Raw genomic sequence first — 70126 nt, 5'->3', positions numbered from 1 at the left:
TAAAAGCCTGTCAATTGGTTAGTGCCTAAGTAAGAAACAAGATAGGACATTAAATGATTGGCCGTCTCTCTGGGTCATCTGTGCATCAGTTCATTTGGGACTACCTCTGAACTCTCATAGAGGTCTAAAACATTCTTCTGGAAAAAGAACTGTGGATGCAGTCTTTAAATTTCAAATCACAGTTTTCAGAGAGCTTTGCTTACCGTGGTATCTTTTTGTTAAAGAAAAATTGAAAAATTTCAAGGCGCTACCAACCAGGGCTAGTTCTGAATTTGTCTGAGAGTATGTGGAGAGACTGTTTAGTAGCCCAACAAATTCTAGGAAGGCAGACATTATGATTGGATTCAAAACATACGTTCCTGTATTTTTGTTTAAGAGAAAAAATAACCATCCAAATAGGATTACAAATTGGTGTGATTATGCTCTGGGTCAATTTATTTTCACAGAACACAACAGGCTAATGGCTCAGCACACACCTCCAACCAGCCTGAGTCAGTTTTAACACCCCAGTGTCATGTGTTAAAATAGTAAACATAATGGTTAAATGGGTTAGATAGTTATACCCAAGCGAGAATAAACATTTGAAAAATGTACCTAAAATTACTGAACATAAAAAGTCATAGATAAACTGTTGAAGTGCAAAATGAACTGCTGCAGTAATTCAAGTAGCTGAATATTGGATATATGGTTGTTGATAGTACAAACGCATTTTTTTTAGAAATAATGTTAAGGGAAGGAGTACTTGAGCTGATCTATAGGGATGTGGGGATACGTCAGACTCCCACCTGATAATCTCATGTTTTGGAGAATGTGTGAACCGTACAATATATATTAATGCAAATCTAAGTTATTATTCGACTCCTCTGTCAGTGACCCTTGCCGTGCACATAAATGCTGCTTTCTATGACGTAGGTAAATCATAATCTCCCATTCCCGCCTCGAAACCAAGACATTTTTGCATTCCAGTCCATGGACAGTTAAGATTTCCATCCTGGCCTCAGGGCATGTGCTTCCTAATGTGCAGCTTCTTGGAAAAAAAAATATATTAACTGAGAAGCAATGTAATCCTCACACCAGATTACAATATGTTACCATATAATTGTCTTATCGTAAGCTAAATGCGTCAGCAGTAACAGCAGATTCAACCTCGGTTTTTATGCAAAGAAATGAAGGGGTGACTTTTTGCATTACAATTACCCCACTAGCGATGCTTTGGCTGATGCATGACTTGTGGATGTGTTAGATGTTTCATGATAAGATGCCTCGCTTTGCTGTTAAGTATTCAGTTGTTCCTCTGCCAGACCTTACGAGGAAGGTGAAGAGATGCTTGTCGGGTAATTGGATGCAATACTTAATTTTCTAATGGGACGTCTTAAGAGGTCAAGTATCCTTGTGTTCCTGGGGAGAATTTCTGAGCATTACACATCCCACTGGTGCAATTTAAATACCAACTTTTGTTCTGACTTATCCTCTTAGTGCAAATAAAAAAAAGAATCTGCATATTTGACTCCTGATTTTATTCTGACTCGACTCCGGGTGGTCACTGAAGAAAAAAGCAGGAATAGCTGAATGGAAAACTCACAAGCAGCCCTGTCTACCTGATGCCCTTGTCACATAAAACTCGCATCATTACGATGCCTGGCAAGTCTGTAGAGTGAGGACATTGTTAAATGAACTTTGCAGTGTTTAATTTTGAGTAATGAAGATGCCACAACCCATTATGCTACCATTCATTTTCCCCCTACACAAGTAGTAGATACAGAGGGGTCACGCAGCAAAAAAAAAAAAACTGACAGTGAAAAATGAACAGTGATTTTTTTTTTTTTGTGAGTGTACGGTAGGGACATTTAGGGTAACGCAGCCTGGATGGGTTTTTTTCTTTTTTAGTCTTTTTCTGAGGAAATCTCAGGATTACCTGTCTCATTGTGGAAGGGCTTGCCACAGCGTGCTCATCTATAAACAGAGCCAACACAAACAGATAGACCAAACCAAGACAGTATCACAGCCATAGTTTCTCATTACGAGAATATTTGTTCAGACAATAATATCTCCCAGTGGGTTTCTAATAATTGGACAACTTTGTTACCTTCCTGCTCAGGGGCGGCATTTCTTCAGATATCATGCTTGAATGAATATATTTCTTATTGTCCTCAGTAATGTTTTGTGTATTTTCACATTTCAGGTCATTACATCTTCAAATGTGCTCATGTTCCTCATATTAAAAACTGAAGAGGGTGGAGGCGGGTGAGAAATTAGTTTTTTCCCCCTCTGTTTGTAGTCAACATCTTTTTTACATTTTGCTGAGAAGTTTTAATGACCTATAAAACAAGACTGAGTTTACTCTGAGAGGTTGTACTTATTCCTCAATTATACTCCCTTGTGGACACGCGCTCAAACAGCTGCAGACAACACGGATGCATAGTTGTTATTATTGTACTACTTTCTTTTCTGCTTGGAGTCCTCTTGGTGCATTCATTTCCCTTGTAGATTTGTGGCCATGCGGAAAAAGCATGGACACAACAAATTGGACAGTACAAATGTCCGCACAGAGCTGTACACCCTCTGATGATGAAATTTAGGTCACAAATGCTCGATCAGTCATTCGAAAAACGTGAGGGCAACACCACTGTCATCAGGATTCATCCTCTGGGGATCATGCCGGTGCCAGATTTCATGCCAGTCCATCCAATAGTTGCTGAGGTGTCTCATTGTGGACCAGAGTGGTGGACCAACTACCACTTCCATTCGAATAGCCACACTGGTTTGACTAAAAATACATTTACATTGGATAGTTGCAGGTACAATTTATCAACACTAAGATTTAGTTTTTAGTTGGTTTTTTTTAAAAAACATAGCAAAGATGCTCATAATTATCAGGGGTATTTTTGTTCTGTTACAAATATAGCTTTCACCCTCAAGCCCCTTATTTTTTTATTTATTTCATTTTTTTTGTCTGACCCTGCAGTAGAAGCAGCTCGTTGCTCCAGAAAGACTTTCTGAACATCGAGTTTGTTGACTCGGTTTGCTTGAAGGGGGAAAGTCTGTGAAAAACATTCCTGTGGAGACTTTTACTCCGGAGCTCTTTAGGCCACGCTGTAGATATTTTTGATATTTTATAGATATCTTTGAGTGGTAGGAGAGGTGCTGGCACATTTTCCTTATTGACAGGTTTTTGTTTAAAGTAGGGTTCTTCTCTGCTGCTCACTGTCAGTTAGATCTGCAGGGCTTTCTCTGCTCTTGTTCTGGATATGCCAGGACAAGAAGCAGAGAGGGGAGGGGGGGGGGCAGTTAAAGATGTGCAGCGCAGGGGTGTATGGTTAAAAGCACTTACCTTGATGTATGGCTTCTCCTCATGTCATGATGGAAAAGGAAAATGTAATAGCCACTACTAATGAAATTATTATGCCTTAAAGGGGCCCATGCACCCGAGATGACGGTGACATATGCTGAATTACATAAACTGAGAGTGGTTATCTCATCTTACAGAAACAAAAGACACCAACAAAAGAGTAAGATTGGGTTTGTTGTGACAGTTTTATCTGTTGTGTGTCTTTGAGAAAAGGAGGATAACACTATTAGTGACCTTGTTTCGACAAAAGACAAACTGCCTTTTGGACATAAGTGAATTTATTTCACATAAGCAAACACTTTCCCCTTTTTATAGAATACACAGATTCATCATACACGAACACCAGCTTGGCGCCATTGGAGTTCACACTAGTAAAACCTTTCAGCCAAATCATGTTAGCGGGTGTCCTAAGTCTGAAATTCCTGAAGTTGAAGGAAGACTCGGCGGTGTGACAGCTCCAGTTAATCTCCAACCTTTCACAGTGCTCCATCAAAGCAGATGTTTGTTCATGGGTATTAAATGTGAAACCACATAGATCTGATGTGCAAGCAGGTACATAATCCTTTGTATGTATTATCTGCATTCCATGTACTCCTCCCACCGCTCCCTGCTCTGTTTAGGCAGCCAAGGCTTTAGGACCCCCCCCAGAGCCAGCGGCCGAAACAGGACACAATTTGAAACCGCCATGCCCTCATAATACCAACCAGGCTGTTTGGCTTATTGGAATGGGGAGCACTGCCTGCTCCGTTTCACAGTGAAGGGTTAGAAGGTCAGGCCTGTCATTATGAGTGCACAACAGCGTGCACAACTCTTTGCTCAGCTAATGTGAAAGTATCAGCCTCGCCACAGCAATTACCGGAGATGAAAGCTACACGAGCCATCTGCGGAACAAATGAAAATATCTACCTGTTAATATTTTCTGTTGTTTACAGCCTAACAAGGCATACATTATTGATACGGGAAGGTAGGTGCTGTGCATTACATTCAGACAATAATAAGAATGTTGCACATATTTTCATTAATCATGCCTCATGCAGCGTCTAATGAAGCACTTTAAGATCGATAAGTGGATGCTTTCTTGTTTACCCACGTAGAAACATGATGGGCCCTGGGCTGATTCATCTCCCACTTTCCCCACTGCTCTGGTCAGGGTTAGCCGTGTGTGGGTTTGTTGCCCGGCTCGGCTGTGTAGACAATGATCCATTTACCTTGAGCACGGGTGTGTTGTGGCAGCAGGTTTTGATTGGTATCCTCAGGCACCACCTGCAACTGGAGTACAGTCATACAGATAGTGTTATAGTAAACACAACTGCTCCCCGAGGACCAATAGGCTGCAAATGTTCAAAGGATTTTCTATTGAGGCGCTTTGGGGTGGGGGCAGGGACAGGGCGGGGCCACTTTTACAGGAGAGAGAGCTTTTGTGGTGCAGACAGACAGACAGGCAGGAACTTGTACAAAAAGCTGACTGCAGTTGAGTAAATAGTGGAATCTGTAGCTGCCAGCTGGGCTAATATTTCAAAATTAAAAAAAAAAAAAATCTAATTCACTGAATTTTCTACCAGTAGGATGATGCTTTTAGTCTGATGGCTGATGTTTCCATCTTGACCCTCCTGTAGGGCTCTGTCTGTTCGCATATATAATACGCTGAGCATAAGTGTTTGTCATGCGTCTTGGCTACGGCTGCAAATAACAATTATTTTCATTACCAATTCTGTTGTCGCACTTCTGTCAGAAAATAAGGGGGAAATGCCCGTCACATGTTCCCCAGAGCGACATGTGCAAATAGCTTGTTGGTTTTTTTATTCTGGCAAACAGACCAAAACTCTAAAGATACTTAATTTGTAATGATATTAAACAGAGAAAAGTTGCAATAGTGTTTGACATTTCTACTTGATAAATGACTTCACCAGTCGATTGAACACAGAAATTATTAGCCAATTAACCGATTGTCAGGAAATGAGTCGCTGACAGCTTTGATAATCGATACTTGATTTCAGTAAAAATACCAACCAGCTTCTAGTTCAAGCTTCTCACGAGGGTTTGCTCCTTTTCCCTCATTTATATCCCAGTAAAATATAAATGTTTGGGACTGCAGGGCAGATAAAGACATTTAAAAACATCACCATTGGCTCAAAGAAATTATGATGAGCGTGGTTTCACTATTTTCTGACATTTCATCAGGCCAAATGATTATTCGAACAAAAAAAAAAAATCATTTGATCAATCAGTTATATAAACAATCATTGTTGTGTATGAGGGTTTATAATGGGTCTTTCCTTGGGCTGCAACAAATGATTATTTTCATTACAAAATAATCCGTCAAAGTTCCTTTTTTTTCACTTAAGTGATTAATCTTTTAGCCTCTACAGTGTCAGAAGAAAGTGAAAAATCCATCTCACTTTCCAGAGCTCAAGGCGACATGTTTAAATTGTTTGTTTTGTCTGACAAACAGCCCAAAGATCTTCAATTTACAGTTATATAAAACAGAGAAAAGCAGCAAATTCCCTCACTTTATAATGCAGAAGCAGTGTAATGTTTGACTTTTTCGCTTGATAAGTGACAAAACAAACCAGTTATTAAAACTGTTGACCGTTTATTTCGATCAGTTAATCAGTTAATCGACTAATTATTCCGATACCAGTCTGTCTCTCTTCCTGTTTCTTTTGCTGCATGACATTAGAGCTGAGGACCCTTTAGGCTAATAATAAAACTGATTACAAATGGTGTTCAATCTATAATCTGGAGAGCAAACCCTAGAAGTCAGTGCTGCTCTGGTTGGCTGGGTTGCTTGAGGCAAGCGGGGCTGGCAGGTTTACGGCCTGTATGCAAAAAAAACTGATACCTCCCGTCTGATGTGATACCTCTTGAAGAGACCTGGTGAAACGACGAGCACTTTGATGTCAAGAAGGTTGTTTTGAATGTGTCAGGAATATTTTAAAGCTGCCTATTAACACATGTGGCTGAACAGGGAGGGGGGAAGAAATGAAAACGTTTTAAGAACTTGAGGATTCGTTTCTTGCTCTCAGATTTATGGATATAACTTCAAACTCTTTAGTTATTCAAAGGGCACTATATTCATTAGTGAGAAGCATTACTCACTCTTAGAGGCTCCATCTGGAGTATCACACCATCTGCTGTACCTCTTTAACCCTTACATTTATTTTATTAGACTGTAAACATTTATTTCATTATCGGTTTGACTGCATTTTTTAGCCATAATTGGGTAAATTACACTTCCCTGTGATTGCTGGAGGAAAGGGGTCGGTAATTTTAATTACACAGGCTGAAAAAAGAGTTTTCAAACAGCAAGTCCTACCCTCTGAGAAACTGTGTGCATTTATCTGTGGCTCATAATCTTAAACCCAGAAAAAAAAAAAAAAACACCAAGGAACCATATAAACCTTTTCATCAGATACACCTGTTATCAGGCCTCTGCTAAACTCAGATACATGCTGCTGAAATGTTGTGAGTCTACTTGGATACGCTGAAATCCCAAGAATATACACTATGAGCATGAATCAGAACTGCAGATGGTGTTTTCAGGACATGTGTTGCCTCTCATGTTCTTTTCGATCACACACCCACGGCGTTAATGTGGGATTCTTCACGTAAGGTTTTTTAATGTTTGTGCAAAAAAAGTGTGCTTTATCCGTGTTCCTGAAACAACTGGCAAAGACCGACGAGAGAGAGAAATTTTTGGATGTGGATTTAAGATTCAGCTCAACTTTAGCCCCCAAAAATTGTTGTTGGAAATGTTTCAGCAGCTTCAGGATTAACCGCCTTAAATTCAAAGCCTCTGTGATTAGAATCAGAGTTGTTGCATGTGAATGCCTGCAAGCGTCATTAGGCATGAGCGAGCAGGGCAAATTTCAATAATGCTTGTAGGATCCTCCAGTTTAATAAAGTTTGAAGGCTCCTTGGCACATGAGAAAGTTATCACATTTAAATTACTCTGAAATAATTAAGAATGAATGAGTGGTTTCTAATCAGACGTCTGAATTAACTGAATTGAGGCTTAATGGGCCTCAGCCATGCCATCCTCTACACAAAAGCAACATTTAAAATAAACTCATAGGCACTTTTAATAGGAATCATTTAGATTTAGAAGTGAAAATACTGAGTTGGAGTATTCAGCCATATCATCTATAGAGGAAGGTGCAGAGTTATTTATTGTTTAAATCTATTAAAATAAAGATAGAGTATATACTTATTCTGTCATAATAAGGTCCCTTGTCTTTGTACAAAATGCAAATCCATCTCTGTGTGTTGAAAAAGGTTTGGATTGACCTGTCGCAGCCTATGGATGGCCTTTGTTTCAGAGAGATGTAACTCAGAGGGATGCTGTATGGTTACTTGCACTCGTCTCACCCCTAATTAAAATGAGCTTTATCTGTGCAGCAGAGGGATTCAGGTTGGCAATGCCCAGTTTTTTTTCCATTTTAATTGCTAGAAATTATTTGATAATCCCATTCTCCAAGTAAACGAGTGATTTGCTCGCAGGCTGTGTCTATTTTTAGGGAATGACTTTGAAGGGAGGGATGGCGGGCTTTTGTACCTTTGCAGTGACAGAGTTTTTTAAATTCTTGTCTGAAGAACACGATTATCATGACACAGCGGAGATGTGTAGATCCATTAGCTTCCAAATAGCGTCTGCCACAGACAGGGAATTTAAAAAAAAATCTGTCTCGTTCATTCATAACCCCTAGACTAGAATGAGGTAATGTCAGCTCTTCTGGAAAGAAAAGAATGAAGTCATTGCCAAAATATTAGGCACTGAGTTGCATTAGGATGGGTCAATGGATAAGTAGGAAGTGGTGTGGCTGTGCTGTGTTAATGGCGTATTGTTGCCTTTAATGGCGTGTTGTTAATGGAAGCTGTTGGTGGATGTTTACAGTCAAGACTGCGAGCTCTCCAATGATCTGCCCCAAGTCAACCCACAGGCATCTCACAACCACCTCTCCCCTCGGGTGGCCCGGCCTGTGCCCCTCAAATCCATAATTCATAACATAATGGATATGATTTCTGAGTGCACTTACCACCCGGTTACTCCAGCAGTCTGATGTCTTAAAAGTAGTCCCTGCACCCATGCAGCTCATCTGCGGACGCAATTTATGACATTTTTTAAGAGGGTTTTACGGACGCTTGTGTGGTCAAGTGTTTAGAGGAGAACATTTTAAAGACTAATGATCATGCCATAAGATCAATTTCTATGGCAAAGCCATTTAGAGTGATAATCACCCTTCTTGTAAGATGCTTTTATCCCTCCATCTGTCTCACCCAGAGAAAAATGTGACAAAATGACTATGAGACTGCCAATATTATGATACTGCCAATAATATTGCAAGTCATATACAAAGTAAATGTGCTTTTCCACAGATATTCTATATATATATATGCGTTTTCCCTCCTGATAGTGTACACATATGTTCTCAAGCCTTATAGTAACAGTTATGCAAACCTCCACGACCAACAAACCCCAGATATTAGTTTTCTTAAAATGCTTTTCTGAAGCTCGGCTGAACAATTGAAGCTAAATCAAAGCTGAATTGTCTGCTTTGATTGCGCTGTCAGCATCTTTAGAGCAAGACAGTCATTTAAAGCGGCTTGAGCATCATTTATTAAAAACACTTGACAATGATTTCCTTTCAAAATCTCATGTTAAACTCACTTGCTAATCAAAAAGAAAAATGCAAGAGGTTTTTGAATCTGTTGCAGATTTTTTTTTTTGTATTCTGTAAATCTTTATGTCTTTTATTATCCAGCTTCAAAGCTTGAATGATGGTAAATTAGTAATACTGCAGAAATTCAGACTCGTGTGTTCTTGGACGTGTGAGAAAAATAACTCTTAATGGGACAAGGTTTTGGCAATCTTCCCTGTCAGTCTGAGGTCTATTTTGTTGTTTGGTGCTGTGTTTTTCTGATTACTTTGGGAAACGGTTGAGACACGGACAGTGTGACATCATGTTGTGATATTTCCACTTCAGCCTCGGTGAAACTGAGTGGAAGTCTTCACTATCTAAAACAGGAAGCGACAACTTTCCAGATGCCAGTCCCTCACAATCACATACTGTCCCCATCATTTAAACTCAGTTTATTTGCTTCACCTGGAGCGTGTGGTTGTAGTTTGATGAGGTTTTGTTGACTGGCAGCATAAGCCAGTCATTTTTATTCAAATGTTTTTTTATACATTTACAAATATAGTATATAATATAGAAAGGCCTCATTAGCAATTATAAGATTCAAAAATATATTTCGGGGGGCGGCTTCAAAACTTGCATTGAACATCACAACATTAGGTTTCTTTAGAGAATCAGCCGTTGATTACACAAGTGGCTTAAGGCAAAATAAATCTTTCCCTCCTTGAGCCCTCCTTTCTTTCTTTGTCCTCTCGTCTCAATCTCCAGCGAGAGGCGGAAGCAGCAACCTGATCCCTCACCAGCAGGTCTGCACAAGTACTGAGGACTCCTCAGGACGAGTCTGAAATCAGAGAAAATGGAGCCAGCGTTTTCAGTCACAAGGCAACAATGGGAACCCGACAGGTGGGACTGCAGGCAATGCATTAGCCCTGTTCCCGCCTGCTGTCATCTGTAGGTGTCTGTTGACCACACATGATGCAGCAAATGAACATTGTTTTCCTTGCCTGAGGGGGAGAGCACTATCTATATGTCTCCCTAGAAAATATATATTTCACACTCTCTAGCAAGAGGGGAGTGTAAGGCTGGCCAGGCTATTCATTGCTCAGGTACAGTGAAGTATAAAGATGAGTGAATAGCACTGATGAGTGTTATTTACCAGAGCTTTACTCCTCTGTGCTTTTAAATTCTTATATTTTGTAAAATCTCTTACATACACATTAGGGTTTCTGCTTGTTTGTTCTGCATAACGTGCAGGATAAGCACGAGCTCTATGATTGAGTGTTTTGTTTGCCAAGCATGAACACTATTGTTGGCTTAGAAACGTAGTGGTTCTAAAAATGTGGCCATGCTGCTATAGTCTATTAAGCATAATAATGGACTCAGGCTAATAATACTGTGTGTTGTATACTCTACACAACTCTCCATTTGCTGTCCATTCTCCTCCTTAGCAGTACGCAGGCTTGTTTTGCCTTGAGGTGACAAACAGGGCTCTGCACAGTGTGTAGGCTGTGAAAATGTGAGGGGTTTTTTTTTTTTCATTCATTCATTCATTCATTCATTCATTCATTCATTCATTCATTCAGTCATCTTCTATACCACTTGATCCGTCAGGGTCGCGGCAGGGAGACACAGGCCTTAAAGGTGATCTTGTCTTTATGTTGCACAAAAGGACATCTCATATGTCTGAAAATAAATTGGTCAGCTCTTCTTGAGACAACTTTCCCTTTCCAATATTTTTTCATTGCATGGCCGTGCATCAGTTCAGCGTTATTTTAATGTCAGACCATATCATACACTCTTTTCCGCCTTAAAACTAATAAATGTGTTAGACTTTTCTAATAGAACTTGTTGATAAGAATCTGTAGAAAGCAGATCACTTATTAAAAACAAAAAAAAGGAGACTAGACAAGCCGAGTTCAGCTGGACCATAGACAGAGCCTTTAGGCTACATTGTGAGAAAATGAAGCCTTTGTCCCAAGTCTTTCTGTCCATAAACGGACCTTCTTTTCAGATGGGCTCCCTCTTAAAGACCCTCACTCGTTTCCAAAGGTCAAAAAGACCCAGGGCAACATCTTTAGGGTGTTGGGTAGCTTTCTGTGCCCTGAAACAGATGGTGTGGCATAAAATGAGGTTTAGAAAATGGCTCTAAACCTATACGTCACAGACTGTGCAGTTCATTTCACATAATGTGTCTTTTGTCAATCCAGAAGTACTTGAGCAAGCTCATACCTGCTGCTTACTTCTGAAAAACAGATGAATTTAGGCAGCTTGTCAACATCAGCACTACAGCTGAAATGATTTCCAGCAATTATTTTGATCATTTATTAATCATTTCAGTCGTTCACCAAGCAAAAAGCCAAAATGCCAAACATTCTCAGTTGCAGCTTCACAGATGTGATGGTGTGTTGCTTTTCTTTGTCGTATATCCATAAAATAAGGAAACTGAAGACATCAGATTAGGTGCTGAAAAAAATTAAATGGCCAAATTTCATTATTTGCTGGCTTTTTAAAGACAAAGCAGTTAAATAAAAGCAAATTTGAAAGTTTGCAAATAGTGAAAATACTGTACTGGGCCAAAAACTCTGATTACAAGCCCGTCTTACAATATAAGACGACCCCCACTTCAAACCAAATTCCCAGAAGAAAACGTTGTCCTATATTAACCCCAATACGGTAATTGTTATTTGCAGCTATAATCTCCGCCAACTGACTAAATGGGGAACATAAATGTCTGTACCAAATTTCATGGCAGTTTGCCCAGTAGCTAATAAAACCCTATATTTCCACAAAACCCTAAAAGTTAACCTCAACTAGGCACCAGAGGAAAATCAAGGAATCACCAGAGTCATTAGGGACCATGGATGTCTGTGCCAAATGTCAGGGCGATCAATTCAATAGTTAAGCGAAATCTTTCAGTCTAAACCAAAGTGGCGGACCGACCGACGAACTGACAGACCGGCATTGCCGTCCCTGGATCCACGCCACGAGCAAGGCGGCACAAAAGTGAGAGAGACATAGTCAAAACTACCACCACTCTCCTTTCACGGCAACATACAGAACAGAACACACGGGGCAGTTTGGTGTGCGTGCTTCATTCAGAGCCGGAGTCACTCAATTATGGACATTAGTATTTTTTTTAGTCAGCTCTCGACAGCAAAAAAAAAACACAAGCTGCCCTCTGTTTTATGCTATAAAGACACTGACAGGCAATTACAGTCGGCAGGAAAAAAGCTAAATTATAGAGCCCACAATGTTGACTTTTGGAACGGTGCTTCCATGGTTCATTCTGCAACACAAAGAGGAACTGTGTGAAAGAGATGCTGTGCAAGGGTGCTGTCAGTTATCCGTCAGCGACATGATTACACCCCTTCCCTCAAGAGAGACAGATGGAGATAGTGAGGATGTAGCTGTGTGTTTAAAAAAAAAAAAAAATCCCTCTTCAGCTAACTGGTCTGGAACACTTCCACAACAGAAACTGATACTGTACCAGAATTTAAATACAGTCATATGTGTGCGGAGTGACAGAGGTGACAAAACAGCAGCATATAGAGCTCGTATATTACTGAAGAGCTACATGGATGCTTTGGGGACCCTGATAGTGGATTGAGTAATTTTCCGAAACCTTCCCACACCTCTCCATATGACAGCAGTCCCTCTATTTTTCTTGACAGCAAGTAATGAGAGACTGAGCTTATTAAATCACTGATCTCCTCTCAGTTCAGATACTTGATATAGCTAATCAAAATTCAGCACTTGTTAAATTATTTAAAAAAAAAAAAAAAAAAAAAAAGACAAGGATGAGCAGCAGAATGTCACGGAAGGTTAGGTTTTCTTTGATTTCTCGCTCCTTAGCCAAGCACCGTTTACTATAAGAATCTAGCCTTTCCTCAAGTATTATTGATCTAGTTGAAGTGGTTCTGTCTGCCCCCTCACTGCTGAACCGCTTCTGAGTGAGCGAGGCTATTTGCCATCAAGTCTTTGTGGACATGCGCCATGGGATCTCCATTCACTGCACAATCCTCATTTTCAGCACTTAATAAGTTTAGGCCTCCGTTTTCTTTTGGATGTTGCGGCTGAAAGATGTGTGCACACGCCCAGACACACATAGACAAGAATGTGCACGCACAGACACACACACACACACACACACACACACACACACACACACACACACACACAATCGGAGGGCGTTAGGTAGCAAAACAGGGATATAGAGACTAGTGGGGAGGTAGCTGATTTCCCTGGTGAGCTTATATCTGAGCTGTCGTCACCTGTCTTTTCTCAGGGATAGAGGCGCCTTAATCAGGAACATGAAAGTATCTCCTGTGGTGCTGCCTCCTGTCTCTGTCACTCGCCTGTCTGTTACTTGATTTACCATCGCCAGAGTATTAACTAATTTTTTGTGTCCAGTACGAGCACTCAGCTTTTCTAAGTGGAGAGAAATTCAGATACAACCTGGCCAGCAAGTTATTTTGGGTTCGGACGACTCAAGTGCCAGTAAATGATTTGTAATCACACAGACCCAAATCTTCTGGTTGGGGTCCTGGACAGTCTGAGTCTGTGAATGACATATGTATTTGTTCATGTGTATTCCATATGGCATATATGATATTAACTAACATTTTCCTTAATCGGTGTTATAACAATGCTTTGTACACAAAGAAAAAACAAGCAATTATCCAATCACAACAAAACACAAGGGTGAAACTGTCTGTCACTACTTTTCATTGTCCCCGCATCACGTAGACAACTAAATAAGACATTATTATGCCTCCGTGCCATTCTTGTGAACGAGATATCTCGTCAGGAGCGCCTTGAGGCAGTTTCTTGAAATTGAGCAGAAATGTTCACTTGGACTGATTAGATTTTGGCGGTCAAAGGCCAAAGGTCGGTTTGACCCCAGAAAACAGATTTTTGTCCACAGCTCAAGAATTCATATGCTACTTTCACACAAACGTTTATCACCATAGTTCACATTTGGTCAGATTCTGAACTGGTGGCACTAATCTTTGGTGCCCAGCTTGAAGCTGTGATGAGTGTAGAGATCTTGTGTGCGCCTCAGTTGAAGATGTATGTGAAGCATGCACTTGGCTACGGCTTTGTTTTCTATCAGAATCAGCTTTACTGGCCAAGCCTGTGAACACATACAAGGAGCTTGACTCTTCAAATTTCTTCAAAGTCATTATATATTACATGAGTCAGGACAGACAGAGATGCAAACTGCAACTTGACTGGTTGTCGGTGGCATTGAACCGTGAGCTGGTAATTCTGGTTTTCTGTATGCTTTGCATGTGTGCTCGTGTTTGTCAGTGTGAAGTCACACTGTTCACTACTTTTGTTGCGGAGGATTACCTTATCTCAGTAAGCGGCAGGAGCTTTGTCTTCTGCAACTCAACATGTGTGCTTAGTTCTCATTGTGTAACAGTGTAATCTGTGCAGATAAAGCCTTTTCCTTAATACAGACTCTTTTAAAGTTCTCAGAGAGGCTAAACACAGCTTTATTTGAATATTCAAAAACGTATACATATTTGAATTTGAAATGTAAGGAGTCTATTATACAGGAAGAGCGATAACCTTTCCAATACTGCAGTGCTTGCAGTATAACCCAAATATAACTGACTCTTGTTATTTAACAATTGCAAGATTCAGCAGAGGAGGTCGTGTAGCACTCTTACCTGAGAAGTTTAAGTTTTAACATTAAGACACAACGTGTGTTGACCCGGTTGCCAGCTAGATTCTGAAAAACGTTTGGATGTTTCCTGGACCATTAGAGTGTTCTGGCACCAACAAGTGCACCCAGGTGTGGCACGTAATCAAGGTAGTGACAGATTATTTTTGGCACCTTAAATAACTCCTAAAATGAAATGTAGGAGTTTGTCATCAGATCTGACACATATGCAAAACCGTGTGCCCGTTTCTTGAGCAGAGAGCTTATTAACTGCCTCCTCTTAATAGATTCACAATGTCTCCGTTCTCCTTTTTCTGCCGAGCGTGTGCAGCCTCTTCAGCCTGGACCAGGAACCCGCATGTATAGCTAAAGCTCATTCAAGCACGAGAGTCAGTTTCATTAGATTTACATTAGAAAGACAAAACAAGCTAGTGTGCTGTGGCTTTATCCGAATGCTGTGTTCGCACCAGTAATCTGCATTACCATTTCAGGTGGATTGGACTGATGCATACCAAATTGTTAAAATAGAGATTTAGACAAATTTACAGTCCAGCAAACTGCATGTTTGCTGCTCCTAGACTTAGTTGGAGAATGCAGTGCGACTGCATTTCAGCTGCATGACAATCAAATGCAGCTTCATCAAATGCTTAACCAAACAACTGTGCATGAATACAGGAGAAGATGTACATATGTCGGAAGTTGTTCAGGATACAAAGGAAAATAACTTACTGAGCTTGTAATCATTTTAATTTACATCATAATACCAGAGAAACAAATTTTGGGTGTGGCAAATTATGGACAATGAGAGGCATCGGTGTAGGAAATAGTTTTAATTGTTCTTCAGCCGACAAGCGTCAGAGCTCGTCCCTGCGTTTGGTGAAGACTTCCTGGTAAAACTGTCAGCAGCTGAAATGTAGTGGGGTTTGTTTTGTCCCGTGCTGTCGGTATTAAATGTCGCTCAGCCTTATTCAAATGCAGGGATGGTATCAGTGTGGGTGAAGTGCTGTGTGTTTCTCAAGTAGTCTTTATTGGGTTGGGTATAGGGTGCTCACATAAGCAGTCCCCGCTTCGCGAATAGAGCTGTTAGTGATAATAGTCATCAGCACAGATATACCTCAAACCAGTTTTAGATCCCTTTTATTCTCTTCTCTTTATATTTAGTTTTCTGTCTCTGTGCTCCTGTAATCCCTGATGTTTTTACACTCATCAGCCTGGCTCCTTTTATGTGGATGTCATAGTGAATTAATCTATTAACAACAATCAGCAACAGACAATGGTTTTTCTTTAATTATTATCTTTTTTGTAAAAAAAAAAAAAAAAGTCTGAAGAGCAAATAAACCCAACACACGGACCTTATGCTGCCAGATCCCAAGATCTTCATCAGGTCATATTCAAGAACGTCCACATTTAAGACGAAATAAGATAAGATAATGTGATGGGATGTGTATACACTACCGTGAGGCATAAATGAATTGATAAAAAATCAGCAACAGCAAAAAAAAATCTTTGTAATCAGTAGTGTTTAGGGTTTCATTTGGCTAATGGTTTTTGTCACATAGATAAGACAGTGTCATGTTGAGCTACTGAGAGTTTAAGAAATGCACCTATTCACTTATTTGGCCTAGAGTCAGATGAGAAGATGGGTACCGATCTCATATCTGTTGCGGCAGCACAAAGACATGACAACGGGGAAAGCGTGGGGAATATTTCACTCTTCTCTTCTAAATCTCTGCAAGAAAAATAAGAGCATTTCCCAAAATTTCAAACTATTCCTTTAACGTGAAAGTGGTGGTCACAGGGCGGGGAAGTCATATCAGTAACAGAAATGGTTTAAACGAGTTAGAAACACAGTACAGCATAGATAAACATAAGCCAGAGTTGCTCTGTTTGAAATCATATCATTAAATTGTTGGATGTTTGTCAGCTGCTTTGCTGTGGCGCCTTTACAGATGGCGGTTAGTTCAGCGTCAGACTCGTTTCTGAGCTGACAGCTCATAAAGATGAGTGACAAGTGTCGGAGTGTGAACCAGCCCTGGAGTGTGACAATCCGCTGAACCTGTTTGGCTGATTGTCACGGGTGCGACAATAACGGCAGACTTGAGCCAAACTGTTTGATATGTTTGTGTCTGTAGTGAAGTGGTGCATTAAAGCAGCACATAACTATTTCATGAACTTATTTAATTGTCTTGACTTGACAATAGGGGGTCTGATATGATACAAAACAGAGGAGGAAGCAGACCTTTGTGCACCTCCGAACTCGCCCGCTTACGTTCAAGCGTGCAAATATGCCTTCAGGGTCCCAGTTGTTACTCTGTCCTAATGTCAACAATGGTAACCATAGTAAAAGTATTTACTTCCATTCGAATGGGATTCAAATGAGTGTCACGCACAGAGCAAACTAATTTACCGGCCCATCTTTGCACCACTCGGAGGAAAGCTCTAAAAGTCTGGTGACTGAAGTGGGAAAGTGAGAGTAAAACTTTTGTTTCGGTGCACAGATGGCATTATGGTTCGCCACTGTTTCTTTGTGTATGAATACAATCAGTTTCAGGGTTGAATATTCAAGCTTCTTAATAGTTGTGCTGTTTTTCTGTAAATACATTATTTGTCTGTGATTCAACAGATAGAAACTACACGCCGCCCCTTTGTTCTCATACTCTTTACTGAGGTGCTGATGAGCTGTTTTGGATTTTAGCTGTCAGATGTTCGTTTTCCACACACCCACTCATGCGTTTACCTTAGCCTGAACTCTTGAGAGGTCTGAAATGTGAATGTGAATACCAAAAAACTGAGCAGCGCCTCATTTTCAGTCGGGCCATGGCAGTCTCTTCTTCCCTGCAGCCCTCTGGCTCTAACCCCTCGTCGCAGCCCATTGAGACACTCCTGTTGGCACCCGCCTCCCATCCCCCTCTCAAGCACTTTGTCTCCATGGCGATGTTTTCAATGAAATTTAGGGCAGGAAAGGTTGTTTTCTTTACCAAGGGGAGCTGTAAAATTAGCAGAACTCTATAGAAACCTCTGTTCTTGCTGTATTTGGGCGAACACTAAGTGGTATTGATAAATGTCAGTCAAATATGTACAGACGGGGAGGGGGAGGGAGGGGTGGGGGTCGGGGGGGCTTTGAAGCATTCAGAATAATAACGGATTTCAATTTTCAGTCAAAAACTTTCATGCTGTGTTGGAGCTGACCAGATTAGCCCCTCTCAAAAAGTAATTGAAAAATGTGGATTTGCTTTTTTCTCTTTCGCAGTGAGCGGTTTGGAGACTGTTATCGGCCTGTACGGGGAAACACTCGAGATCCCGTGCAACAATGGAGCCATGAAGACGGAAGACGCCGTCATGACTAAATGGAAATATGTAAGTCACAGCAGAGGTCAATGGATTCAAAATGGTGAAGTCCGTCTGACACCCACTTATCACGGCTGAACCACACCCAGTCTGAGTGCATATGCCGTGCATTAGACCATGCATCTGTCCCTCCATATGACACTGCGTGAGCTGAGGGTGGGGGACAAAACACGGTGCTTTACTTGAACTGGAAGCCAACACCATATGTGACAGACATGTAACAAGTGCACTCTGCTCTGCTTTCCAGGACAAAGGAGAGGGACTTCCAGGAGACCTGCTGGTCAAGCAGAAAAACCAGAATGTCTCAGTCATAGCCACTGATGAGTACAAGGGCCGCGTGAGCATGGCCAGCAACTCCAGCCTGCTTCTTTCTGCAGCCAAACTGACCGATCAGCGGACTTTCACTTGCATGGTGGTGTCTAATTCAGACATCAGTGAATACCCAGTTAATGTGTTGATCTACAGTGAGTACGAGCTGGCACCAGTCTAAAATAACTTTCCTTTTTGGATTGCTTTAGTTAAGGTGGCGCTGTGACTGACAAGAGCGGCGTGCAGCACACAAATCACTTAGAATAACATCCTGCTCATTAACACATTTTTTTTTTCAATCGTGTTTCAGAGACACCAGCAGGCCTGGAGATTTCTGACAAAGCGGTGGAACTTGAGATCGGCAAACTTACTAAGGTGGGTTTTTTTATGATAAACATTGCTTATACCTACATTATTTTAAGCAGTAAATCACCAAGGGAAACCCCTCTCTTGAGCTAAGGTATCTTGAGGCATAGTAGAGACCATGTTACTACAGTAATGAGTTCTTTGAAGTGATTTTCATGAATTAGTAAATAGCAGAATCCCCCCTTACTGCAATTAAAATACCCAGAGGATCTGAGGGGCTTTAGAAATGCTTTGGGCATTTTATGGTCTATTGCGCAGAAAACTCTGTCCTCTGAAATGGCGGCAAGACACTACAAAAGCTCATTTGCTCAGATGTTTGGTCATTTATAAAAATTCATGAAATGGTGATTTTCCAATATTTTTGTCTTCAAGAGCTGGGTTTTGCTAATTTTCTCAAGTTTTCATTTTTCTCTTCCACAGCTTGGAACATGTGTTGCACAGGATGCCAATCCAGCTGTAAACATCACGTGGTTAAAGAGCGAAAAACCTTTGGTGGCTGATGGGAAAGGTGTGTATTCCTCATTATGCTGCGTGTCCTTTAATGCTAACAAAACAGCTCTTTGGATTAGTGTGGGCAAATTTGACATTGTAAACATTATATAGACAAATGTTTTTATTCTGTCTGACTGGGAGAGTCACTGCACATTATTTTTCATGGGTAAATTGTGCTGCGCCCGTCGACAGAGTGTGCACAGTGTTTTGGTCATTACACCATTGTTTCCTTTTCAGACAGAGTTGTTTGTTTTCTGTCTAGGGATTTTCATCCGAACCTCGGTGCTGGTAGACCCTGTTACTGGCCTCTCGACCACTACCTCTGTACTAGAATACTCGGCCAAGAAGGAAGACACGGGCGCTCAGTTCACCTGCAGCACTCAGTCCACTGTGGGCTCACAGCTGGTGTCCTCTCCAGTGACCTTCACCATCACCTGTGAGTCACAGAACTCCACTAACTACATACACTGAACACACTTTGTATTTGCAGACGCGCTGTCAGAGTAACTTTGGCGCAAAATAAAAGACTAAAATGCTGGTTAATGATTTGTTCTATACTCAGATTCATAAAGGATTTTTTTTTTTTTTTACTTGTTTACTTGTTATTTCAAAATACTTCTGTAATGTTTAGTGGAGCATTAGGTCACATGCAAAATAGCAAGAGGTCCATTAGAAGATTTCTTAAAGAATTAGTGTTTGGAAATACATACAAGAGTTAGAAGAAAAGATAAATACCACTCTCACTTTAGTGTGATTAAAATGAAGCTACAGATAGCAGCTGGTTACATTAGCTTGGCTCAAACACTGAAAGCAGGGGGGAAACAGCTAGCTAGCCAGCCAAGAAATAACTCCCCATAAAAACCACAACACAGTCATTTTTACACTTTGCTTTTTGTACTGATTAGAGATGCTGGCACATCCTCCAATCTAATGTTTACCAAGAAAGTGAAAAAAAAACATAATTGCCAAAATGTCAAACTGTTTCTTTATGTAAAGACTTTCCTCAGTTACTTTGGTGTTTCCATAAGCAAAAGCAGCAAGAACCTGGCACATGTATCTCATGATTGTCTATCACCTTGGGTGTTTTGGTAGAGATCCAGATGCAGACAAAAAAAAAATCTGCAAAAAAAAAAATAGACTGTTGCTGACTTCAAGGAGCTGCAGTAGGGGTTTTTTCCACTCTCAGAAAATCACTATGACCATTCAGTTTTATATCAGGTTGATCTGTTTAAGAATATTTTATTGGTGTCTGTGCCTTTTTTTCCCTGTGAGAATTCCAAGCAATTTCTAAACACTTTTTTTAATACACCCTGTCTTCCACTCGTAGATAAATAAATTTAAAAAGGACCGACAGAAGTGAAACACTGGTGCTGTTTTCAGTTCTGAGCTTCAATTATTCACTTATTATTTCTTTTGACTGAAAAGTGATTTGATTATATTTGTGTTACAGCTGCCAGATATTATTTGATATGACATTAGATGAATTTGAAAATGGAGTCAAAGGTAACACTAGTCTGACTATGCAACTGAAGTCAGTTTTTTTTAATTCAACATCACGCTCAGTGTGTCGCTGGGCTGTTCAGGACCACATGAGTTCTTGACCCACAAGCTCAGCTTTAAAACTGTAACTGTTAAAACCTCAGCTGTAGGTGTGGGCAGACTGCCACCTGTGTTATTTCTGAGTTTAGGATAGCAGCTCCTTCTGTAATTCTTTTGCTTCGAGGCAAGACAGACAACAGTAATGGTGCCTTTTAATGGTGGCAGTTGAAAAATGAGGTGTGGGTTCTGCAACTCTGTAGTGGGATTTATACTGAACGCAGCATTAAATATTGAAGTTACCTGTTCGGCATGGCCTTCAAAGTAGAACATATCAGTGCTGGAACATTTTCTTACAAGAAATGTGAAGAGTTTGTCTCAGATGAAGCAGAAACATTGAGATTTGAAAGGATTGTTTGGTCGAATGACTCAGGATATAACTGCAATTCAACCTCTCTTCAGCTGGATTTTGAAGTTGGCCATAACCAGTACTGATGCCACAAAGTTAGAGCTCTCTGTAGCGCACTGACACAGCTGGTCTCTGCAGTCCTCCCAGTCAGCTATTGGGGCCACACGCTCCACTTGTTACACTCGCCACCCTCACATATATCCCCTCTCTAACCTTCTGTCTCCTATTTTCTGCACAGACTCCACAGAGAACATCAGACTTCAGGTCGATGCTCGGGACCCTCTAGAAGAAGGAGACAATGTGACTCTGAAGTGTGTTGCAGACGGTAACCCACCTCCTACCAGCTTTAACTTCCACCTTAAGGTACGCATACTCACCAGTATCTCATCAAAACTACAGCTGTGCATCTATAGATTCATGATACTACCTGTTCTTTTTCGTTGACAAGGCATCCTATACTAATAACCGCTCGTTTGATTGTATGTCTTTGAAGGGAGAATTGGTGAAAGTGGAAAACGCAGACACTTACACCATCGTGAATGTCTCACGTGACACCACTGGCAAATACAAATGCTCTCTCGTTGACAACCCCATGCTGGAGGCATCTCACAACATCACAGTCAACTGTAAGAAACCAAAACATTGCTATGTTGTATTAATGAAAATGTGAAATGACTGCACCAGCGTGATTGTCAATGTAATTTCCTTATCCCCCTGCAATCTTTGCTATGAAAATGGGAAGTGTTTGTCGGAGAAAAGAAAGTCCTTATATCTCTCTTTGCCAGCCTTCCTGTCTTCCTGTGCTCTGTGGAGAAAAATGTTGTGTCAATCGCCCTGCCTCTAATAAGCTGCATTTGCAGGGCTGTGAGCCAAGTGCAGGGCTGTATGGTTAACAACAAGAATGTTTCCACTCTTATCAGGCCTCTGAACCATCTTTTCACTACCCTGTTCTCTCTTTTTAGACCTTGACATCAATTTAGCCCCCTCTGGGCGTATCGTGAAGAGAGCTGGAGAGGCCTTACATCCAACTCTCCAGATTGATGCTCCTGAGCCATCAAAGGTCTCCTGGACAAAGGTAAAAAGCAGTCCTTTAAACAACAAAGTCGAAATCGATGAAGAAAAGTTTGGGCTCGTTATTGACACTGATAATATGATTTTCATTCAATTCAGGACAACGTTAAACTGGACAAAGATCCCAAGTTCACCAATCTGACTTACTCAGACTCTGGCCGCTATGAGTGCACGGTGACAATGGGGCTCCTCAGCCGAAAAGCTTCTTTTGAGTTGCTTGTTGAAGGTAAAGGTTTAAAGGAATCTCAGAGATCTGGGGAAATACGATTATTTCCTGTGTCGCTGAGAGGTAGATGAGAATATTGATACCGCTCTGTCTGTACAGCAAATATGAAGCTACAGCCAGTGGAATCTTTCTTCTCATCTAACTCTCGGCAAGAAAGCAAATTAGCACATTTCCTAAAATATCAAAGTGCTCCTTTAATTAAAGACTTTTGTCAGTCCTCAGTCCATGAGTGAAACGCAACCATGACAAATCATTTTCTCATTCAGATGTATCTGAAGAGTTACGTCCTGTTGCAGGTGCTCCGGTTATCAGACAGTTGTCCAAACAGCGCGGTGAAGATGGCAACCATAAAGTCTTAATTTGTGAAGCTGAAGGTTTCCCGAAGCCAGCTGTTTCCTGGAACATCAACGGCACCTCGGTATTCACACCCACACTCTTACAGCATTACCCATTATCATAATTACATGAAATTCTTCCTACAATAATTGTCACAATTTCTGAAGGTCATATCCATCAGTTTTATATAACTGCATATACATTTGCTCATCACGATTGAAAGAAGATTTCATTTTTTCATGCAGCCTCTTCTGCCTTCAGCACACAGAGACCTTGAAGGGAAACACAGAGTATTAACAGTAACAAATAGAGTCGTGCTTTAATAGTAAATGCAAATGCAGTCATTCATCAATCCAGTCATTCATCAGCTAATTATCTCAAACGAATTCACTGAAGAAAATTAAGATGATAAAGGATAAAAACGAAAATGTGTGAACTCTCAAACTCTGTAAAATATGTAAAAGCTAACATGCTGTGGGAACATGACTTTGCAGATGCAGTGCTTCTGTTTGGTTTTGCCATATCACAGTATGTTTAGTGTCCATTGTAAATATCCCATACCATAATTCCCCATTTTTGCAAAGACCTATTGTTTACAAACACAGTCTAAAGTTGTAATCCTTAAGATTTCATTCCTGGTTTATTTGCCAACACCTACGGTTACCATAGTAACAGTCATTGTAGTTTAATACTATAGTGTGATTTAACATTTGTTGGCAACTGCTTTATCTGAAATACAATAAACGTGCAACTGTTGCATCTGTTTTCAGCACAAAGCCAAGCAAACCTGTGTTGTCTTCATAAAGAAGTTGAGCAGTGTTAAAGTAATATCGAATTACTTGCAGCATTGTTTCCTGTGAATCCCTTGTGCATAGGTAGGCCTTTTGAATCCAGTGCAAGAATGGCAGTAATTAATTAATGCAAATACAATGAAAGGCTGTTGCAGAAAAATGCCAGCCATAACTCATATCCACACTGTTTGATTTTATAAAAATCTTATGGGTTATAACTTTTAAGTTGAAATCTGCATTTTATCACTTGTTGACAAACCACTGCAGCAAATGCAAATATAACAGAGTTGCCATGAAAGGTTGTCTTGGTTGTAGAAGCCCTCCCTTTGTTTGAAGCAGCCATTGCAAAACCTGGAAGGTGTGCCAGCACGTGGAGTTTGACACTGCTGAGTAACTAGACCACAGTTTTGTTATCAACGACATCTAGAACCGTTGCAAAGCAACAAGCCAGGACAAGCCGATTTTTTTTAATTGCTGATATTGGAGAAAGCGTTTCCCCCCTTCTGCTTGTTAACAGTTGAATGTAAGGACTTTGTCCTGTAGTAACAACTGCTGTGACATCTTTAAGCAGCAGTATCTGAAGTTGCCAATACATGTTGTAGATGATTTCTGTCTGCAGCAGGGGAATGGAAGACTACTTTTGGCTTCATTTGGAACACCGGGATTCGCTTTGTGGTTATATTTTGAGCTATTTAGGCGCCTGGTTCATCAAACAGCTTCTTAAAATACACTTTCTCCCACACTGAACAGTTCCATAAGCGTGGAAGACAAACCACTGAGATGATCATATGTTTGTTTAAATGTAATGGTATTGTTTTCCTCCTGACAAACCTATGAATAACATCAGCAGAGATGTGAAGGTGTGGCTAAACAGAGGTGGCCTGTTTAAGCCTCCTTCCCCCTGGATTCTGTGAGGAAGCAAAAAAAAAGAAGATAATTTAAGGTTTGCCAATGTTTTGGTCCTGAGATAGTTCAGGCTTTGCTTTTGCTGCTCACCCTGTACTGCAGAGTGACTGACTACTCCCTGTTATGCGCATGGTGGTTTGCACTGTTAGTATTTTCCCCAGCTGTCACACTTTTGAACATGTCTGGTCCAAATATTTCGAGGTGGTTGTGCTCAGTGTTTCTGAAGAGTAAATTTCTTCATATTCTCTGAGGTTCAAACACAGAATTATGCACCAAACTATCGTCAGGACAGAAACTTGTCTAATTTTTAAATGGACCTTTTTTCATCTTTGTTTCCAATGGTGTACCTGTGTACACACTGATAGTAGAACCACTCAGTGTTGCAGTGTGAATTACACGTGAACCTGAGGGCTTGTGTGGGATGGCTACAGTTCTTTTCAACACTGTCTAACCTCAAAAATGACCTCAAACCCTGAACCTGTGTGTAATAATTAATCAGTTCCGAAGGTGCACAGAGCTCTTTCACTGAGGGACAATGCATTTTGGAGATAACACGCATTTCTACATTTCAGTCAAAGTTAATTTTTTCTCCTCTCATCTCATCCTTTAAAACCTATTCACCGAGAGAATAATGCAAGACAGAATACAGACTCGGTAATGGGTATTTACAAAATTGCCACATCCAGTTGTATATGTAGAGGATGTGAAAAGGGTGTTGGCAGTTTGTCTTTGTGTCTGGGGTTTTCCTCTGAGACTGAAGTGTCTATATCCCAGAGGCACACAGGCTGTGTCTTTGTCATGGAAAGGCTGAGTCATTTATCGGACCAACATCGCCTCCTAGTGGTATATCTTAAATTCACCAATACCAGACCTGTAAATGCTGACATGCGTGTTTTGTTTTTGTTTTTTTCCCAGCCTGTTGAGAGTCCCTTCATCAATGGAAAGATAACACACAGGATCACAGTTGTGCCTTCTGCAAATCTAACTGTCTTTTGTACAGTGACCAATAAGTTTGGCATGGATTCCAGAGATATAAATGTGTCATCCAGTAAGTACAAAGTGGTAGGATGGTCCGGTCCTCTCATCTCTCTCTCCACTTTATATTTTTCCTGAAGCCTAACTCTGTGATCTGTTTTTGTGGATGTTTTCCTCCTCTGCTCACTAACCCTTTCCGTCTGCATGTTGACATGACATAATGTTGACATACTTTAATAAAACTACATTCATTTAACGGGTATGTACTTCATTGTAAATCTAACTAATTTAATGGTAAAACCATTTTATCTGTGGGCTGAATTTGTTACACACCTTTCAGAGCTTTTCTGGCAAAAACTTTGTATGATCAACCCATTAGTTTACTTTATCTCAGGCTTTGAGTCCGTATTACAGAAAGATAAGTGATAAGACATGAGACGAAAAACAATATTAGAGACAGGATTTGTAAATTAGGATCAAAATTAAATTCTGTTTTTGGGATATTAACTGATTTTTGTACACACTGGTGGTGGTTTTGATGATCACTGAGTAAACGTCTGATTTTATTAAAATCATCACTACGTCACTGTCAAAATGTAACTGATGCATGCACTTAGCACTTTGTTCACGCTGTTGTCCAAAAACGTGCAGTGTTAATATCATCCTCTGTTTTCTTGCTTACTCATTCCTGTGTGTTTGGGACACTCCCACACTTCGCTCAGCGTGTGTGTGTGTATGTTGGGATGCTGGATTTGATCTCTTCCCTCTTGCATGAAAAAGTAGAATAAATGTAGAGTAGTAGTAGTATTAGTAACAAGCTTGTTTTTGTTGTGTTTTTTTTCATTTGGTTGGACGTTAATTTTATTTCATATCTGATTTCAGTAATTGTGGGGGAGAGAATGGATAAACAAGGTAAGTTGTAGCAGTCTTCTTGCTTGTAAGAAACGGTGAGAGGGGGGGTTAGTGAAGACTATAGGGGAATCAAATGTTTCTCACTGTAAGACGGGTGTTTATCAAATATTTACCTTGGACTGTACTACTGGAAAAATCAATGTTTGGACAGTGTTTCTCTTAATAAACTACAGATATGAGGAAATAAGAGGAATGGAGCTCCCAGCATCCTGACAAATTGTCAGCATTGCCCATAATTTCATTGGCTGATGAAATGAGTCATAAACTCAGAATATCTGTCATTAATTTTTGACTCAGTGAGTCATAACCATGTACCATGTGAATGTGTCCATTCATCAACGCATTTATTGCACACGATTACTTTTTTTCTTCCCTGTATTCAGATGCAATCAGGCTGGAGTTTCAAACTGAGACGCGTCTCCCCGGTCTGATGTTTCTGTTTTGTCTTTGTCACAGACCAGTCGGAGAATAGTGACCAGACCAAGCTGGTAGTTGGAGTTGTGGTTGGTCTCCTCATCGCCTCTGTGCTTATAGGTCTGGCATACTGGGTCTACATGAAGAAATCCAAGTAAGAAGTCAACAGTGAACCTTACTTTTGGTCATCTTTTATCATAGACAATTCAGAACAACTTCACATTGGTCTGGGCCTCCTCTTATTATATTCACAGTCTCCATGAATTTATTCCAATCCAGTCTCCATACATGTGCATAAATGGCAATGGAATAAATGGCAGTATAGTTAAGCACAGAACATGAAGCCGTCTAGATGACGTTCTGGTATATGCCCCACCTACTTGCAGTACAAATCCAAATACTGATGTTTTTATGAAATAAACAGATACAGATAGTAGCTTTGTGTTACACCTCTAGTGTATAACCAGTCACTATAAAGCTGCACATTGACTACACCAAAGATTATATGTACACTTTAATTTAATTCAAGTGGACAGTGTATATTAGTTATTATTCTGCACATGCGTAGTCAGCACATCATAATACCATGTGCAGATGACTGTAAAGTGAAGGATTATCAACATGTTTTGTTTTATTCTTAACAGGCAAGGCAGCTGGAAGACCGGTGAAAAGGAGAACGGGTCTTCTGAGGAGGAGAAAAAACTGGAGGAGAAAGTGGAGGAGAACAGCCAAAAAGCAGAGGTGTAAAGAAACGGCGAACAGCCTTTGGGAATGTGAAAGGTTAGACTGCAAAACATTTCCATCATGCTCTTCAGTAAATATTATCAAAGTCATTCTCAAATGACATTGTTTAAATTTCTTCTTTTTTTTTTCCAGTGAGAACATGGAACTTTTGCACATTTCTCTTCACCTCTGTCTGAAAAAAAAAGAAATCCAACAAAACACGTGTACATTGGGATGAAGACAGTTTGGATTTGGTTTCAGGGAGAATTTTACTAAAAAGCATATCCAAACATCCCCAGAGCCCCCCGACCTCTCAGCCCTCCATTCCTAAAGAAAAAAACGAATACTGTATATGATATACATAACTTGTCTGCACTACTGATACATGTGTAAACTTGTCTACCATTAGGATTCATGTTTGTTAGAATGAATTTGGGGAAATTGAGGAAATTCAAATCTTTTTGGTTTTGTTAGTTGATGCAAGTAAAATTACTACTAGACCAGTTGCCTTTGCTGTTAAGGATACGTAGGCCTGCATTAGTCTGTGTTTGACTCTTTGGCCCTCAGAGACATAGCAGGGGCCGAGGGACCTTTGTCACCATTGCTTCTTAGTTTTATGTCATCACAGTCAAACAACCTCTGCCTTCGACATCAATGTGTGTTTATTTGTGCATTCATCTCAGTTCGTTCGTTCAGCCATTAATAAAATACTGAAATTGAGATGAAGTTCCTGAAAGGGCTAAGGGTATATTGTTATACTCGGCATTAGTTATAGATGGTAATATGACTTTCATGTTGCATTGCAGGAAGTAGGTGATGTGAGTTCTTTGGTGTTACATGATTTTTTTGTTGTTCTTTGATTGTGTGTACCTCCTTGAGAAGTAACCAGGAAAGAAAAATGACAGGAACTCAGTTCATTTTTGCCTGTCTCTCTCTCTCTCTCTCTCTCTCTCTCTCTCTCTCTCTCTCTCTCTCTCTCTCTCTCTCTCTCTCTCTCTCTCTTTTTTAAAAATGTACTGTACATTCAACATAACCACCATATTACACAAGCAGGTAGATTATTAAGAGAATGTATAAGCATAATTCGACTCATACCGGCTTTAGTTTGGCCGCACAGATCATTGTATGTAAAGTAGTTGTTTGCTTTCATGCTTTCCCCAAGAAAATTTCATTGAGCCTGTAGTAATTTAGTTGATCTGTCAAGGTTGTAAATGAATTCTCAACTTGTACTCCATCAGTGTAGAGGAATGGCATAATTTTCATAATCAAGGACAGAGAGTGGACAGGCTGTTTGTCTCATAGTAGCCGTCATGTGTTTGCCTTCTTTTGAGAATCTACCTGTAATTGCTTCAGTTTGTGATGTGCACTAGGGTTCATGTTTTCATGTCAAATTTGTGTAGAATACGATGAAATACGCTCAGCTGTACATGTCACAATTTTGGTCTTTAAAGAGCATTTACTAAATCTTAAAATGTATCAAGACCAGGATGTAATTGTGAAGTATGTGGTTTTCATTTTCTTTTTGCTATTTATATTGAACAAGATTAAATGTCCTGGTAGAGAAAAAAATAATTGTCACATAATTCATATCTCGGATTTAAACCGTTGATGAATTGCTTGCAGACTTAACAAAAATGTAATTAAGTTCTGAGTCATCAGTAGGTTGCTCAGCATCTGGTTGAAAAATAGATTTAGCATGTTATAATCTCAGACCTCCCAGCTGATGTTTGTTGCCTACATAGTGAAAAACCATCAAATTGGAAGAATGACCAAAGAAAGTGAACGTTGCCATGCAAGTATTGTAAATATCTGATGTTTGTTTTTGTACTTTTGTTTAAAATAAAGTGTACATTTGGAAAAGTTATGTCCGCTGAACATTAATTGTAACAGTTTTCACACCTTTCATCTGAACATCTTGAAATAAAGAGCAACGCGGCTCACATGCAGAGAACTTCTGGAATGATGGTGTAGAATGGCTATTGGCTAATTCCTGTCAGAACTGATCTGAGGTGATGCCAAAGTCAGAGCCTAAAAAGACATTATTGCTGCAACACGTTCTTCTATCTACACATTAACAGGATGTCATCTCCTAATAGAAATTGGATCCTTAACAGGAAACCTGCAAGCCTTACAATCTGAAAATGATTAGGTTAGATTTCACATTTCAGGGGAAGTGTTTTGTCGGGAAATAGCAACCTAAATAGACTTGGAGCTGTTGCCAGTGTGACCACGAACAACTGGAAAACACAGGTGGCTGGACAGATATCAGATGTCCATAAGCTGCTTGTGATCATATAAGATCTGTAACATGATACAAATGATTCATCTGCTTAATGAATGCTTTTACTGGTTGATACTTAAATTGTGCTTTGCTGATAATGCTTCTGTACTTTTACACTGTGGAATGACTTCTTGTACTTAAGTGAAGGATCTAAACATTTAACGCTATCGCCACTGCAAAACAATATCTTTGGAATCTATTTTCACTCTACTTTGACTTGGTGTCTCTGCAGGGGTTTTAACATTATATCATTGTGTAGCCTACAGCATCATCACATTACATTCAGTGAGCCTGCTGACTAGAGCGGAAAAGGCCTGTGAGCAGATTGATATCCAGAAAAGACAGGAATGTTTGATCTAACGGATTCTGCAGTTTGAGCCATGAAGGCCTACAAGCACATGACCCAAGCCATTTAGTCAATGACACCCTCAACATTTAATTAGAAAAAAACACACAATTCTCACAATTATAAAAAAAAAAAAACAATATTTGCTCAATAGTTGCATGAAATGCGAGATCATTCACAGGTCACCAGTGTATTCAGTCCCTCGACCCTGAGTCGGTGACAGCCAGTGCTCATGATTACCTATTATCTTTCAGCAGCTATACTTGGCCGGTTGGTGTCTGTTTCACTTTGCTGAACACTGAGAAAGGTAGGCATTGGCATGAGGTCTGGATGATAGCAACCAAAATGAGCGTCTGCTGCCATCCTGTGGCCAAAGAGTGTACTGTAACAAGCAGTGGTAAAATCAGAGAAAACTTTATTAGATGTGTTTTTATGCTGAGGATGGAGACCATACTCTCGTCAACTGAAGTTGATACACATAAGCTACACATTAGCTTGTACAAATTTTCAGTTGAGAACTTCAAACTTTTTTTCTCAACTTCTTTGTTTCTGTAGTTATTGCTATTTGCCTTTGTAGGGAAGAATTTATAATAATTCAAAATTTCACATACTTAGTTTGTTCTCTGATCACTGCTGAATGTTGCAGATATACAGAGTTGTCAGTTTATTAGGTACGCCTTGATGAAACAAATGCAGTCTAATGTTACAATGTTCAGTTTGTTTTTAAATGATTCAGGTTCTTTTTATTTATTTTGGAGGCTGCAGTTTGTGGTGCTGTTGGATTACGTCGAATGATTCAGACAGGTGTTTCAGGCTGAACAGCATAAACACCTCATCTCTATAATGAAACGAGGTTGAATCAACACCTCTCCGAAACAAAATCAGAAAAAAAAATCTAAATCATGAGAGGATTTATTGCAGGACTGTTGTATTAGACTGCATTAGTTTTAGCTGGATGTTCCTAATAATTTGCCAACTGAGTGTATTCTTTTTGTTTACTATGATCTTGTTAACAGGTTTATGGTAACACTACGATCAGTCATGAATGTAAACAAGTTGCTGACGTGAAGTCACTGGTGAGTGAAATGAATGGGGAAAATGTACATGACGCATTCTTAAGCTGATCCACACATAGATCAGAACCACCAGGGAAATTAACCTTAACACTTAATGAACAGTAACATACAACATAAAAGAAGATACATGTGGATTCAAAATGATGTAACTGTTCAAATCCTGTATGCCTGCAGGATACTAGTATAAAAGGTTCAGAGGGTTTATGGTGACATCTTTCCTTCCTGTCCCACATGTATGAGTGAAAGAGAAAGAAAAGCTTGAATGATTTCATACATTTGTGGCATTTGTTGTAGTTAAACTACCATTTCAGTCACTTTTGTTGATTTATTATCTGTTATATTTTATATATTATATATTTTATATATGTTATATTTTTGCCAAGCAAGGCAGTTTACCTTTGTTTTACCATAAGCAGGGTGATATTTCTTCAATGCAGGTAAATTGTGATCATCTGCCCCGACCACAGATGGGTTTTACAGAGAGTTTCACAAGTTACATGGGCTGAATAATATTAACTAACCAAGCACATGTTTTTTTAAATTAACCATACTTTTAACAAACCTGTCCACAAACAATGAAAACATCCCAGAAAGTCCTGAGGTCCTTGAGAGTCCCATCGAAGTCTCCACCTAATGTCATGGTAAAAGCTGGCCACGGGGCTAGTGACAGCCATGGTTGTGTTGTGCCCGGTTAAGGTGGAAATTCTGGATTGGCAAAAATTTACCAAAATAAACATAGATCCCATAGAGTTAGATTCCTTGTATTGCAAGAGCCTTTGACTTGTTGAAGAGTCATAGCAATCTTCATCTCTTCAACAGCCACCGAATAGCTTTCTGTGGTCTTTTAGAAATATCCCACGTCAGCATGAAAGTTGCAACATTCTGAGCATGCACTGATATGTTGATCCCATGTTTAATTTAGCCAGCACAAACAGTGATGCTGGTTGGATAGCGAATGACTAATAAAATGGCTGTCATACACTAACGTAACAATGAGCCAAAATAGCTCATTCCACACTGATCTCACCTTTTAGAGACCTAAGGCAATCAATAAAGCAACATACATGATCCGATTACAAACAAAAACAGCTCTTTGCATCAACATCTGTAAAACCAGGACAATATTAACATTTTATTAAAGCGTCTAAAGCAGCTATGTCCATTCCTTTATGTCTAAATTGAACAAAGTCCTATGCAACTGCAGCAGGGATGGAAAGTCACCATGCCGTCCCCTGCTCTTAGGATACAGAATTGGTCATCAAACTGAAGTAGATGGTAACTGTAGAATTGACTGTGAAAAAATGATTGAGTTAACATTAAAGTGCATTAGGCAAATACATTTTAATTGATATTTTTCCAAAACACAGTGTTGCAGTGATGACATCAGTGTTGCAGATCATTCAAATACTTTTATAGTTGTATTTTTTTTTTTTTTTAATAAATGTCAAGCCACTCAATGAACAAATGGTTTGAATGGAACACTAAAGTCTTTGATGATTAAAATATATTTTTAAAAAATCTCACTATGGGGTGTGCATAAAGCCAGCAAATGTCATAAGTTGACAGTTTCACTCTGCAGATCACAGAAGTCATGCTTGTTTGTTACCTGAACCTCTCTGAATGGAGCATTCAGAAAAATAACTTCCGTTGCTGTATGCACTGTCACAACAGTCTGAGATGGAATAAAGAATATTTTGGGAAAACAACAAAAGCAACACCGTTTATGTGAAGAATGCTTGTGACAAATAGCTATGAATTTGATGAACATTTGATCACGTAAGAATTATCAGCCCTGTGATGGTTATCTTTCTTTTAAAATGTCACTAGAGGCAGTTTTTACCAGCTCATTGCACAAAATGATGTTAAACAAGCCACCTGTGTGCTTTCCCTGTTCATATATACAACTTTATTCTCTAGGGCCTGAGATTTCTAGCTCTTAAAACTTTTTGTCTGTTATGTGTGTTCACAAGTCCGACAAGTATTGCAACGCATGAGACTGACTTGTGAGACTACCGGTACTTCCAAATGTTTAATAACAAAACCTGTCCTGGACTTTCTGTCTTTCCTCTGAATAGTATGACTTGACAAATGCATTTAAATGCCAGTCAAGAATTCGCTGACTGTGATATATTTGAACACAAATTTACTCTATTATAGTCGGTACCTGTTGGACATTTGCAGACAACATTTTAAAACACACTCATAGTGATTATTTTATTAGCTCATTACAATATATTACACAATGTATGTTTTTTTAGGCCAGCAGTGTAATATATGAATAACGGCTTTAGTATTTTGCCTCCAGAATCGTATTGCTGGCAGTGCTGAGAAGGGTCTGATACAGTATTTACCATCATCATTGGGAAATTATTTGAGAGTTGTAGGGGGTGTGTTGAGGGACTTATGTTGTAAAGGAGATTTGTTAAAGTAATTCTTCAAATCACCAGCATCACCAGTGGAACATAACTAAGTACATTTTCTAAAGCACTGAACCTAAGTACAACTTCGACGTAGCCTACTAGAGTGTTACCATTTTATACTACTTTACACTTCTACTCCACTAAAAAGAAATGTTGCACTTATTACTTTGCTATATTTATTTAACAGCACTGGATACTTTTACAGGGCAGATGATAATATAAAATATGATGAATGTGATCCTTTGTTCAGATTAAACTACCTAAAACAGCTAAATTAGCTCCACCTTGACCAGCTAAAAATATTTAACTACTGCTTAGATGTTCACTCATAGATGGCCAATCTCTAGTATGAATACCTTTACTTTTTATTCTTTAAGTACATTTTGATGCTAACACTTCTGTTAAGTAATAATTCCAACAGGACTTTTAATGACAGTGAAGTAATTTTGTGATGTCATGTTTCTAGTTTTATTGAAATAAATGATCTTTTATTTGTTGTATTTGTACATGAAAAAATACAGTTTAATATGATTGAATATGTGAATATACAAGTCTGTAGTTTGTTAAAAACAGTTCATAGATTTAGATTAAGATAAAGGAAAGGTAGAGTTGATGGTTCATGACAATGAGGAAGATAACCTAACATTTCTTTTGTGCTATAAATAGTTTTGTTAAGATGTGAAAATTTGTCCATGAAAATTTAAAGTCATTTAAATAATATAGGTGGAACACTTCTTCCACCACTGCCCAACACAGAAAGAAAGGAAAACACACAGGGCACCTCACTGTGAGAGGAGCTAAGTTACAGTCATGGTAGTTGCAGACCGTAAAAATAAACACAGTCCGATGATACACATCTCTACCGGCTGGTAGCAACAGGCCAAACAGGGTTAAAAAGACAGACAGGAGACAGGGACACCGCTGGAGTTGTGTGTTGTCCTGTAACTCTGGCCAGTTAGATTTTATTCGTCATTGGTACATCCGGGCACTTTATTTTTTGATTGACAGTTGCCATGGCAACAAGCTAGAGCATCGCCATTTTGTCAGGAGGGTTTTTTTCCCAGCTCAGTCTTTTCAAATGTTCTCCCTTCCCGCCGGAATAATGCTGTCAGTGGATATATATTTGACGTTTTTGGATATCGAAATGCGTCTAGTGGATCGGATTAAGAAGATCAAGAGGCCGACGTTCTAACATAGTTGAAATAATTAGGCGGCGCCGCACTAACTCAGTTGTCCGTGTCTCTGGTCCACCGGGCCGGTTCACTGCGCAGGTTTGGACCGCGCGCCATTTTGTGAAAATTGACACAAAATTCCTAACCAAAATTATCAGAGGACACGGTTTCTGTTTCGTGTTTAAAATACTCTGGATTTAACCGCGGTGTCGTATTTATCGAAGTGGCCGACGCTAAATTTGCAAAGACAACGTAAAATCAGAATTTGGCTTAACGTTTATTTAGCGGTAGCTAGAATTGTTAGCTTGAGGCTAGCCAAAGAAGCTACAGCTAGCCAGGGCAGGTAGCTAACGTTAGCTGCGTTCATTTTGTCAACTAGCTAGCCAGTTCGCTAAGGTTAGCTAGTAAGTTATGCGTGCTAGTTAACGCTAGCATGTTGCTAGTCATCAGCTGATTGTAACGTTAGTCAAAGTTGCTTCGATCGCCGATGTTGTTCATCAGAGCTTGGGATATGAAACGCGTATTTAATCTGGCTGGCGAATTATTTTAGAGTTTGCCGGTCAGAGGACGGGGATTGGATTTAACGTTAACATTACTCGCTAACTGTGCAGGGAGGGGAGAAGCTCAAGCTGGATAAGTTTCCTCATCATACAGGTTATTGGACTTTAAATGAAGATCGTGCCATCAGAGGTGAGTAACTCTAATCTGTTATCTTTGACATTAGCCTCCATTAGCTTAACGTTTCACGTTAAGGCTTTCGCAGATGTATATTATATGTAATGTGAATGGTTAACAATGATGGACGCGACAGTGAAGTTGAGAATGGTAGCTTATGGTATGGCGGCTAGCTAACATTTTGTGGCGGTGCCGACTCTGCTGAAGCCAGCGTTAACATTTGCATTCAGGCAGTAGGTCAACGGACTAATTTTAATGTTAGACGGGAGTAGCTTTTCAGCTGGCTGTGAACTAGAGGGTGCAATGAATTCTGTGGGCTTTGACGGAGAGTCATGCTGGCACGGTGTTAACGTTACAGCTAACGTTACCTCTGCGATATTAGACACTGTCATTGTACGATAGAAGCAAATGTTGCCGTTAGCTAACAGCTGCGTTTGAGTCACTGTCAATTCAATGTCTGATTGTATTAATATCAGAGATGTAGCTTGGGTTTTAGAGTTATAAGGTACGGAAGCTCACCTAGCTAACCTGGCTAACGCCTGGTTGCTAATTCGGCTAACCTGGCTAATGGTTAACGTTGACTTGTTGACGAACCAGCTGAATGGGCCCCACAACCCGCTGGCTGAACACAGCGTCACTAGCTAACGTTAACGTTGGATTGGTGAGAGATATGCTTGCTTGTCCCGCAGTTTTCAGGGTAACGTTAACGACGACAACGTTAGCTAGTTAACGTTAGACTGCTAACGGTAACGTGAGTCTGAATACGATTGTCATTTATAGGAAGAATTGGAGGCATACGCGAACGATATGTAGTAAGAGAGGACGCAAATTAACACTGAATATGCTTTCTAAATTCCAACCATGACGAGATCTACCCCATCATCTGTAAGTACAGAGCTACTCGGGCTCCGTCTTTATACATGGACGTTGGGCTTTTAATTGTTTTGGATGGGTTACATTTGATTCAGCTTTGGGATGGATCTAATCATTTGGGCGTGAGAAGATGACACACAGGCTTGTTACAGAGGTCTTTAGCCATCACCTATGATATGATAGGGCTACTAATAGCAAGCTAGCTGTCGTTATATTTACACCTAAATAGGCCCGTTGATGCCGTGATGAGTAGAGCCAGGAAAGGAACTGTTCATTTGTCAGTACTGAAAATGAATGAATAATCAAACGTTTAGGGGAAAGTAAAGAGCTACAAGTGCGCTAGCAAAATGGCTTTGTGGTCAAATACAACTTAAATTTTCCCAGTAGGGTTAGTGGGTTTTAAAATGTCTAATTTACCCTATAGTCACGTTAGTCTGATATCAGCAATTGTGTCAGTAAAATGGGCTCAAACCAAACTTTTTTAGTTCTTTGTCAATTTGCATAATCTTGTACAGTAATTTAACTCTGGTCAGTTGGGCTACCTATTTTCAAAAAGTATATTCCTGGTCTCAAAATCCACTGTAATTTTAAAAATATATGAGATACAGGCATGCTGAGAGGAGATCCATTGCAATTAAGTCCACAACAATATTAATCCTCATTTCTTTTATTAAGTGTTATGTAGTCTGTCTTTCTGAGTGGACTGTTTATCTTATAACAGTTTCACAAGTGCTTCAGATCTTTTGTGTTTTGATAATTTTATTGCCTGGGCATTAACTGCTTTTGACCATCGATCAACAAGCAGCTTACCTATTTTTGAATTTCTATTTTTAAATTCTCTTGTTTGTATATTCACCCCAAGTACACTTTTTTAAAGTTTTGGGGTGTCCTCTGTTCTTTAGGGGGCCTCTGTCCTCTCTTCTCAACAAAAGTTTAACCACTATGAAGTTAAATCCCACCAAAGATGCACAATGATAATGATCTGTTTTTATTCTTTGTAGTGGGTTGTGGTTTGCTGCTGGACTCTCCTCCCAGGATGATATGAAATTTTACAGGAGACGATGCATCCAGGTTAGCTGCTATATGTTAAGCCTTAACCCTTTGGTGGGAAGTGGTGTACCTAATATCTTCTTCTCATTCACTTATTTTTCTGTTTTGAATTTGGTACAACTCACAAATTTTAGGATATCTCAAGTGAGGAAAAAGTCAAACAATGTTTTATTATTATTAAGGTTGGTCAATTCATATTTAATATTTCCTTCAATTCAGTTCAACTTTTTATTTGATGACAGAGCTCAAAGTGATTAAAACTGGTTAGACATCGTTTTCAGGTGTAAGCTGAACAAGCAGTAAAACAGACACGCTAGTCATCATGACAAATCAGTCTTATCATTTTAGTGCTTGAATTTTAGTGCTTAAATTTCATGTATATGAAAAAGATTAAATAAAATCTCTAATTTAGGCTTATCCAATTTAGCAAATTTAGTTTAACTGTAACAGTATAGTTGAGTCTATTCTTGCATTGCTGGGGTTTTATTAAAAAAAATACATGGTAGGTAGATAAAAATAAATAGATATAGACATATAGAATATAAATATATATATATATACACACACACACATAATATATATATGTGTATATGTGAATGATACAATGAAACATTTAGTTGCTTAAAATACAGCCTTTGCTTGTGCTCTATCATCTTACGGTTTCTCTTATTCCTGTCAGTGGATGTGTATTTTTTCCTTTTCCAAAGCTGGGTCAGCTTTCTAACGCTCTCAGATGGAGTGCAGGTTTTGGGCTGTGCAGCTATTTTGCTGTCAGGCTCTTGTGTTGAAAGCAGCGTCTAAGTGTGCCAAAGTTCAATTTTATTTCTTGTTTATTTCTTGTTTTCTCATTGGAAAATGGGAGCAGCTCTGCCCTGGCAACAAAAGTAGGCTATTTGCATACTGCGTTGTGATTGGTCTGTGCATTGATGGGCTTGCCAAATCACGCTGTATCTCTGTGGTGATAGGCTATGCTAATTAGGTGCTGTTGCTGGGATTCTGAATAGTGGTTACTGTGTAGCACTGGTGAATTGTGTTGTCTGGTGAGAGATGCTGATAGCTGAACATGCTATTTAATAATTTTTTGATTCCTTCTGGTTTAAAATGAAGGATGATTCACTGTACAGTGTAGAGATGCTTCATTTTCACCCCTTTTCACTGTTAAATCTGCTGTTTTGCTCCTTTTTCTTCACAAAGGTTGATATATTACTGCTCTATTTTATTTTGTGGTTATTCTTTGATGCATTTTTATGACTTTACAGATTTCACAATAGACACTGTATTAACCTTACATTTCTCTGAACAATGAATTAAATCATGCTATTGTTCTCTCATCTTATGTTCATTTTTGTTTGTTTTAAAGAGTAAGCTTGATTATTTCTACATACATGTAACTATTTTAAATGCATAATTTGCATTTTGCATATTTTATTTTCTTTCCAAAAGGTAAATTAAGACATTGTTGTGTATAGGAAATTCTCACTGGTTAGATTAAGGAGCACGTAATGTCTATTTATATTAAATCTGTACAATAAGGAGGAAATTTCTTTACCTGTTTTATTTTGGGGCCAAAAATGTCTCTTATGTGGTAGAGGAAAATACATTTGCTTTAGATCAGGATTATTACCCCCTTTTGTTCTTTGTGTGTGTGTGTGTTTTAACTTAATGTGGAATTAAGTTAACATGCAATTCATAGCAGTGTTAATTTCTTGCAGGAGGAGAGACTTCAGCATGCAAACCTTCGTCCGTCCGGCTTGCGCCCTCTTTTTCTTTACACACTGCTGGTCTTCAGATGGCTGCTCCAATGCCCCATACGCACCAGCAGTACAGTGACCGCCACCAGCCAAGCACTGACCAATCTGTTACGGTCTTACCGTACAGCGACCAGACACCACAGCTCACTGCCAATCAGGTACACTAACCTTACCCTACCTCAGCTCTTGGATTTCTTTTAGTCCTAATGTGCGGTGTAAGAAGAATTGTAATACATAATCTTATTTGAAAGTCTGCTTCTCTTTTTGCTTCTGTCACAAGGCAGAGTAGCTGCTTGTCAAATGTGTCTTTCAGTCAGGCCATTTGTATGGTGCAAGATGTATTGTAAAAATTTTAATAAAGGGCCTAAAGCTTTAACAAAGCCTTGTTACGTAGTAGGTAACAAGTTACTAAGTACTGTGCATATTGTTTGTTTATGAACTGTTGTTATTCTCCCTTTTGATACTTCAGAGGCACATGCCCCAGTGCTTTCGTGACCCAACTTCAGCTCCCCTGAGGAAGCTCTCCATTGACCTTATCAAAACATACAAACACATCAATGAGGTTAGTTTTGTTTGTCATTAAGTACACCTGTCTGTATCCTGTTTTTTTTACACTATGAGGATGAAACGTGAGCTTAACTTCCAGTGTCATCATATGTATTGCTTTGTCAATTTATAGGTGTATTATGCAAAAAAGAAGCGACGGCACCAACAGGGTCAGGGTGAAGACTCCAGTCACAAAAAGGAGAGGAAAGTCTTTAATGATGGCTATGACGATGATAACTATGACTACATCGTCAAGAATGGGGAGAAGTGGATGGACCGCTATGAGATTGATTCCTTGATAGGAAAGGGATCGTTTGGACAGGTGCTTAATTATATGTTTTACACACACAGACACTTGATTTGAGTACATGTGACAGAGGGAATTGTTGTGAGTTTTGAGAGACAGGATTAATTTTTCTGTGTATTGATAATCTTGAGATATTTGATGCTTTTCACTGAAGATTTTTCATATGGAGTTAGCAGCTGATGTTGATATTTACAGTCAGTGTAAATATCAACAACAGAGTTTAACTTTGGGAAACATTAAACACTTGTTCTTGTTGGTATGTTTAGGTCGTGAAAGCATATGACCGTGCAGAGCAGGAATGGGTTGCCATTAAGATCATCAAGAACAAGAAAGCTTTCCTCAATCAAGCCCAGATTGAAGTGCGCCTCCTAGAGCTCATGAACAAACATGATACCGAGATGAAATACTACATCGGTAATTCACTCTTGAAATTTGATTTGACAAGACATATTAAAGAAATGAAAAGTGCTTTCCTGTATTTGACTTACATTGGTAAAAATTTTTTTTTTTTTTTTTGCAGTTCACCTAAAGCGTCACTTCATGTTTCGGAACCACCTCTGCCTCGTGTTTGAGATGCTTTCATATAATCTGTATGACTTGCTCCGAAATACCAACTTCCGTGGCGTCTCACTCAACCTCACCCGGAAGTTTGCCCAGCAGCTATGCACGGCGCTGCTCTTCCTGGCCACGCCTGAGCTCAGCATCATCCACTGTGACCTGAAGCCTGAGAACATCCTCCTCTGCAACCCCAAGAGGAGTGCCATCAAAATAGTGGACTTTGGCAGCTCATGCCAACTGGGACAAAGGGTATGTCGCTGCAGTTTTTCTTGTCAGCAATAAAATAAATGTATGAAAGAATGTCCCTGAGATGTGTGTGACAGTTGTTGCTTCTTAACTTCACGTGTCACTAATAGGTAATTCAGAGATTACAGGAAAATGACGAGACTGAGTGTCCATGCTGTCTTTTTGTAGATATACCAGTATATCCAGAGTCGCTTCTACCGTTCCCCAGAGGTGCTACTGGGAATGCCCTATGACCTGGCCATCGACATGTGGTCCTTGGGCTGCATCCTGGTAGAGATGCACACTGGAGAACCTCTCTTCAGTGGAGCCAATGAGGTATAAGGAACTGAAATACTATTCATTTTACTGAGAGTGGTAAATAGCAGTGATTTTCACCAGATGTCTAGTTTACAAGTAATGTCATGTAGACCTCAAAGATTGGGAAGTGGAGTCTGTTGCCAAGCGTTGTCTTAAGGGATTGTAGCCACTTGCCTGAGCCTAAATGTTTGGACAGTGAAGTCGTCTTAGGACAACATTTGAGGACGTTTAGCTTTGTTTACTGGTTAAAAATTTATTTAGGGAATCTGTTTTTTAAGTTACATCTACACTATGTAAATTTTAGTAGTTCTGTCTGATACTAATTCAAGGAAGTAACTTGATTAATAACATTTTCCACAGGTGGACCAGATGAACAAAATAGTCGAGGTTCTTGGTATCCCGCCTAATCACATAATGGACCTAGCCCCAAAAGCCAGGAAGTTCTTTGAGAAGCTTTCGGATGGTACATGGAGTGTTAAGAAGACCAAAGATGGCAAAAGGGTGAGCTCAGTTCTCTGCTGCGCTTAGCCTTGGACCACACTTTGTTCTTAAAACCAAGGTAGATTGTGTGATGAAATGCAGAAGCCATGGGTGAGTAAATCTCTTAATCTTTGTGTACTCTGCCTTAAACAGTATAAGCCTCCAGCCTCGCGGAAGCTCCACTCCATCCTGGGTGTGGAGACAGGGGGTCCAGGTGGCCGACGGGCGGGGGAGTCTGGCCATGCTGTTGCTGACTACTTGAAGTTCAAGGACCTGATCCTCCGGATGTTGGACTATGACCCGAAGAGCCGCATCCAGCCCTACTATGCCCTGCAGCACAGCTTCTTCAAGAAGACTGCGGATGAGGGGACCAATACAAGCAGCAGTGTGTCTACAAGCCCCGCGTTAGAGCAGTCCCAGTCTTCAGGAACCACCTCCAGCACCTCCTCTAGTTCAGGTAACTCCCGCCTTAGCACCACGAGCAGCTGTGCAACTGTCCTTCATTTAAAGCAGTGAAACATATTTATCTGTCCGTTGTTGTGTTCTAAGATAACATGAGAAGTCTATCATATCACTACAATTATCTGTTCAGTCAGGGGTCTTGACTCTGTGGAATTTGGCATCAATGCTCTGAACTGTAACTAGTTATTAACCAGAAGAACATTAATACTATTTTAAAGTTCTTTTCATTGTTAAATGTTCAGATAGTTCTAACTTGCATGATTTAATACATATTTGCCAATCCCTTAACTCGTAGGAGGATCATCTGGGACAAGTACAAGTGGCAGAGCAAGATCAGACCCTACCCATCACCACTTGCACAGTGGAGGACACTTTGGCACGGCCATGCCTGCCATCGATGGTGACAGCCTCTGCCCACAGGTCAGTAAGTTACCTAGAGGAACATGTATTTATACTGAGAGGAGATACAGTGGTGGTGGTAACCTTTTTAGAACAAATCTAAATGACGATTATGAAGGATAATCAGATACTGTAAAAAACAAAAAAAAATTTTTTTCATGTGGATATTGTGTTTTCATGATTTACTGTTGTTGATAGCATGATTGCTATACAAGACGTGATTAACATAAAATACAAAACTGGTCTTGAAATCAGATTTTATTAAAGTGTGATTGTTTCTCAGTTTCTGGCAAGTAACACTGACAAGAAATAGTCATGCTTCCTAAATGAAGAATTATGCCAACTTGTAAACATTTATTTCTTTAATTGTACTAAAAATAAAGTGTTTTACAGTGTTACATGGTAACAGATTATAACATTTAAGCGGTACTACTTTAAGACTTTCAAAATTGTGCAGCCATATTCACCGCTGACTCTTGTTTGCTTGACGTTGACAGGCAAGACAGCCTTACCCACCCCCACTAGTGTGGGGAGGTGGCGTTGGACCAGAGTCAGTCACTGGAGAGACACACCCAGTCCAGGAGACCACCTTCCATGTTCCCCCTCAGCACCCTAAGGCCCTGCATCCCCACTCACATAGTCATCACCACCACGGGCAGATGATGGCTACACGGCCACGCCCACGCCACTACACCTCCCCGACACACAGCTCCTCGACACAGGACTCCATGGAGGTGGTTCATGGCCATCTGTCCATGACCTCCCTGTCTTCCTCTGCCTCCTCTTCCTCTACATCGTCCTCTTCCACTGGGAACCATGGCAACCAGGCCTACCAGCTCCGCCATTTGCCCGCCGGAGCCCTTGACTTTGGTCAGAATGGTGGGCTGAGCATGGGGCTAGGTGCCTTCTCGAACCCACGGCAGGAGACTGGCATGGCAGCGCACCCTGCATTCTCCATGGGCACGAACACAGGGCCTGCCCACTACCTAGCGGAAGGCCACCTGGGCATGAGGCAGGGCATGGACCGGGAGGAGTCTCCAATGACTGGAGTGTGTGTGCAGCAGAGTTCTATGGCCAGCTCGTGACTGCACTGACATTTGGCTGTGTGTTCCCCCTGTGCGTCATTTTTAAGGTGGTGTTTTTTACTACAAGGTGTGTTGAGAACAAAAGCTGCTCACGTCAGAAGGGAGATATCACTGAACCGCTACTACAGAGAAAAACCTTTGTTAAAAAGTATATATGTAATTTTCATCAGTTTTTCTTTTGCAATCATTAGGCACAAAATAATACTGCGGAATAATCATAGTGAGATTGAGACATCCATCTTACCATTTCACCAGTTTCATGTAACCACCAAGTAATCACCATATGGTATTATGTGGCAAAATCTTCTAAGGAGCATTTCAGAGCGAAGTTTGAAGCTGTTTTGCAGGTAGCTGTTGGTGATGAAATGCTTGGCGTCCTCTTTCAGTTCAAAACGTGGACTGCCTGACATTACTGTTCCACTGGTTCTTAATTATTTTGCCCTTTTAAGTGAAATTTCACGTAAAAGCTGCTTGTAAATCCTGTAGCTTGACAATGAGGGGAAGTGTTTGCGGTGATATTTCTTGTTGTTGGTCGGTATTGTGTAACTCTGTTAAAGGGGAGCACATAGCAGTGGAGTCCCTATAGCGTGTGCTGGCCGGGAGGAGAGGAGACCCCGCAGGTGGATACTGACACCAACCGGGTCAAAGGAGAGGGAAGCACCACCCCTCAGGCCTAGAGGCCCCGTAGTCCTGCAAGCTGCAACCGGGCCCGGCACAGACGAGAGCAGCGATGGGCACGGGAGACGAAAGGATCCAGCCCAGTGAAAGGAAGACAGTCAGTGGCTGGTTCTAGATAACCCCTTGGCCTTATGACTCATGGACTTGGAATGGGATGGAGCTGGACGTTATCATTTGAATTAAGATGGCTTTTCTCTATTTTTCTCTCTAGACAGCCCTTAATTCTTTAAGGAAATTAAAACAACTTAGAAAAGGTAAATAAGAATGGTAATTTGAGGCCTTTCTCGACAAAGATTACTTCTTCAGCAGGGCCCCACATAACAGGGTCTTATTGTACACAACAACCTCCTAAACATTACTTCCTTGAAAATCTTATTCACTGGTTAAGGATTTTGCAGTGGAAAGAACTATCTATTCCAGAGTCTACCCTTTTATGTTTTGTTATTTTTCCCTTTTGCATGTAGTTCCTCATCAGAACCACCTGCACAAGTCTCTCCATCCAAAACATGGAAACTGAAGAAAAAAATGAGTTAAGTGACTGCCTTTTTTCTCCTCAAATTATGCTGTGAATTTTACAAGAATTTATTTTCCCTTTGGATATGTTTTTATACCAAAGCAGTTGTTTTATAGCATATAGGTGTCTGTAACCAATAATGTAGCAGTTCACCACTTTGACGCAAAGTTTATCAAGATCTTATTTTAACGTCAATACAAACAGCTGCAATATTTTACTTTAGCAAAACTGGAGACCGTTGTTGAGACCGTTGGCTATTGTGTATTCTGGCCAGATTTGTTTGCAACATTTTACCAAAACTGTTTCCATATTAATTGGTAGATTATTTTGGGAGTCTTTTAAAACTTTGATATGTTAGAGAATTTGGTAGTTACTCTGCAGGCTCCGGAGTAGCAAGATAGAAGCTGATGGTTTAAAAAAAAAAAAGAAAAAAAAAAAAAGGAGACTAATGCGTTCTATTTCTGTGTCGTCGTTTTTCTTTTGCCCCATCATACTATTTCAAAGGGTTTTGCTGCCTTTCATACATCATTTGGTCAACTTGGCTAGTTTCTGCCATGAAGCAAGACTTAATGTCATTGTCTTGGCAGGGTAAGGATTATTGTGGCAAATCAGTTTGTGTTGAATGGTATTGTTCTGATTTGGTAGGGCAGATCCCCATGATTGTTGTCCTATTCTAAGGGAAAGGGTGTCCATCAGCCCACAATTACATGCTTTGCCCAGGCAGACATGCATGTCCTCAAAACATTAAAGTCAATAACCGGATTTTTTTTTTATATCAGGGAGTTTGAAGTGCTTTCTTTCTTCTGTTGCTCATTTTACCAGCTTTGAAATTAGACAGAAAAACCTGCCCACAGCCACCGTTCAAATTAAGGGCAGGCCACAGGTGATGCTGTTGTCATTTTAAAGGAGAAACCATCATAAGAAATCATGCATCAAATGTAAAGCTACCTATATTGAGATTGGGGTTTTATCTGGATGTCAAGGTTAATTGCAAATTTGCAATCATTTTTCATACCCCGCAGAATTTGAGACATTTAGAAATTGCCAGTGGTTTTATTACTGGCACTCATACTGGTACTAAACATTCCAAAAATAAAGACTGAAAAAGAAAAAAAATTGACTGCAGTGACTCGTAAGTGTGCGCCTATTTCAGATCATGCTGATTGACCTCTTATTTAGAGCAGTTGTCATGAAATGCAGCCCCTTTTTAATAGTTGAAATAGAATTTATGTATATATTTATATTTTTTTAATAAAGGAAGTATAGAACTCACTACCTTGCTCCTGCTGGTATGTTGATTATGTTTGTCAATTTGGTGACCATTCAGTGGGCAGGAACTCCTGTTTTCTTAGTGGCAAAACCTTGCCTTTTGGCAAAGGTACTTGACTACATCAGGACAACACTATGAGGTAGGGTTTGAATCAAACAGGGAAAGCTAGATCTTCAAACCTTAATAATTTTCACAGGGTATATTGTAAGTGCATGTACATCACAAACCTTACTTTTTGGTTATATGAGAAGCACATGGTTGAAAAAAAAAAAGGTTCCATCTTTCATAAGCCTGTTCAGTTTGTGGGTTATACACAAACACGTATACTTGTTGACATATCTGAAACACCCAACAGAAGTTGAAATCCTCTTATTTAATTTGGATTTATCCTTTTCATTTTTTGATTCCACATTTTTTCACTTTTTTTGTACATGCAACATGCACTATAGAATTGAACAGCATGGGGGAAAGGATAAGTCCATGTATCCACAGATTGTAAGATCTAGTCAAGACTTTGCTGTGTTTATGACAATGCCCTTTGTATTATATTAAGACAGTCTTATGTATGATATATAAAAAGAAGTTAATTGAATTGCTCTGCGTGTCTTTATTGTTGTCTTACAACTCCATCTACATCGGCTACTTTCTAAGAAGAGTTCACTCTTCACCCCCAGTAACATCGTCATATACAATCCATAAAAAAGACATTACCACACGGTGCTTTTGCTATTGTTCACATGCGTAACCTACGTCTGTGCATATAAAAGAGACAATAGAAATGGACAATTGGACCATGTAGTAGACTTATATAAAAGACCCGACAGTGTATTTTACTGACCCGGCTCGTTGGTCTAGGGGTATGATTCTCGCTTCGGGTGCGAGAGGTCCCGGGTTCAAATCCCGGACGAGCCCTGAAACATTTTACTCCAAGGACAAATACACCATTAATCGTGAGTAATGATTTGTCTACAACAATATATAATACTATAATAAGAGTTTTAAAAAACAATCGTGAAAACTCGCACCTTTATGGAGCCTTTTGGTTGCTGATAACTGTACAATATGCTGTTTTGGATGTTGGTGTCCATCTGTGTCCTCAGGCCACAAATGAAACTATTGTCCACGCCTTAGCGACAGGATCCTATGAGCTAAACCTCAGGTTATATTACTGAATAAGTTGACAAAAGATGGGCTCGTCCGGGATTTGAACCCGGGACCTCTCGCACCCTAAGCGAGAATCATACCCCTAGACCAACGAGCCATGTGACGGTATGAAGGAATCAACTGTTTATATCACCGAGGCCCGATCGACCTATATTATTGTTTTTGGGGTTTTTTTGGTCTATTCATTATTATTATTATTATAGCGAGAGCTTTTACTGAAACGAACACATCGCCACTCCCCGACGAAGTAAGCTAATAAGAAAGCAGTGGCTAGGAGTCACGACGCCGAAGCTGGCTTTCGATCCGACACTTAAGGGGATAGTTAAGGGAAACTTAAGTGACAACGTTAAGAGGCCGATTTTCCTTTTTTTTAACCACTTACTGTTATGGAGGATGCTAAGACATCCCATTTAAAGCCACAACGCCTTTAAGCCGATTGCTGATGGATTTGTTTCTTTTCTGTTTCACATACGGTCAGATAATAGACCGAAAACGAAAGCAGGATATCAAAAGATCATCACCTATCTTTGTGAACACAGCGACAATCTAACCGTTAGCCCGACCCTGGCAGCTAGCTAGTTCCTGTCCCCTGTCTTGCGGTAACTTGACCAGTGGGTGGCAGCAATGCACCCTGGACAGCTGCTGCTACTGTATTTATTGAGGGTGAAGGAGAAACATGGTTAACTGTCTTTGGTCGATAGAAACATAACTGACCAATAGTTATGTCCTTGGGTTTAGGTTCGTCCAATCAGGTGTCTCGTAGGCGGGACATAGCCCTGTACAGCGTTCATCTCCAAATTCAACCGTTGTGAATGTGTCGTGAATGCAGTACGTTGTGTGATAGTTGTCCACGGAAAACGCCTGCCGTATACCACTTCAGTATCGTGAGTGATACAAGTTGTTTGTCAGTGTTTGTAAATCACCTGCGTGTCACTCGAGTCCCTAAACTAAGGCGCCAGAGCCAGCAAATGACAATACTTAGCTAAGTCGGCTAAGCTAACCCTCCTAGCTTGAAGCATGCCGAATTTTTGCGCGGCCCCAAACTGTACACGGAAGAGTACACAGTCAGACTTGGCATTTTTTCGGTTTCCACGGGACCCAGAAAGGTAAAGCATATTATTTACTGCTAACCACATTGGTTAACTTATGTGTTCATGTGAACAACATTAACTTGTGCGAGTTCTCATATAACTAAAGCAGCGGTATGTTTACATGATGAATGTAAGATTGTCCTTAATTTTTATGAATGTTTATTACTAGTAGAGCTTTACCCTAGGACATTTTTTATCGTCGATTGATCGCAGTGTGTATAAATGTTACTAAATAAGAGTTAAAAGTGCCTGTTATAATTTCTGAAGGTAACTCAGACTCTGAAGTAGGTTATAACATGCAAACTAATGTAGGTACTGGGCACAGCTAATGCCTCCGTAATTCACACTGCAGCTACAAAAGATAACAACCACGTCAATAGCTGAAAATGAAAGCAAGAAAAATATTTTTCCAATGACATATTACTTAATTCCTTCGTTGTTTCCATAGTAGCTCTGTTTCGTTATGCAGTGGGACAATGGTACCTCTCAGCACCGAAAAGTTTAGTTTGCGTGTTGTAATGTGATTCACTGTGAACATATTGCATATTGAAGAGATGGTCTCAGGCAGTTTATAAAGTCACAGCTACTGTTGTTTTTCAAATGTCACATAAAGCTGGTTTATGCTTTTTTTAAGATGCCGAATCTGGGTGGAAAATTGCCGCAGGGCAGACCTAGAGGCGAAAACATCTGACCAGTTGAACAAGCACTACAGATTATGTGCCAAACACTTCGATCCAGCTATGGTGTGCAAAACTGTGAGTATCTGACACAGTTCTTGCCAAACAGCCTGGCAGCAATTTTGCCCAAAAATAAGTTTATTTAATAAATGGCTTAAGTGATTTTATTGTATTTCAGAGCCCCTATAGGACTGTATTGAAGGACACAGCCATTCCAACCATATTCGATCTGACAAGCCATCTAAGAAATCCTCATACCAGACATCGCAAGCGGATTAAAGAACTTGTAAGAAAAATATTGTTTTATCCCTTAGTTTGCCTTCCAGAGTTGTTTTAAAATGTTCCTCTTAATAGTTTACCAACAGTTGTCTGATTTTTGCTGATTAACTACATTTTTTTAAATTTCAGACTGAAGAAGATATAAGAAAGATTAAAGAAAGGAGGTGTAAGTAAATAGGAAATGTAAATGTAACTGCATGTTCATTTTATGCTCTATCCATTTACTTAAAATGATCACTGTTGCTTTCTTGTTTATCTCTACCCAGTGGCATCTTCTATTGAACAGCTTGTTTCCAAAAAAGATGCAGCAGTTGAGGATAGCACAAGCACCAATGAGGATGAACCTCAGCTGTCCACAGAGGAGAAGGAGTTTCGTGAATACCTGAGATCCTTGTTTGAGGTCGTGGTCATGTTAGGGAAACAGAGTATCCCATTAGTGGCTGACAAAGCATCTGAAGCTGAACACAAGTCCAACAACTTCCAGGCCCTTCTAGATTACCGCATAAATTCTGGAGATGAAGCTGTGAAGAAGCGATTTGAGGCGACAGCTATAAACACAGAATACCTGTCTGCAACCCAGCTGAACCAGCTCCTGGACGTCTGTGAGAATACAGTGAGAGAGGAGATGCTAATGGAGGTGAGGGAGAGCCGCTTCTTCTCCCTAGTGACAGGTGACCTTGTTGAATTTTCCAACGAGAAACACCTGCCTCTATTTTTACGCTTCGTGAATCAACAGAATGTCCTTCGCGAGGAGTTTTTGGACTTTTTACTTTTTGACGGTGATGAGTCTGCACTGGTAGAGAGGCTGGAGGCCCAGCTCACTGACCGCTGGGGGCTTAGCATGGAGGACTGCCGTGGTCAGGCCCACAAGGCCACTGGGACTTCCACCACCAAGATGAAAGCTGTGGCAGTATTACTGATGGAGAAGTATCCCCTTGCGCTGCACATGCCCTGTTCCCATACGGCACTGAACATCCACCTGGCCAACAGTCTGCCTTTTCCCAATGTCCAGGTTGTCATGGAGACCCTGAGGAGGACTGGTGCTTTCTTTAGAACCCCGCTGACTCAGGATGAACTGGAGACAGCCATCTCTTCTCACTACCAGAAAAATGAAGAGAAAGGAGCTGCACTGAAACAAGCTCGTGGCTCAGGATGGACAGAGCAGCACAACGTCTTTGATGTGCTGCTAGATTTGTTGCCACCCCTGCTGCTGTGCATGGACAACATTTGGGACAATGTCGGTGGAAGGTTTGCTGATGCTGTCACATCAGACGCGTATTCAATCAAAGAAACTTTGGCCGACTTTGAGATCATTGTCACCATCGTCATCTTAAAGAATGTTCTCACGTTCACCAGAGCCTTTGGGAGGAATCTCCAAGGGGAAACGCTTGACGTGTTTTTTGCTGCCAACAGTCTAACTGCTGTCCTGCATTCACTAAATGAGGTAAATGATAACATCGACGTCTACCATGAATTCTGGTATGAGGAGGCCATGAGCGTGGCCAACACAATGGAGATTCCTGTGAAGGTCCCGAGGCTGTTCCTCCGTAAACAGCGTGCAGCTGATGTGGGTGAAATCCAGGCAGAGTCGTATTTTAAGGAGTATGTGACTGTCCCTGTTATCCGTGGCATCATGCAGGAGGTGGAGGACATGTTCTCTGAGACCAACCTCAAAGCGCTCAAGTGCCTGTCGCTGGTCCCAGCTGTTATGGGCCAAATGAAGTTCAACACCACCGAAGAGAACTATGCCGATGTTTACCGCGACGACCTCCCCAACCCAGACACGCTACCCGCAGAGCTTCACTGCTGGAGAATCAAGTGGAAGCACAGGGGCAAAGAGGTGCGCCTGCCCACCACCATTCACGAAACCTTGCAGCTTCCGGATGTCAAGTTCTTTCCCAATGTGAACTCCTTCCTCAAGGTGCTTTCCACTTTGCCTGTGCTGAAGCTTGAAGCCAGCAAAAAAGACACAGCAAGTGAACGGCTGCAGGCTTATCTTGCCAGCATGTCGGCTAACCGGTGGAACAAAAGCCTCACAATGCTCAACATTAACACTCATGTCAAACATGACTTGGACGTCATGGTAGACAAATATTGCAGACTCTATCCGGAGGACGACCCTGAAGCTGAGGCAGAGTCCGAGGAAGTGGCCGAGGAAGACGCTGTGATGAAATGATATGACGGACACTGAACTTATATAACTGCTCTGGGACAAAAATGAGTGAAACAGATATTTTGTTGGTCACAAACACGTCCTCCTTCAGTTGCTCATGTCTATTTCCCTTCACTTACAGCTGGATATTTGTACTAATAACCTAAATTCAGATGTGTGGAGGTCATGGATGGAAAAATTGCGGCACCACAAAACATCCAGAAATGTAAAGCTCTGTTAAAGGCGTGGTCTGTAAATATTTGAAGTTTCTCTATCAGGTTGTTTTGTTATTAGAGTAGCCTCCTCTGTAATGATGCTGTGATCTTAAGGAAAGTAGTTTCTGGCCTTTTTTTTCCCTTCATAGATTTTATTTGTTAAATCGAGTAGATGGGTTTTCTCTGCTCAGGTTAACCCTGGCTCATTTACAGTAAGCTTTACTGTGTAGTTTTAATTCAAACCACATAATGAACCCGAGTAGCTCTGTTGATCCACAGCACAGTGATTCCTTTTCAGTGACTGTGAGGCAGGAGGTGCACAAGAGGGAGCAGTTACACCAATATCAGCCCTGTCCCTGAATGAATGCCGATAGGAAGCCATTTTTTTTTATATGAATCAAAAGCTTATATTGATAGTGTGCTATGTTTTGGATAGTTATAAAGGCAGGTATGTTGAAAGTTCACTTTAAACGGTATATTTTGATTGGAGCAGCTCTTGATCAGATAACTGAAAAGAGGAAAATACCGTTCTGACATGTACTGAAGTCACGTTTCCCTCACCATGTGCTGTTTTACAGAGAAAAAAAAGGAAATTTAATACAACACAGCTCTGGGTGTAGCAGTAATTGTATGTTATGTTTAGTTTGCTTTTGTTGCCTCCCAAACAATTCTTCAACTTGTAAAATTTTACATTTAACTTTCATAATCTATTTTCAGTTTGTTTTAATAAAATCCTGTTCAAGAAGGAAAAATGAAGACACTTTGAGTCAGCATTGTGGCTGAATGATTTTTATTTTTTTATTTTTATTTTTTTTGCTGCATGCAAACTTAATGTTTGGACCCTTTTAGTTAAAATGAAAAGAGCATGCGAACACCACACTGAAATATCAGACTGCAGACTGGTACATGGATTTTTTTTTCCTCCTTTTTTCCAGCTGCATTATCGGCCATTTCCTCCAAACGGAACAACAATGGGCCTCTGTTTCATCCGCTGTAGATTGAATTGGCATTTTCTGACATGGCAGCAGAGGGGTTAACCGTGTCTCCGCCCTCTCTGCTGGCCAGACGGTGACGAGCTCAGGTGATAGTTCACCGTGCAAACTCACAGTGCAGAGCCCGGGCATCTCGAAGCATCACACAAAATGTGGGTGGGGTCGCTTTGATGCGCAACCAGACAGCAATGTGCACTCCACAGCAAAGCCCGAAGTCCATTTGAACTTCAGTAAGAACGAGTAGCCTGCAGGAGGAGAGAGGCGGCGGGGGGCGGGCGTGTGGGATCTGCTTCTTTTAGTCTCAAGCAAAGATTGGTGAGACATCCTCAGCAGAGAATTACATAAAGCTGTAAGGAAGAATAACCCTGACTGGACAAAAACAGAGTGTCCAGGGTGAGGGACCGAGCACCTGCCAGTCTTTGATTCGTGAGTAGGACGTTTATTTGCGCGTTTATCCCCGATTCAGAGGGTTTCTGTGCATCTTTTCCTAGTCCGCCTCCTTGCATTTAATCACCATGGCATGGCCGTGCATTACGCGTGCTTGCTGCATCAACCGCTTCTGGACCGAGCTGGACAAAGCGGACATCGCGGTGCCTTTGGTTTTCACCAAATACTCGGATGTGGCCGACGTGCAGCATCTGCCCCATCACCCGCAGCCGAAGCAGAAGGCCGGTGCCATTGCCATAGAAACCCAGCCTCATCCCGGCGAGAAGGAGGCTGGGAAGGCACCGCCCGCGACGGGTGCCGCAGCGGGCAAAGATGGCTCTACTGCGTCCGTCATGCGCCAAGACTTCAAGGCGTGGAGAGTGCGCCCGGAGCCCAGCTGCAAACCCAGAAATGAGTACCAACCCTCGCCGGCCCCGTTCAGTAACGAAACTCAGTATCAGAAGGATTACAAACCCTGGCCTATACCGAAAAAACACGACCACCCATGGATCCCCAAACCCAGCCCCACCGCCACTACCAGCACCACCTCCGGCGGGCCAGAGCGGAGCGCGGGGAGAGGCAAGCAGGAGCTCGCGGCCGCCGAGGCCGAGAGCGGCGTGGAGAAGAGCGAGATTGAGGAGAAGATGCAGGAGAAAGAGTCAAAAGAGGCGATGAAGAGAAGCGTTAAGAGGGAAAAGTCAGCAGAGAGAAAAACAGGTGAGAAGACGGAGGGACAGGTGCCTGCGGATGCGAGCGCAGAGCAGAAGAAAGGCAGAGCAGCTGCAGACGCTCTCAACAGACAGATCAAAGAGGTGATGTCGACTTCCAGCAGCTACAGGTAAGTGTGTGTGTGTGTGTGTGTGTGAGATGTTTTTCTTGATTTGTTCTAATCCCACTGAAATCAAATCCTGCGTTTTCGCCTTTATTGTGACTTTACAATGGATTGCACCTGAGACATTTTATTTTTTAAAGCTGTTATCAGTGCTGTGTAGAAGCACCCCGTTACACAACATTTCTGAAAGCATCTGAACCTGTACAGCTGCTCTGTTCAGCGATTAAACACCATTCAGATCACCAGGTCACCGTGGGATTTTTGGTGTTGCATGGTCTCCCGTTACAGTCTCCGGTGGTTTCCAAAGCAAACTGATATTGCTACAGATAAAGGTTTCCTTATTGATTTTTTTTTCCTGCCTTATCTTCCATGAGAGTACTACCAAATCAATGCCGCTGTAGCCCATAAAGGAGTAAAGCCAATAAAAGGGTCTGAATGTAATCATGTGTCCTAACATGGTTTCTTTGCCCAGGCTTCCTCCCAATTGAATTAGGGAGGCATGATGCATGCAGGTTGAAAGGACTTCCTGTCTTCATTCTGCCCCACTGAGATATGGAAACTAACACATGTTGTTGAAGACACAGTATCCAACTGCTGCATTTTATGAATAAGCCAATTTACTGAAGCAGAGCCCTGAGTATACTCTCTTGATGGTTTCTTAATACAGTAATAATTGTGCACTCCTTATTGTCCACAGGGTGGATCCGTAGATGTGTTTTAAAGTCCATGGGCCTCAATTTTAGCTTTTTACAGACTGTACCAGTTCCAGCTCCAGCTCCTGTCCCCGAGGACCTGTAAAAAAATACATGCTGCCATGTCAGGGCTTCAAGAGCTTAGAGAGTGAACCTAAAGATCAAATTTTGACATCAGTGCTGAAAATAACATTTAGCCAGTACAGAGAAATGAATAGGTGAATATGATCCTGTGATATGAATCGAGTGTTCAGCAGTAAACTGGCAGCGGAGCTCTGCGCGGCCTGGTGCTGAGCAACAGTCAGCGTGAGGCCTTATAAATGCTCAGACAATATAAAAGTCCCCCGGCGTCAGTACGCTGTGTGACCCATCCCATTTAGCCCTGCCACGTTTCTAACTGGACAAGAGTGCGTGTTAAAAATTAGACAGCAGCTCACAGTGATGTATATTTGTCATTTAACATGGGCATAGGCGAGTATGCCAATCATAATCCACACCGAGCAGAATTCCTTCATTTTGAACACGCTCATTGTGAACGTGCTATTTTTGTTAGCATGACTAGATAACATCATTGGCTAGTCATGATGATATGCCTTACAACTGGGACTAAATTGCTGCATGGCAGTATAGCAGTATCTACTATTTAAGTGGCTTTAAACCTTTTGGAATAACTTTTAGTTCATGTCCAAGGAAAAATACCAAACATCCTCCACTCCCAGCTTCTTCAGTGTGAGGATCGGATCATTTTTCTTTTAGTAAACTGAATATCTTTGGGTTTGGGGCTGTTATTTTGAGAAAACAACTGTCAGAATAAGTGATAATGAAAATAAGCTGCAGCCCTTAACGCTTCATGTTTGTTTCTTCAATTGCTCTTAGGACTGAGTTCAAGGCATACAAAGATGTGAAACCAGTGAAGCCCATCAAAGCTCCATCTCAGTATAAACCCCCCGGGGAGGAGACCAGTCTGGAGACCAGCTACAGTGCCACATTCAAGGGGGAGCAGGTGAAGGCTCACCCCACTGACAACAAGCTGCTGGAGCGCAGGAGGATACGCAGCCTGTACAGTGAGCCTAGCAAGGAGCCTGCCAAGGTGAGAGCGTGTCCCCACACATTTCCCGTGCTGTTGCCACAGGTCTGTGAAACACTGCTGCCATTTATATTCTGAGTTATGTTTCCTTTAAGTGCATTGAATGGCATACACTAAGTGCCTTCTTTATAGTCATGACTAAAACTTAATTAGCCCTGCCACATCTTAGGTTTAGTATTTTGTGATTAACACGGTGCCAGGCTTACTTTGCTGTGGCCTTTACTCTCTGGAAGCCCTGGTGCATGCATTTTATTTTATTTCACAGACCATCAAAGTCATGCCCCGGCCCAATGGCAGGCGATTGGTGGTCAGACTTATTATACGCCAACTAAAACAACTTCATATATCAGTTTAGAGAATTTTTAAATGTTGAAGTAGCCAGCCTGTGTACAGAACTGGGTCATTCAGCAAACTGTACTTACTAACACTGAAAATGCAGCAGTTTTAATGGTAAAATAACATCCCAGTTTTGGATTATACCAATAAGCGACTTCATCCCATATTAAAGCAGGTCTTTATTTGAAGATAATCTTTATTTACACTTTATTTTACAGGTCCGTTATTTCCTAAATGTTCTCGAAAGTTTCCTGGAAAGAACCGTGTAGTTTACATCTAATTACAGGGAAGATTGAGACAAAGTTATTTGATTGTTGTTTTTGTTAGTTTGATTAGTTTTATTGAGTTTATTTTTGACATTCAGATGAATTTCCATGGAAGAAATTACTCCATTTAAACCTAAGAAAATATTAATCACTCATTAATTTATTATTGGAAACTCTTATTTTTCATTTATGCTGCATTGTAATTTTAGTTTGTAGACACATTTCACACATTGCATGTGTTGCTCATTTTCTATTGACTCAGTAAAAGCCACAGGGTTGTGCTAGAAATGACTGGAAGTGTACTCTCTATTTTACCTGTAATTAGAACCAAATCATATGGTTTATTTCAGGAAACTTCTTTGGAGATTATTTGTTAATAAATTGAAATTTACAGACCCATAAAATGAAGCGTTGCCAGTATTCTTAACCTGGACAGATATCTGCGTGCATGTTGTTCACAGTTCAGACAAAATTTGGTCAACAATTTTTTAATAATGTGTCAATAGTAGTGTGTTCATATGGCCACTCCCTCTCTCGTTCTTATAGGACTTCTCAGAGACTGAGAGCAGCTCTGTTCTAAATCTGCTGTAGTCAGGTGTGTTCTCTGTTTCTTCTAGAAGGCATGGAGGCTGACCTCAAAGTGATCAGACGCAAACGTGCATACTGGAGCCTACACACACACACACACAGTATGCACCTTGGCCAGTATGAGCTTCAGTCACATTTGTCACTCAGCTGCCAGATGCAATCCTCACAGAATTATTAGCCACAGCGTCACTGATTGCCCACCTCTCGGTCTGCACCACCCGCTGCCTTTTGTGGAGGTCAGTGGTTTAAGCAATTCACCAAAGGTTTATGCGAGAGGGTGGATGGATAAATGAAAACACGTAACAGATAATCATCAAAGAAAAATAGGATTTATTGCATCAGTGGAGCCCAACAAGACAAAAACGTCTTCACATTCAAATAGTTCACATTTAAACAGATCTGCGCTGTTTAGGGCTCTATTTTGGTGACAGTGTATGGTGCAAATTAAATTAGGTAAAATAAAATTTTGTTCACGAGTATTTCCATGTCTGCACACAATTGGCTCACCATGAATTTAACTCCAAGTGGGCGGATAGGCACCGTAGGGTGTGTGCCAGTGGCAGCGGCAGGTGGTGCAGTATATTTTTGGCATTGGTAACACTTGTTTGCAGATGATGTTCTAATTTTTTGGCTTTTGATGTCTGAGTTGCGTAGCTGCAGTTTTTCAGCTCAGTGCGATGCAGTCGTCGACAGCATCAACAGTGTATAGGGAAGGTTAGTTAATGTGTTGAATCTCATGTGGACTGTTCTCGTAATCATGAACACCACGGCGCAGAGTGTTAACCCAGTGTTAACATGTTTCTCCTAATGCCACTTTGACTGTCTGGGGCAACAAAAATTGACAAAAAATTATACCATGCCCTTCGCACCACCTACTTTGTACCGCCGCTCTTTTATTCACAGAAATAGAGCCCTTCATTTTTTTCCCGTCAGGAACAACCTTTTACAAGCATTTGTCATCTCGTACAGTTTATACTTTTTAAGGTTTATTTATTCAGCAAATGTTGAGCATGTATGCAACTTATTTGCTGTGCACCAGCTCATTTAAACAAATGGACCATTTGGCAGCTTCTCCAGAAGTCTTTCACCGTTGTGGAAACTCCACAAGAGCAGATGTGCCTTGCTGAAGGGCACATTCATCCCTGCACCCACATTTTTCCAGTCGCTATGGGAATTTGAACCGGCGATCCTCCAGTCGCAAGCCTCTAGGTTTTGCCACTACTATTAATGGTTGAATGTAACCAAAATATCTCAGACTTTAAAGTGTAAGACTAACATCATATACTAATATAAACCACGTACTTTATATGCTATACATTCTTTAAAAGTTTATTTAATGGAAAACTGCATGAACCACTGTTCTATAAAACGAAAGGCACAAATACACCTTTTGTGCTGTTTTTTTTTTCTTTTGTCTTCATTGCACTAACCACATAATGCAAATATCACCAGTACCATGTGGTGTCATTTGCCTGTCATTACTTTAAGTAACAGGATAAAAGAGGTATGTATTGCATGCTAAAGTTGGACTCTGACATCATGTAGAGTCTCCATCAGTTAAGTAAACATTTAAAGGAATAGTTTGACATTTACGGAAATACACTTATTTGCTTTCTTGTCTAAGAGTTTGATGACAAGATCGATACCACTCTCATATCTATTGTTAGATATGAAGCTACCGCCAGCAGCTTAGCTTAGCATAAAAACTGGAAACTGTAAAACCCTGTTGTTGTTTTTTTTTTGTCCCTGGATCAGAATTATCTGTTTCCCTGTATCTCCACTCTAAGCTAAGCTAATTAGCTGCTGGCTTTACATATTAATATAATCTGATATTAAATACACAGACACGAGAGTGTTATCGAACTTCTCATCTCTCATCTCAGCCAGAAAGGGAGTTAGTGTGTGTTCCCACAATGTCAGAAGTTTAATGAACTCTTTTTAAAACAGAGTTTAATTTGAGTATATGCACCTCTCTTCTCTTTTAGGTGGATAAACCAGTGTCTCGCACCAAACCAAAAAAGACACCGACAACAACAACAGGAAAGATGGTGAAAAAAGCAAAAGAGAAGCAGATTGCCAGTTCCCAGTCAACCAAGAAGAAACCTTCTTCGGGCACCCCAGAACCCCAACCAGAGGGAGCTGTCACAAAGAAGAGCAAAGAGATCAGCAATAGACTGGCTGAAGCAAAGCAGTAAAAGTTCCATCTCCACACTTCTTTGTGCGTGATCAAAGGTTACTTGACAAATTGGGCGAATCTCTTCCCTTTGGTTTCTTTCTTTACCTGTTGTTTTTGCTGTCCTGTCACATATTGTTCACCTCTGAATGGGCACTGATTGTTGAGCTTTTAGAATAATGCAAATAATTTCACTGTAAACTGTGTGTGTGTGTGTGTGTGTGAGTGTGTGAATGTGTGAAAATATGTGATTGCTTGTGTTGTGGTGCACAGAAACGCTTTATATTAATTGAGCACATAATTTGCACATTATTTATATGAGTTCTGTTCGACATCAAAGTATAAAAAAAGAGCCATCTGTACACATGGTATATGTGTATGAAAGGGCATTTTTACCTTTGTCTGAATGGATGATTATTGAGATCAATATTAAAATGATTGTAGAAAATGTCAAGGGGATTATTTTTCTCTGAGACTGGACCACATGAGAGGTTTTGTTCAAAATACAAAATCTGTTTTACAGTTGCGTTCCTAGTTACAGTGCCTCCGCTGTATGGTCCTGGTTTTCATTTCATTGTTCTGGATGATATCTGGTTTCATCAGTTTGGTTGCTAAGGAACCAAATGACCTGTAATATAATTGCTAAAGCTTGCATGCAAGACCCCGTTTTTGGTTGAGTAGCAACATTTTAGCAGACTTTACTGTATGTCACAGTCACATTTTAGCTTGTAAATTGAGCCATTAAAGATAAATGTATAGGGGCAAGACCTTTTCAAATATAATGCATGTGTAGTAATAGATTCTGATCACACCAAAAGGTACATACAGTAAGTAAAATCATAGTCTAGTGGCTGTTAAAGCTATAAAATAAACACACCAGCAATATGGTTTCACCCACAAACCTATTTCTTGCAGTTTAAATGGAGATCCACTCATTTGATTTAATAGGAATACTGTGGTACAATGACTCAGTATTTTGTGGCATTGCTCTCCATCCTCTCCTCTGAGCTGTGACGCTGCAATTGTTCTAAATAAGAAAAAAAAAAAAAATGCACATAGGCCTGAAAAAATCTGTTGTATTTACTCAAAAATGTTCACTCTGAATGGGCTGATCTTTCCAGGTGTTGAAGGACAAGGAATGGGCCAGGACTTGAAGTTCAGCTGTTTAAAATGCTGCTGTCTGAAAATGCGCAAATCACATCTGTTCATCGTGAGCGTGACATGAGGTGTTTTTACTAAAATGCCATCACACCCGATCTCTCTCTGGTCGTAAACACAGTCGGTAGTCTGCTACGGTACCCTTAGCAGCCAATGTGGCTGCAGTGTGTGAGGGCCCAGTCGAGCACTAGCCACCGTGAGTCTGCTTCCACTGTTAGCTTGTGTGTGAGTGAGTCTGTGCGCGTGTGCGTGCGTGAGAGACTTTTTTGTGTGTGACCTCTACAGCCTGCTGCCTGCTAGCATCAAGTCTGACCCAACCACATGAAGTGCTGCTATGCACTCCAACACCCTGGTGCTATATTATCTCTCATCGTATATGCTGTCTGGTTTGGGCTGTGTGTGGCGTCAGACCAGAGTGAAATGATGATATGACAATGTCATACCGCTGCAGACATGTTGTGATATTGTGCTTGTATTCTCAGCTTGCTCTGAATGAACTCTGATTAAAATGATGACACAGAAAACTGTTTTCTCTGTCTTTTATAAACTGAATAACCGTATTCTACCTTCACCCCCGTAATCTGACAAAGTATTTCTTTTGATTTGCAAAAATGTTGTTGAAAATGTAAGATTGAGACTTAGCTGAATAAAAAGTTGTCTTACATAAATGTATTATAATTTGATGCAGCAGCCTTTGAATGCTACAGTAATAAGGAGTAACTAACTTCTAACATTAACATGAACTAAATCCATTATTATTATTTATTATTATTATTTTATGAAAAATAGACACTGTACATTTAATTAAATTAAATAAATTCAGAGGTGTCAACAAAAACTTTATGGGACTTGGACTAAATTACAGTAATCAAGCAAACTGAATTATTAATCTTTAACTCTCATCATCGCTGGTTTGTTGAGATCTGATTTGTTACAATTCTACTTGAAAGTAAAATCCGGATAATTATTTTCCAGGACTGGGTTTTATTCCCACAGCACTCATTATGGCCAGAGCAAGCACAGTTTGCAAGGTTTTTTTTTTTTTTTTTTAGTAGAGGAGACATGCTGTGCCCGGCAGATGTTTCAATCCTCAAAACTAAGCACTGTCTAGAGCTATTTAAAGGATGTTTTTATTAGTATGAGATGTTATCAGTGCATTGTTCTCTCAATTTTTTATTCAGTCCAGTTCAGAGATTAATTGAGAGATGCAAAATCTTCTCGTTTTAAAACAAAATATTCATCTGAAATGAAACAAATGTCACATGTAAAACGATCGTAAAATATTATTTGATTATTTTTTTCATTTCATTCTCTAGCCGGCTTTGGGACGCTTGTGGTAATTTTCCTGTGAATCAGTCATCCTGACATGAAACTGCATGAATAATTCAGTTGTTATGGGCTCTTATGTTTGCAGAGCTGCATGAAATATTGAATAAGAGATCAGCGATGGCACTGGAGCTGCCTAAGCTCTGCCCCCTCTCCAAAAGACTGGTCGGCTGGTTACTGTCTCACCTACATAGCTTATTATGTTGTGTTGAAAGGGTACAGTTAAACTCTCATACAGTTGTTTCACTGTGTATGAATTATACTGTAGTATATGATCTGAGTGAGAAACTACAGATGAGTTCCCAGTTTGTGAGTCACCAGATAAAAATGTGAAAGAAATTCAGATTGGATTAAAAAATGTGCACCACAACATACAGTCATTGGCTATTTTGAACACCTGCATTGTTCATATCAGTGTACAATATTGTGTGACTTTATTTGTGTTGTACTGACTTCACATTAGAAGACAAGCATCCTTGTTTTTCCCTGACAGACATTGCATGCTGTGGTGCTGATACTCGGCAAATTCTGACCTCTAGTGGATCGGATCCGTTGCACAATCTCACAGCACTTGAACCAGTAAGGTGTCTCAGCAGCTCATATTTCCACCTCGTTAACCCCCATGGGATGTGTCCTTCCTCCAGGCATAAATTACCTCTCTTCCAGCTTGGCTCCAATTTTCTATTATTTACTCCATACGTAAATTAGACCATTCTTATTTCTCTGTAAATCAACATCAGTTTTTTGGGTGGATGACACAGTTTAATATGCCTGACGCTCAGCCCCAGCCCAGACACTGACTCGCCATCAGTCTGCTTCTGATTCTTTCCAATCACTGCATCTAAAAAGTACATCCACCTGTATGTATATGGTCTATATTTATATTTATTCATATTTACTTCTATTTCTATTTCTTGTAGATTTGCACATTGATTTTTTTATCTGCTAATACTATTGTATTTTAATTATATTATTGTGCTTATAACTATCTTAACCTATTTTTCTTTTCTTTCTTTTTTTTTTCTAGTGTTTTTTTTTTTGTGTGCAACTGAGCGACTGTGACCAAGCAATTTCCCCTGTGGATCAATCAAGTTTATCTAAATCTAAGTCTAAGTCTAAGTACATGGTATTCTCCTTTGATTGTCTCGTCTATCTTGCTGAGTCACAGAAATACTGAGGAATTTGTCCTGCCAGCAGTCTGTCATTTAAGATCGCTTTTTCTTCTTTCCTGCAGCATTAATCATCTAATGATCCCTCAGATTTATCTTAAGATCTTAAGATGACCCGTAGATTGAGAACCTCTGGATTAAACTGCCTGACTGTGTAAATTATATAAATTAGTGACACACTGATGTATCCTGTACATACATTTTACAGATTACATACCTTACTTTTACTTAAGCAAATGATCGGAATGCTTCTTTTAGCACCATATTTTAACACAAGACTAATAAAATGTGAAAAATGTGCTTTAACCGATTTTTTTTTCCCGTTTTCACGGAGATAAACTTCCTCCAGTCTTGAACGTGTCGTCTGGCTCTTGTACAGCAGGTGGCGGTATGTTCTCTCTTTCATTCTTGTCAGTGTTTTTTTTATTTCTGAATAACAGACGAAGAATGACAACTTCCGGTTTCAGACAGGAAATAAACAAACGCAGACAATCTCAGAGGAGGGAAGAAGAGTTAGCCCAGGGCACAGACCTGCTGCTGCTGCGACTGACACTAAAACTCGTAAGCAACAATTACAAAACTTCGTGTATCAGAAAGCGTTGGAAACGTTAGTGTGTGTTTACAAACTCCCCGTTAAAATACCACTAAGATTTTTCACGTGAAAAGGTTTTTTTAAAAAATCGTTTGAAGCTATGTGGGAAAGATGCGATAAACTGTGGTGCCCACTGACAGGTTTAGCTGTAGCTAGGCTGTTAGCCAGAATACTAGCTTTCATATAAACACAACATATTTAACTAGAGCTAGTCACTGGTTTCTTAACTAACTGGTTTAAAAAAAAAAACGTTTGTGGGCGTTTTCTGTGTAATTGTCCTTTTTCAGTTAGCCTGTGCCAACTCTAGCTGGCATCATATCCAAACCAGTGCTTCTCAGCTAAGCCCTCAGTTTATTTTCTTTGATTAAATGTCTTTCTCTGTTTGTGTTCCTGTTTCAGGTGGTCAGGGCTGGGTGTGTGCAGCTGCAGCTGCAGCAGCACACAGCGGGGGACCACCACCATGATGACAACTAAGAGGCTGGACAATTTTGAGGTGGCGTGTGAGTGGGCTTCGTGCAGCTTCAAGGGCCGCACCATGGAGGAGCTGAGCGACCATATGTCGCTGCATTTAAAGGACTACCTGGGAGACAAAGATGCCCTGGAGGAGCTGGGTAAGTGATCCGGATACGTGCATCCATGTGGTATTTTTGGTTAGTTAGTGGCATTAACAGTTGCTTGTGTAAAAGGCTGCTATTTCTGATGCCTTTATCAGGCGTATGCTTTCTGTTGTTACTGTTTTTCGTGAGTTTTCGTGTCAGAGACCTTTTTTCCCCATCAGTGTACTTTAAGTATAGGACTGTGAACCCATCCATTTTATAAGGTTTTAGGAAATGGATCAAGACGCTCATAGAATAAAACGCCTTGTTTTATTCTGACTTTCTCTGTTGTTAATGAATCCACACAAAGGATGCAAGCTCATGATGATTGACAGTGACTTGTTGTTAATCTGGGTTAGATTTAGGAGTATTTATTTGCACAACTGCCCAGCCCCACTCAGTCCAGTATCAATACACTCACTGTACATTTGCCTTCATGCCTTCTCTTTGTTTAGATGAGTATGCTTGTCTCTGGAACGGCTGTGAATTCCTGTCCATGGGTAGTCCCGCGGAGCTGGAGGTCCATGCTTACTTCCACAACTACCACGGTAAGCTCAAGTTTGTCGGCTCGCAGTTGCTCAAGTCCCGTCCTGACCTGCCCAGCTGCAACCAAGGCGTGCACAGCAACAACCTGGTTCCCGAAGGATCAGATGGATATGTTTGCCAGTGGGAGCACTGTGATGTAGGTATTTGTAGTTTAAGTTATTCATTCGTCATCAAATCAATGATAGCACCGTGATTATCATAGAATCTCTATTTTATTTTATTTATTTATTTTTTTTTACACAGAGTACTTTTAACAATCCCGAGTGGTTCTACCGACATGTGGACAATCACGTTGAAAGTGCTGAGTCACAGTCACTCTCACAACAGCAGCAGGCTCTCTTCTGCCACTGGACAGGTATGAGAGAGGAGATGTTCATGCTATGTCCAGCTTTACCTGCACTGGCATTTTGTGATGTACGTTTCATGTCTCTGTGACAGGCTGCGATGCTTTCTTCAAGATCAGGTATCGTTTGAGAGAACACATGCGGAGCCACACTCAGGAGAGACTTGTGGCCTGTCCTACGTGTGGCAGCATGTTCTCCAGCAACACCAAGTTGTTTGACCACCTCCACAGGCAGGCGGAGCCAGTGGGTGAGGGGGACACTTTGGTTTGTAAACATTTTCCCAGGATGCTGCTGTTCTGAACGTTTTGCATAAATGCTGATTCTGTGTTCACGTTCTTATTCAAACAGAGTCGCTGGTATGTGAACATTGTGGCAAAGCTTTTTCCAGCGAGAGACTTTTGAGGGATCATGTTCGCCAGCATGGTAATAACTTTTTACGTGTGCTTTTAAACACACATTTCTGTACTTTGACGATTTGAAGGAGAGCATCCTTTGATTTATGAATATCACCTGTATTAGGTTTCATCCATTTCAGATGCTTTTCAGTTTCACTACATTGTTCTCTGATGGACCGATTCTTAAAAACACTGTGTCACAAGGATGAATTATACTGTTCTCTTATTCAAATGATGACAAAATCTTTTTTTTTGTTAAATAGGATTTTATAATAGATAACAGATCTGAGGTGCACGGGGGTCTCTAATGACCCAAGCTGACCACATTGGGCAGTTAATCAGCCATTAGGCAGGTATTATATTTAGTAATTACTTATGTTCTTTTCTGTTATTCCGCCAGTGAACCAGGTGAAGTGTCCCTTTTGTGACATGACCTGCACGACTTTGGCAGCTCTGAAGATCCACATTCGGTTCCGCCACTGTGATGAGCGGCCGTTCCCGTGTGACTTCTGCGACAAAAGGTAGGCCTTTGAAAAAACTGCTGATTAGACATCCAGTTAACTGGCATTAAAAGTAGGGATAATAAAGCTTCAGCTATTTCAATAAAACTGCCACTGGGCTCATGTGTTAAACACAAATAATTAGTGCCGTTATCAGAACTAATGGGCTTTATTTATGGAAAAATTGTAAATAAAACTGTAAATATAATGTAATTATAATGTAACCTTTTTGTATTCAAGGATGGTAAACGTGAATATGTTTTTTATCTAGTTCTGAAATGGACTCGTCACCATTATAAAATGATGTTGTCATATTATTATTGTAATTTTTTTTTTTTTTTTTTAATAGATTTAAGAATCAACGCGATCTACAAAAGCACACAGATGTTCACAATGAGGGCACTGTGTATCACTGCACTGTGGAGGGCTGTGATTACTCTTGTCACACATTCCAAACCATGAGCCACCACTTCAAGAGAGTACACGAGGTTTGTCAGCACCAGCAGAAAGCACTCAGTAAATCTCACTATCGTACCTCTATATATGGTTCTTTAGAAGTCCTGTATATCGTTAAAAGACAATTATTTTTCCACTCTTAGTCAGTAGTTGAACTGATGCTCTGTTACTTAAATTATTACATGATGTTCTTAACCGGCAGGTTGGGGGGATGTCCAAATATAAATGCCATATTTGTGATAAGGTCTTCTCCTGGTGTTACACTCTCACGCTTCACCTTCGCAAAAAGCACGAGCTGAAATGGCCCTCTGGACATTCACGCTTTAGGTGAGTCATAGCAGCCAATCAGCACTCAGTGTGTACGCCGTCTTGTTTATGTAGTTTTTGTTCATGCTCTCTTTAAAAGTCAATGAAAGGAGAATGACAAAAATAAGTATGTAATTAATGTAAAAAAATATTCTGTGTTTTCTCCACAGATACAGAAAGGATGTGGACGGCTTCCTAAAAGTAAACATGGTGCGATTTGAGACAGTTGAAGTGACCAAGGAAATCATGAAGAACATGGCCAAAAAGCCGCAGGGCCTTCGGAAGAGTCCTCGGACCAGCAGCCGGAACAAGAGGGCTGCGGTCACGCCAGAGAGCGGCCGGAGCTCGCCTGCAGGATCCTCCTCGCCCTCCTCCACCTCCTCCTCCTCTTACTCCTCAGAGTTCTCTGGAGCTGAGGATGTCTCGTCTCAGCCCAGCCCCAGAGGCAGTGACTCTCCTGTCTACTGTGTGATGAGCACCATCCCTCACATTGAGGACGAGCCTGGAGGATTGTCTCAGGAGGACTGCGATGGCAGTGGGACCTCCGGAGCCGTTCAGGCCCTGACGGAGGTCGCGAGGGGCCTCGGCATGGACGTGGTTTGATTGTCCACTTTGCACTGGGTGAAATCACAAATGTCCAGCGTAGGGTCTCATGTAGCTGTTGTGCAATTAAATGATTTTGTCTGTTTTAGTGTATTTGGCTGCAGAACTTTCAGTGGAGACCTCACTGGAACTGCTTCCTCATGGTGTTTGTAGTGATGCCACATTGAGACAGTTCTCTCTACACTGGTTTTAAGGGGACCACACATTCACTATAGCAGCTCTTATTAACTCCAATGCCTCCGCTTAGCTTTGTGACTTCTTGCGTTTCTGAGATTGCCTGTGAAACATGCAGTAGATTGACAGAGCTTACATACAGTGAGTTAACAGCACTACAAAGCTAGATCTGTGAAATGTCCTTCTTTACACACCATGTTCCATTTTCTTTGATGTCTCCATGATGCTTCCCAGCAGAGGATTTCAGAGGACGTTATTTTTTATTGTATCCTTGGAATGTTGCTTAATTTTATTGTTATAAATTTTAAATACATTTTTTATACAAAAGTAAGCATTTCTTGTGTTTTTTTTTTCCCCTGTAGGCTTTAGAGATGGGAGTGTTGACATTGCCCTGACTTTTCATCTAGCACCACCATCACCAGGTCCACGTTTTAAAATGGCCAACACTCTGGATGATGAGCACGGTGAACATTAAACCTGCCATTAGCATGACCAGTTTTGAACTTAACCCCAAAAAATGTGCAAGCACGTGCATCTTAATATATTTAATCAAATAACCAATTTAACAAGGGAATCATTACAGTGTAAGAACGACTGCAGCATCGCCAAAATCCATCTGAGAAACTGATGACCCCCATTAACAGTCTTTATTCCCTAATTAAAACGGTTCTAATGCAAAGAGTGTCTCTCAATATTAAAATTTGAAACATTAATCAAAAGCTTCCCACTTTCACTCCAGTTAATGCACAGACTGGAATGATCAGTGAGCAGACACACTGTAAATGAGTGACTGTTGTCAGTCAGACCCTGGAGACTCAGGGCCCCAGGTAGGATGTTGCCAGAAAGCCAGGATGAGGGAGTTCCCGCCTGCCGTGGTGGTTTTCATGACACGGGTGTAGAGACTCCCTCCCTCTCTGGTAAGCAGTCTCCTGCTGCCTCACAGCAAGCGGGAAATACAGAGGTGGCGTAAAGAAACCATGAAAAGCCTCCTTTTTCCTCTGTGCTACAAGAGGTATCCTGATCCATTTGTACGTATTCAGTGCATAGTCATTTTGTCTAGAGTGGAGATCCTTTCTGTTGTGTGTGTCCCACGTTGGCTCCCATGAAGCAGGTTGGTAGGGAAGCATTTCAGCTCCTGGATAAGTGATGAGTCCCCCAGGAGCACTGCTGTAAGGATACAGGGCAGACAAATCACTTATGTTTGTATGTGGCACTGGTACAGTGCGTGAAGATGGATGTTTATGAGTTGTGCTGAACGGAGCTGGATCAGTGTGTAAAGTCTTCGATGAATCAAACTGGTCATCTCCAGTCTCCTGCTTCACCCTCTTCACTTTAACGAAGCTGTCACACTCAGGCTGCCTTTTCCTGTCGAGTGAGCCGCCGTGTCTGCCATCGAGTTCAGGAGTCACCGTCCGATCCCAAGATTTCTCTCTAAGAGGTAAATCCTTCGTTTTGTCAGTTTGGCTGTCCCTCTGTTTCTCCTTCTCATCGTGTTTTGCTTTCCAGTGCAGGTTCGGAGGCTGTTCCAGCTTCTCCTTCTTGGTCGGATGGACGTGGCACGACGCTGGTGAAGATGTGGAAAGGTCAGAGGTTCTTCCTGTTTCGCTCCTGTCACCAGTGTTTCTAAATGCAGTCTGTCCACACCGAGAGTCTAAAAAGCGAGAAGCAGATCAGCTTTAATGATATGACACATATTCTGCTGCCAAAGCCATTTCTTACATTTCTGGCCTTAAACTCACCTGGATCTGGGTGCACGCAGGAGGACTGCTCTGATTGCTTGTGTTGTACTGAGTCTGGGTGACTGATGGCAGATGGACACTCAGGTGTCAGCTCTCGATGGAGACTGTTGGGTTTTTGCTGTATTTTCTGTTAAATGATGCATTTAAATCCAGTTTGTAAAGCACAAACTAGTCAGATAAAATCATAACCAACTCACGACAGTAGTGTAGTAGTAATCTAAGCCTTTTATTTACTTTAATTTCAGGCACAAAATTAAAAAAAAAAAAGGTTGAATACTTTCTGAATGTACTCGTTTATGTGACTAAAATCTTGATGCACTGTCACCTTGAGTTGTTCGTGGTAATAAATCTTCCATGCGATGCACACATGCAGAGAACCCCATCTCCTCTGTTTCTGAAAAAAAAAAAATGCACAAAACACTTTGAAACAAACTGTTGATGTTGATTGCCTGAATTTTGTTAAGACAATAGTTTGACTTCATCGTTCAAAGTTTTAACTGCTGCGTTCAGTGTTAGTTGATGCATCTCGGACTCACTGTCCTGAAGGACTTCTGTGCTGCTCTGTGAAAGGGAGTGACTGGAGCGAAAGAGTGTCTCGCTGTTCCTCTGGGAAGGTGTGTGTTGAACTGTAGCAAGAGGTAAAAGATAATGACTTCAAATTATTCTTGCTGGTATGAAGCAGCAATTCAATATAAATAGAAGAAATCTCTAAAATGGTGAAATGACTGGGCTGAAAGAACATGCAGTATACAGCATAGAGACACGCCTCCTTACGTTAATGTCCTGAGTTTCCATTATGGTTGGAGCAGGTGGGATGGTGAAGGCATGCTGATGAGTGTGCTGATGCATGTGTTGATGGTGATGAACCAGGCTGTGTGTATGTGGAGTGGACTGCTGGAATAAGAACATAATAGTGTGATTTTGAGTTTCTGAGCAGGAAGGATGTTGCAGGATACTCCAGTGCAGGGGTTTTCAAAGTCTCAGCCTGTGGGCCCCCACCCTCGGACAAGATTGAGACAGCGGTATAGTGGAGTATAATGCCGTATTCAAAAAAAAGGCTTGTTAGAGCTTAAATAAAACAGCAGAAACCATGATAAAAATGTTTTGATGTAACTGCGAGCGTACTCGGTCTTACCAGACTGTGGAGTGTGTTCTGAACTTGAATCCGTGGGTTTGCTCCTGCCATAAATGAAGGCTGGTTGAAGGCCCGCTGGAGTCGAAACACACTGCTCTGAGGTAATGTGTGACTCGTTCAGAAGGAAGTTATCAGGCCAGCCAGTCACCAGGACGTTCAGACTG

General features: G+C 40.7%; 5 protein-coding genes and 2 non-coding genes across 8 annotated transcripts in view; 6 read left to right on the top strand and 1 right to left on the bottom strand.

Moving 5' to 3' along the window:
• The window catches only part of LOC121187721 (CD166 antigen homolog A-like), a 34210-nt gene extending 6483 nt beyond the window's left edge, over positions 1–27727 (top strand). The window contains exons 2-16 of the mRNA XM_041047111.1: positions 17904–18010; positions 18249–18465; positions 18621–18685; positions 19097–19184; positions 19431–19604; positions 21352–21476; positions 21607–21739; positions 22076–22188; positions 22284–22410; positions 22707–22828; positions 25359–25491; positions 26301–26330; positions 26787–26898; positions 27389–27524; positions 27621–27727. Coding sequence (XP_040903045.1) covers positions 17904–18010; positions 18249–18465; positions 18621–18685; positions 19097–19184; positions 19431–19604; positions 21352–21476; positions 21607–21739; positions 22076–22188; positions 22284–22410; positions 22707–22828; positions 25359–25491; positions 26301–26330; positions 26787–26898; positions 27389–27491 — 1649 coding nt within the window. The 3' untranslated portion in view covers positions 27492–27524; positions 27621–27727. The remainder of the gene's footprint in view (positions 1–17903; positions 18011–18248; positions 18466–18620; positions 18686–19096; positions 19185–19430; positions 19605–21351; positions 21477–21606; positions 21740–22075; positions 22189–22283; positions 22411–22706; positions 22829–25358; positions 25492–26300; positions 26331–26786; positions 26899–27388; positions 27525–27620) is intronic.
• Positions 27728–34621: 6894 nt separating this feature from the next.
• On the top strand, positions 34622–46282 carry dyrk1ab (dual-specificity tyrosine-(Y)-phosphorylation regulated kinase 1A, b). Of its 2 annotated transcripts, XM_041045855.1 has the most exons (12): positions 34622–35452; positions 37312–37381; positions 39073–39269; positions 39581–39673; positions 39791–39979; positions 40231–40378; positions 40485–40771; positions 40937–41083; positions 41426–41566; positions 41699–42002; positions 42303–42427; positions 42904–46282. In XM_041045855.1, exons 2-12 carry the CDS (start codon positions 37372–37374, stop codon positions 43489–43491), a joined length of 2229 nt encoding a protein of 742 aa, XP_040901789.1. In that variant the 5' UTR covers positions 34622–35452; positions 37312–37371; the 3' UTR covers positions 43492–46282. The 2 variants fall into 2 exon arrangements, with proteins under 2 accessions (XP_040901789.1, XP_040901790.1); XM_041045856.1 differs by lacking the exon at positions 37312–37381.
• A 511-nt stretch (positions 46283–46793) lies between these two features.
• On the top strand, positions 46794–46865 carry trnap-cgg. Its single transcript has one exon. It is a non-coding gene; the product is annotated as a tRNA-Pro (tRNA).
• Positions 46866–47142: 277 nt separating this feature from the next.
• Positions 47143–47214, bottom strand: trnap-agg. Its single transcript has one exon. It is a non-coding gene; the product is annotated as a tRNA-Pro (tRNA).
• Positions 47215–47908: 694 nt separating this feature from the next.
• Positions 47909–52295, top strand: thap12b (THAP domain containing 12b). The gene is made up of 5 exons (XM_041047210.1): positions 47909–48223; positions 48843–48963; positions 49064–49171; positions 49294–49330; positions 49431–52295. Exons 1-5 carry the CDS (start codon positions 48135–48137, stop codon positions 51338–51340), a joined length of 2265 nt encoding a protein of 754 aa, XP_040903144.1. The 5' UTR covers positions 47909–48134; the 3' UTR covers positions 51341–52295.
• A 743-nt stretch (positions 52296–53038) lies between these two features.
• Positions 53039–60448, top strand: map6b (microtubule-associated protein 6b). The gene is made up of 3 exons (XM_041046745.1): positions 53039–53787; positions 55350–55563; positions 58736–60448. Exons 1-3 carry the CDS (start codon positions 53039–53041, stop codon positions 58943–58945), a joined length of 1173 nt encoding a protein of 390 aa, XP_040902679.1. The 3' UTR covers positions 58946–60448.
• A 2630-nt stretch (positions 60449–63078) lies between these two features.
• Positions 63079–67410, top strand: zgc:112083 (uncharacterized protein LOC550461 homolog). Its single transcript, XM_041045542.1, has 10 exons — positions 63079–63137; positions 63568–63779; positions 64220–64446; positions 64554–64665; positions 64749–64901; positions 65003–65077; positions 65450–65570; positions 65899–66037; positions 66208–66332; positions 66482–67410. Exons 2-10 carry the CDS (start codon positions 63629–63631, stop codon positions 66912–66914), a joined length of 1536 nt encoding a protein of 511 aa, XP_040901476.1. The 5' UTR covers positions 63079–63137; positions 63568–63628; the 3' UTR covers positions 66915–67410.
• The last annotated feature ends 2716 nt before the right edge of the window (positions 67411–70126 follow it).

This window comes from Toxotes jaculatrix, chromosome 9 (genome assembly GCF_017976425.1).
Source record: "Toxotes jaculatrix isolate fToxJac2 chromosome 9, fToxJac2.pri, whole genome shotgun sequence".
Taxonomy (NCBI): domain Eukaryota; kingdom Metazoa; phylum Chordata; class Actinopteri; family Toxotidae; genus Toxotes; species Toxotes jaculatrix.
The sequence above is the reverse complement of the archived record's forward strand: the minus strand, read 5'-3'. Positions and strand labels throughout refer to the sequence as shown.

Bases quoted from the DNA above. Each gene is read 5' to 3' on its own strand.
- map6b (XM_041046745.1), top strand. From the start codon at position 53,039: ATGGCATGGCCGTGCATTACGCGTGCTTGCTGCATCAACCGCTTCTGG. The intron at 53,788-55,349 runs GTAAGTGTGTGT...AATTGCTCTTAG, and splicing joins TCGACTTCCAGCAGCTACAG to GACTGAGTTCAAGGCATACA. The intron at 55,564-58,735 runs GTGAGAGCGTGT...CTTCTCTTTTAG, and splicing joins CTAGCAAGGAGCCTGCCAAG to GTGGATAAACCAGTGTCTCG.
- zgc:112083 (XM_041045542.1), top strand. From the start codon at position 63,629: ATGATGACAACTAAGAGGCTGGACAATTTTGAGGTGGCGTGTGAGTGG. The intron at 64,447-64,553 runs GTAGGTATTTGT...TTTTTTACACAG, and splicing joins GCCAGTGGGAGCACTGTGAT to AGTACTTTTAACAATCCCGA. The intron at 65,571-65,898 runs GTAGGCCTTTGA...TTTTTTTAATAG, and splicing joins TGTGACTTCTGCGACAAAAG to ATTTAAGAATCAACGCGATC.
- dyrk1ab (XM_041045855.1), top strand. The intron at 40,379-40,484 runs GTAATTCACTCT...TTTTTTTTGCAG, and splicing joins CGAGATGAAATACTACATCG to TTCACCTAAAGCGTCACTTC. The intron at 42,428-42,903 runs GTCAGTAAGTTA...TGACGTTGACAG, and splicing joins GTGACAGCCTCTGCCCACAG to GCAAGACAGCCTTACCCACC.
- thap12b (XM_041047210.1), top strand. From the start codon at position 48,135: ATGCCGAATTTTTGCGCGGCCCCAAACTGTACACGGAAGAGTACACAG. The intron at 49,172-49,293 runs GTAAGAAAAATA...TTTAAATTTCAG, and splicing joins GCAAGCGGATTAAAGAACTT to ACTGAAGAAGATATAAGAAA. The intron at 49,331-49,430 runs GTAAGTAAATAG...ATCTCTACCCAG, and splicing joins AAAGATTAAAGAAAGGAGGT to TGGCATCTTCTATTGAACAG.